Source organism: Zonotrichia leucophrys, chromosome 10 (assembly GCF_028769735.1).
Source record: "Zonotrichia leucophrys gambelii isolate GWCS_2022_RI chromosome 10, RI_Zleu_2.0, whole genome shotgun sequence".
Taxonomy (NCBI): domain Eukaryota; kingdom Metazoa; phylum Chordata; class Aves; order Passeriformes; family Passerellidae; genus Zonotrichia; species Zonotrichia leucophrys.
The window spans coordinates 10295524-10364387 of NC_088180.1; the positions used below are offsets into that span (position 1 = coordinate 10295524).

The 68864-nt window shown below is 41.8% G+C and overlaps 6 protein-coding genes across 10 annotated transcripts in view; 4 read left to right on the plus strand and 2 right to left on the minus strand.

Moving 5' to 3' along the window:
• Positions 1-9561: 9561 nt before the first annotated feature.
• Positions 9562-25679, minus strand: SLC30A4 (solute carrier family 30 member 4). Its single transcript, XM_064721870.1, has 7 exons — positions 24811-25679; positions 19880-20026; positions 14760-14913; positions 14265-14508; positions 13871-13976; positions 12487-12621; positions 9562-11861 (listed from the first exon to the last, which is right to left on the minus strand). The coding sequence occupies exons 1-7, from the start codon at positions 25199-25201 to the stop codon at positions 11707-11709; spliced, it is 1332 nt and encodes a 443-aa protein (XP_064577940.1). The 5' UTR covers positions 25202-25679; the 3' UTR covers positions 9562-11706.
• Positions 25680-29397: 3718 nt separating this feature from the next.
• BLOC1S6 (biogenesis of lysosomal organelles complex 1 subunit 6) lies at positions 29398-34503 on the plus strand. The gene is made up of 5 exons (XM_064722551.1): positions 29398-29627; positions 30352-30496; positions 31059-31146; positions 31744-31830; positions 32584-34503. Exons 1-5 carry the CDS (start codon positions 29570-29572, stop codon positions 32701-32703), a joined length of 498 nt encoding a protein of 165 aa, XP_064578621.1. The 5' UTR covers positions 29398-29569; the 3' UTR covers positions 32704-34503.
• A 1954-nt stretch (positions 34504-36457) lies between these two features.
• On the plus strand, positions 36458-45014 carry SQOR (sulfide quinone oxidoreductase). Its single transcript, XM_064722533.1, has 10 exons — positions 36458-36568; positions 37814-38059; positions 38390-38560; positions 39037-39090; positions 40642-40836; positions 41712-41921; positions 42391-42574; positions 43386-43453; positions 44286-44464; positions 44667-45014. Exons 2-10 carry the CDS (start codon positions 37832-37834, stop codon positions 44722-44724), a joined length of 1347 nt encoding a protein of 448 aa, XP_064578603.1. The 5' UTR covers positions 36458-36568; positions 37814-37831; the 3' UTR covers positions 44725-45014.
• A 382-nt stretch (positions 45015-45396) lies between these two features.
• Positions 45397-48353, minus strand: LOC135452456 (nicotinamide riboside kinase 2-like). Its single transcript, XM_064722534.1, has 8 exons — positions 48058-48353; positions 47820-47910; positions 47394-47439; positions 47070-47256; positions 46761-46832; positions 45974-46080; positions 45684-45775; positions 45397-45576 (listed from the first exon to the last, which is right to left on the minus strand). Exons 1-8 carry the CDS (start codon positions 48081-48083, stop codon positions 45571-45573), a joined length of 627 nt encoding a protein of 208 aa, XP_064578604.1. The 5' UTR covers positions 48084-48353; the 3' UTR covers positions 45397-45570.
• A 2253-nt stretch (positions 48354-50606) lies between these two features.
• Positions 50607-56533, plus strand: LOC135452457 (CDC42 small effector protein 2-B-like). Of its 2 annotated transcripts, none has more exons than XM_064722536.1 (4): positions 50607-51262; positions 52716-52923; positions 53349-53450; positions 53981-56533. In XM_064722536.1, exons 2-4 carry the CDS (start codon positions 52870-52872, stop codon positions 54053-54055), a joined length of 231 nt encoding a protein of 76 aa, XP_064578606.1. In that variant the 5' UTR covers positions 50607-51262; positions 52716-52869; the 3' UTR covers positions 54056-56533. The 2 variants fall into 2 exon arrangements, with proteins under 2 accessions (XP_064578606.1, XP_064578605.1); XM_064722535.1 differs by having other exon boundaries at positions 50652-51322.
• A 4052-nt stretch (positions 56534-60585) lies between these two features.
• Positions 60586-68864, plus strand: part of SPPL2A (signal peptide peptidase like 2A) — a 23649-nt gene continuing 15370 nt past the window's right edge. For 3 of the 4 annotated variants that reach the window (XM_064722219.1, XM_064722218.1, XM_064722217.1), the window contains exons 1-4: positions 60600-60791; positions 64460-64579; positions 65327-65509; positions 66275-66364. In XM_064722219.1, coding sequence (XP_064578289.1) covers positions 60738-60791; positions 64460-64579; positions 65327-65509; positions 66275-66364 — 447 coding nt within the window. In that variant the 5' untranslated portion in view covers positions 60600-60737. Of the gene's footprint in view, positions 60792-64459; positions 64580-65326; positions 65510-66274; positions 66365-68864 lie in introns of all 4 variants that reach the window. The other variant, XM_064722220.1, reaches the window with a different exon arrangement.

The window sequence follows — 68864 nt, forward strand, 5'->3', positions numbered from 1 at the left end:
GGCTAGAAGGAAAATGAAAATCAGGTAAATATTGTTCATTATTAAATTTTTTTGAAGTTACTAGAATTAGAAAATCTGCATCATCCAAAACTACACAGTGGTAATTTCTTATCTTTGTGCAAGGTTGTTCAAGTGCAAGCTGCAATGTACTGCACAATTAATAATATTTTTAAAGATTTCTACATGCTATTAGGTATATCTCTTTTATCAAATAGAAACTAGCTGATTAAAATTAGGAATGATTCTATGAAGAGACTCTTTAAGCTTCTGTGTGTTTGATCATGGGTTGGCCAGGGAAAGAATGTAATGGGCAGGGTCCCAGTAAAATCATGAGACAATAAGTGCATCCAATGGCAGAACAGTCCTTTTGCAGATATTTTCTGTATGTGCCCTCTTCCAAGCAGTTTCTCAATCTATTGCACAGTTTATTTCACAGTGGATGGTCAGAATTCATAATCCTTTCTGTGAGGAAGGGAGCAAAAGTGAAACAACTGCTAATTGGGAAAAGTCCCCTTAAATGAGTAATAGTCAAGTGCTTTAGGTTATTCTGCAGCAATGACAATCTTCATGTAGAAAAGCTGTCTCCTTAATTCCAAGGTAGCCTGGCTTCAGGAGCTGTTTTCTTCAACTGAGAAAAAAAATAATCTAAATGTTGCATAAATATTTGTTTATCAAGTAAGGATGACTCAGCAGCATTTATGTTTTAGATGAGAGGATCTACTAGTCTTCAGAATAAGTCCTTAGCTTGTGTTTAAGGAATGACATTACAAGAAGATTGAATATCATAGAACCACAAAAATACAGAGCTCTGAGGAATACAAGTTTTAAGTGTTTTAAAACAGAAAATATTTTAAAATCTTTCTCTGTATTTCCATATTTCTACTGGACTGTAGCAAAAACAAAGTGCCATGCTCCAAGTTGATGCATTAATTGTTCTTCAGTAAGTCACTTTTTTTGGCTGCAAGTACTATGACCTAAGTATCTGTCAACATTGGGAAAGTGAGTGTAAGTAAATTTTAGTTAATTTTTGTATTTAGCCACATTTCAGTGATGTTTCTAGTAGCACATTAAGCAGTGTGACTGCTGTCACACTGTGTGACTGCTGTCAGTCACAGATTGTTGCTTATTTTATCATGTCCTGAAGCATAACAGCTGTGGTAATAAATCTGTTTTCCTTTGTAAACTGTTCTGTTTTTCTTTATTAATATGGATTTCTGGGGAGGGTTTTCACACAATCTAAGAAATCAAAATTTTTTTTTGGCAATTCAAAAAGATTATGAATATTGTTAAAGCTCTTAGGGTTTTGTGTCTTTTCTGACTGTCCCTAAAAATCTGTCTCCTGCATAAAGTATTTTTTTCTTATAAGTAGCATACACCAAGAGCAATTACTGTGTCTCCCCAATCAGCTACTCAACATAAATCCATAAAGCAATGTACAAGTTATTTCCTTGTTCTGCAAACAGTAAAGATTCAACTGGTTGAATTTTATGAGCTGATGTTTATGAGAACAGTAAGGCTTCCCTGATCTATGTCATGCAAACCCATGAGTCTTAATTCCATGAACAATTTAGAGGCTGTTGAAATAATTTAACAACTTTCTTATTTCTCTCTATTTCCTTTGCTGTCTTTAGTCTCCTACTCCATTCTGCTCTTGATTTTGGTTTGGTTGATGTTGACGTTTTTTAACAATCACTACCTTTGCTCACCCTAGCAAGTACATTTACATGGAACTATATCACTTCCAAATTTCATAATAATTACGAAGTTTAATAAAAATGGTCACTAGTTTGTTAGAGTTTCCAGTATAGGTTGCAAGCCATTAGAAATGTGTTTTAATAGTTCTAATCACTATTAGAAATCCACCATTAGAGTCTATGGTCATGCTTCTCTAAATTTTTCTATGTAGTCTATAAAATAACTTTCTGGAAGAAAAGAATAGAAGGCTGCCTTTTGCAGTGTCTATACAATGAGTTCTAATTTTTGTTATTACAGTAGTACATCAAGGCCTTAAATCTGCAGATCTTGTGGTGGTGTGGCAGAGTGTGTTGGGGGTTTTTGTTTCTTTGCATGTGATAGCCCCAGTGTCAGCATTTCTCCTTCTGCCCCTCTGCATTTCTCTGCCACAAGGTGCTGTTAGTGCAGTTCTGCACTGTCTGGTTCCCTCAGTGGTGGCTTTGTGCAGAAAACAGTCACTTACAGAGGGGGCTGACGCACCTGTTGAAGGAAATGGTTCATCCTGCAGTTGTTGTCTGCCTTAGTGCAGAGGGTGGCTGTCCCTAGGACTGGCTGTGGAAAACAAACAAGAGTAATGGGAATGATTCACTGAATCCAGCCAATATTTGCTGTTGGACACTTCTGGAAAAGCTTTCAGCTTAAACAAACATGGCACAGTTTTCCTTTGCTGTCTGAAGCATTTGCTGTCCAGCACATCCAAATGCCATACAGGAGCACACGGACAATGAAATCCCATAAAAAGTGTAACTAAAATAGAAATCAAAGCACTCCAGCTGACTTGGCCTGGGGCACTGGTGTTGCCCCCCAGTGCTGGTGTGAACAGGGAGCAGGCAGCTTGTGTGCCCATTGCTCTCTCCATGGGGCAGCAGCCATGGCAGTAATGGCCCCTGGGAAGCCGTGAGGTGACACCGCATCCAGAGCACCTCGGCCTGTGCGCCTCGCCCTGGCCAAGGATCACACACCCTCACCAAGCTGTGCCAGCCCTATTTATGCTGGACCTTGCCCAGGTGAACAAGGGGTTTAATTTAATTAGCATTTACTTTTAGATAATTTTGTTGTGCATACATTCTGGCCAGAGCCATTACTGGGGAGGTGTTGCCCTTCAGGGCTCAGCCAGGACATGGGAGAGCCCCCCCCCTCCCTGGGGCTGGGACAGATTTCACCCTAACAAGGGAGAGCTGTCCTGCAGCATCACCACCCTGCCTGTGTGAGGACTGAGGGCCATGTGAGCAAGGTGTGGGGGTGGGGTGGCAGAGCACTGGTTGGGGGCCCTAGAGACAGTTTGTCTGGGTACCAGGATATACACCAGTGCTGGCCTTCGCTGCCAGGTTACCAAATAGTTTAAATAAGCCCTCATCTCTTACCAACAGGGGCATGACAAAGGGTTTGGTTTGGTGTTGGTTTTCACATTTAAGATTTTCAAGACTTCCTGGTGTGCCAGGCTGGCTCCATGGCCTCTGTTCAGGGGTTGTGACATGCACGGCTCTGTCCTTTATCTGATGCTGCTGCTGCACAAACAAGGAAGTAAATGCAGAAAGTCCTGATCCCTGGTAGTAACAGAAAAATCTTATCAGTTTTCCAAAGAAAAGCAGTCATCTACTGCTAATAAATCACCAATTTACTGCATTAAAAGAAAGGGAAACATGTTCAAGCTGTTAAAACTGTTTCATTTAATGATGCATCTTTCCCTTCTGCTGTGACTTTTATAATTCAATAAAGCCTAAATTTTTTTAAGACTGTTAGCACTGTGCTGCCCATGCTGCTAACATTATTAAATATGTTAGCATTATGCTGCCATTACTGTGTTTAGTTTTCCTCTTGGCAGATGCTTTGAATGAAGCATGCTATGGCCAGAAAAAATTAATTCATCTTCAAGACTGCAGTATCCACCTCACTCCCTAAAGCAGAAATCCAAATCCACAGCACAATCCCAGTCACAATGACTTGCAGTTCTAGTCATCGCCTCATTGCCAAGCTTTTGCCCATAATTTCCATGTTACAATAGCGTGTTTTACAAAGTAGATGAAAAAACATCAGTTTGAAGTTAGGTGAATGTTTTATACTGATTTCAGGGAAGCATGGAATTAATACAGTAAGGTTTGCAGTGATTGTGTATTTGTACTAGTATGTGCTTTTTGAAAATTCTCTCTCAAGAAAAATTAAAACATTTAAGAACTGGGCATGTCTGTGCTGAAGTTCCTGTATTTTTATTAGTTCACAGAGGAGGCGTTTCCACTACACAAATCAGGGTGTTACAGGGAAGTTGGTGTTTGAGGATTTACTGTTGAGGGTGTCACTTCTCAGTAGGTGTAAAGGGCACAGGTGTACACCCTCTGCAATAAACAGAATTACCCCCAAAGTCATAGGTGGATTCCCTCAATAAAGAACCAAAGTGTTTGACCTTCCTGTCTGCTTTTAGAATTCCCCACACTTGTCTGGCTGGCAGTGCCACAGGTACAACCTGCATTCCTTAAGGAATAGTACAGCACAGGGTTTTGCTGCAGCTACAGTACATTTGTTGAAAGGAAGTGTAATCATTTACAAAAATCAAAGGCTAAATGAAGTTCTTTATCTACTGGGATTTTTTCTTCTTCATTAAACAGATAAAAGAAAATATGGCAACCCAACAAAGAAGGGAGATGGGGGAAACGCCAATATTCTTTTTTCATACAGTAATGAAAGTCTTTGATGTGGGCTAGACAGGTAAAATGTACCTTGTTTAGGAGAAAAGTGACTGTAAAACCATCAGATGTCTTAGTTGAACTGCACAACAGATCACTTTGCAGTCTGTAAAGGAAATTGGTATTGATTTAATTTCTGACCACCACAATTTGCTCCAGGTACAGTAGTATGTTCCATACTTGGTTGCATGGTAGTGTGATGAAGTCCAATGTTTCCCAGTTGCTATCTGCACTACCCACATGACCTGGCTTTATATTTTCTTCTCTCCTTCCTTTTTTTGTACACAAACACACCTTGTATCATAAACAAAATATGAACTCTTAAAAAATAAAAAGAAAATTTTTAAAACCATGCAATCAACCCTGCAGTATTAATGCCCCTACTTAGCCATAGCAGGGGGTGGGCTGATTAGTAGGGTTTAATTTTGTTATTACTCCAACTCTGTGAGCAGCTTCCTTCTAGCTCTGACAGCTAAAATTAGGAACTAGCTCTTCTCTTGATCCTCCCCTCAGAGCAATCTCAGATGTAGTAAGTCTGTGGAAGAAAAATATTCTGCTTTCATTGCTGCTTTACAAAGACAGTAACAGAGTTAATGTAACGAGATATCCTGCATAGCTATTCACATCTAAAACATATCTTCATTTACAGCTAAATGCCCATGAACCTTTAACATTTGATAAACAGAGAGTTACTGTACTTTGATTTTTCTATTATATGACTTGAACTTTGCTCTGTGGCAAGTTGAGGAAGCTAGGTTGCTTGAAAACCATCCTCATTTATTCCATCTAGGTTCTGTTTCAAGCAAATAGAAAGAAACCAGTGTGTAACTGGTTGGGCAATTTGTTTCCAGTTTAAGGTGTGTCTCTTCTGCAATAGCTTAGAAAATACAGAATTGCTTAATTGCTTCAAGAAATGAAAGAAGACTTTACTGGAAGGATGTTGTGGTCTGAGTTCATCATCCTTCCTCATCTGTATTTTCTATCTCTGAAGTCTGTTCCACTAAATCCAAAACCACTACTGTACGAGCAATTACAGAATGTAAACACAACAATATTTGTCATTTATAATTGTACCTGCCTAGTTTGAAACAAAATTTATTCCCTCGGTTTATGTTTTTGATTGGAAGTGTCCTCTGATTCTTCAGAAAAAAGCACAGTCAGGAATGTTTCAGATGGAAGCATCTGTTGTCCTGGAAACATGAATTCAGCACCTCAAAGAAGGAATACTTATCTTCATAGAAACAAAGGGCTTGCATGATAACTTACCTTGTTAAGTATTAATATTAATTAATATAATCTAATTACATTTCAGATATCTGTAGCCTCAAATAATTGCTATTAATATGATTTTTTTTCCTTAGATGTTTGTCACTGGAGGAAAGCACTGGAGCTTGCATTCCATGTATTTACCCATATATGCCGTTCAAGAAGTGTCTAAACTCCTTCCCAGTAATTGATCAGGCAGTCAGTGCTAGGTTTGTGCTTTTCCTTATTGCATCCATTAAAAAGTTAAATCCCCTGTGGCTTTTTTAGGAAAAAATAAGAGGGTTTTGGTGAGGGTTTATTTTAGGGGGGGCGGGAGCGTTTTGGAGTTGAGTTGCTGTTTCTTTACTGACTAATAAGACATTTCCAGGACGTGTAATAGAATATATTCCCTTGGCAGCGGGGAGTGTCCGTGGCTCCGCTCAGCACTCAGCTCTCGGTGAACGCTGGGAGCGCTGCGCCATCGTCTGGAAAAACCGGGAACGGCCTGGAAAGCTCCCAGGGGAGGAGAGCCTTCGTCCATACAGGTGTGTCACACTTGTTCTCACGGGGGAAACAGGAGCACGAGAAATCTGTAAAAAAATGCAGAATAATTGTATGCTACGTTGAACTATAGAGCACCATCTTAACTATGAAAGTGTTTGTTTACAGTATTTTTCTCAAAAATCCTGTTTACAATTAAAACACCAGGTACTAGACTTAGGTAACTGGTTTTATAAGTTCATGTTTCATCAGTTTATTTAGGGATTTATTAAATAATTTCTTTGTGTGTGTGCTTTGGGAAAAGAAATAGAAAGATTGCAGGGACTTGGGTGCTCTTAATGCACCTGGGATAAATGCAAATTTTTAGTCTGCTTGCCATCTGAGTCCTTTTGTTTATTCATCAGCTGAACTAAAAATCCCTGTGTGTATCAGGACTTAGTTTGCTATGTAAAACAATGCAGAACACACTTGATACAGACAACACTGATGATTTATGTGCCCTCATGTACTGGCTGATAATGGCCCTGGAGAAACAACTTATCTTTTTACCATGTATAATAATAAGGCAATAATGAAACAGTCATCCTAAGGATAAAATTATACTTTTGCTTATGAAATGGCACTTTTTTTCCCCTATATAAATTGATGCCATAAAAGGTGTAAATGCTTCATTGCTGTAATAAAGGCAGTTATTTTATTCTGCATATTTAGCACCAGTTGCTTTCAAACTGTGCAATACTGAGAGAAAACAGAGATAAAAGAGCAAAAATACTCAAAAGAGCAAATATAATGATGAGGATATCATCATTTTACAGCTTTACACACAGAAGGCAGCTACACGTGTGTTTTAAGAGCAGATTGCTGTGGTGGCTGCAAAACAGAAAATGGAAAGGATCCATATTTATTCTTGTAGCTTCCAAAGTTGTGTCAGGTATTTCAGAGAATGAAAGAGCATGTAGGGTCCTTCCTAGAGCATTCAGCTGTGGAAAATGGAATAAGAGTAGACCAGCAGGGGATTTTCCAGCTCCAGAGCACAGACACTGTCAGTGCCCAGCACGCTTTGTTAGAGAGGGGAGGTGAGGGTGAAACTGGAAAGGAAATTAAGAGTGGGGAATGTGTAGGACGTTTATATTATTTTTTTATGGTAGAAAGGAAATCTAGAGGCTTTCAAATTAGGTCTTTGCTGTGAATTAGCATCTTGGTTAGAAGGCTTTATTTTTATTTTATTGGTCAAAGAGGAAATTATCTTGGGGCAAAGGCAGGTCTGTATTTGAACAGCAGAGTTCTTGGGGTGTGTTCCACCCCTGGTGCAGTGAGAGACGCTCCTGGTGACCCTGGAAGCAGCAGTGCCCAGTGTGTGAGCTGGACATTGTTAATGAAACTGTGGAGAGGACAGAATTTGGCAAGAAAACAGAGAGGGAAACTGAGAGCAGAGGCATTGTCACAGACATTTTTTCATAAAAATCCTTTCTTTTAGGATTTGTCCTTTCTGGGAAGCTGGAGCCCCAGAAGAAAAATGTAAACAATAATTATCTGCTGATGTGGAATGTAACAGGTGCATCTGTGATTGGTCTTCTGTGAGTGTTTGGATTTGCTGACCACTCATGGGAGAGTTTGTCCTTGCTTTCTGCTGGACACAGAACTTTGTTATTCATTCTTTCCTATGCTATTCTTAGCTTAGCAGCCTCTGCAACTTCTCTCTCTATTCCTTTTAGTATAGTCATATTGTATCATATATATCTTGTATTAATAAATCCAGCCTTCTGATCATGAACCAAGATTCTCGTCCATCTCTCTCACCCTGAGGAACCCTCATCAAGTCATTGCAATAGTGGCATAATGCAAAGAGTTGGTGAAAAATGACATTGGAGATATGTGTGCTCACTCGTGGGAAAACTGAATGTGTTTGGAGCAACCAGCAAGAAAAAAGACCTTGGCATTGCCCTTTTGGATAGAGGGAAGTGAGCTGGATACTTCCAGGGGTTGTCCCCTTCTCTTGAGATCCCAAGGGAACCTTCTCTGGCAATGGATTCATTTATTGGACTAGGAAGCTGCTGCAGAATGTACCATGTCTTTTACCCAAGCACTCACTTTTGTTCATTACTCTTACAGTTATTTGTAGAAACAATGCTTTAACAGCCCTGCCTGTGCAGCATCAGTGCAGTGTCCTCATGAGATCCCACCAAAATACCTGAACAGAATCCTTGCCACTCATTACTTGATGGGTGTCTTCTGGGGCTTTTGCTTCTATGTCAGAAAATTACTTTTAAATGCCAGCCTTCTGCTTTTCTGAGTCACTCTGCCACTTGGGAGTGATTCTGCAAGAAATAGCAGATATGTACAGTAGTGAGATAATTGAAGACCAGATTCAAGTATGACATTTTAAATGGTAATTCTGCTGGTGAAGAAAGAAATGCTGCTGGTATTGAAAAGACAAAATGTCAACACAATTAAAAACAAAAACCAAACCACATAATTAAGCAAGGAAAACATTCAGAAACAAAATATGTTTCTGATAATTTTCTTTTTAGGATAAGAACACTTCAGAAGGGAAGAGTAGGATGTGAGGGTTTGCAGTCTACTCATATGAAAATGTTTAATTGACTCATATGAGTAGGTTGTCATCAAAACTGTATCTGTGCTTCAGAAAAGGATGGGTGACAATCACAGATTTAGAAAGGAAAAACCTTCTCCTTGGGATTTCATCTGTTCAGTCAGCAAGAGTATTCCAGCACAGCTCTGGAAACCAGGGATGCTGGTTGTGGAAACCTGCTTGGATCTTGGAAGTTTTTTGTTTGGAAAGAAGTTCTGTCAAGTATATGCATTTTCCTTTCAGGCAGAGGATTTGTAAGAAGGAAAAGAAGGAAGGGTAAGGATTTGTAGGAAGGAAAAGAATAGTGTAAGAGTGTGTAAACTATCATAGCCACATTAAATCTGGCTTGGAAAAACGTGAGAGAGACCTTATTTATAATAATGCCCCTTTCCTCTAAGCTGATACTTGGAGTATCCATAAAAGCTTACTGATTATTTTATTCTTTATTCTCATTTTGTCTTCTGTTGCCTTTTCTCTGAACTTCCAGTCTACAGACCTTGGTAGCAAGGGCCCCTCAAGGGTGAATGTAGGGTTTCAAGAATGTTTTGCCAGTTGCTTCATGATAATCCTTCACCATGCTTTGTCAGCTTATACTTTCTGAAGTGCAGTTATTGCATGTGAAATCACAAGTCTTAAGTTGTTCTGACTAAACACAGACTTAATTAATTCTATGTATAGCATCTGCAAACTGAGTTGAAGCTGAGTGTTCAGACATTTCAAAATACAGCTGCCCTAAGAATCAGATTGCTGTAGGAATTCAAAGATGATGAGAGAGAGAAATACAAATAAATATTTTATAAGACAATGTGAAGTTTAATAATCGATTTAATAAAACCCACAATAGAACAACACACCTTTTTTCTTCAATTAAACAAATGTATAGTAAATTATTAAAAAACTGCAAATACAATACATGTCTACTGTACTTCAACATCTAATTACATCAACTGTAAACCCCAATTTAATTAAAACCCATTTGAGCATTAGTATGTGCAAAATACCTGTTGTTTGTGGTTTTTGCCAGTAAGTTTGAAAGGATGGGATGCACGTTTTTAATGAACTGTGATATGGCTTAATTGATGGTAGTGTTTGTATTGCAGCATTACCTTCCCAAGCACAGTGCTGCTTTTCAGCTGCACACACTCCCATGCTGTACACCAGCGTTCCTGTTCCTTGCCCAAACAGATACAATCTGGTGTTATGTGCACTCTGTCCAGATTCTCAATGTGCTGTCAGCTTTCATCAATAAAAATTCATCATGTGATCCCTACCTCCAGAAAGAGGAAAAGAAGCAAAAATTGTTACCTCCAAATCAGCCTTATGAAAATGTGAAACCCTAGCGAGTTTCAAAACAGAAAATAGCTGAAGTATTCACAGCTGAATATCACAATAACCATAACTGGCAAAAGCTTTCCTTTTTGATCCACACAGAGAACTACTTTCCATGTCAGTGGAAGTTCTGCATAAGGTGAAAGTACAGAATAAACAAAAAATACTTGAAGCCAAGTTCTTGCCATCTTCTGAACTTTGTACATCATGTTCTTGCTGCTCTTCGCTTCTTGAATGCCATTGACGTCAGAAGCAGGTTAAATCTGGCCTTGTAGGTGAATGATAGCTTAGTGTAAAGATTTATTATCTTGGGTACATTCAGAATACAGGGGTTCCACAATGAGGCCAAACAATTCCACTTTTTGGACTCTGAACTGTCCAAATGAATACACAGTCTTTCAGGTTGCCTCCTCTCTGTAAATACAAAAGGGCCTTTCTGCCACTGTAGGTTGTTATGATATTGTTGTCCAACACCTTCAGGTTACAGAGCTTGCTTGGATTTTGCTTTATCCATAAGCTAAGTAGTGGGAACTGCTATCACAGTGGCATTCCTGTCAGGATGCTGCCACGCTGTGCTTAAAGATGAAAGGTCAGAGATTGTGATGGATGGAATTGTGCATGTCTAAAACTTCTGCTCCCCACTTTCCTGTTGGATGCACATATCTGTAGATTGCATTTGAGAGTATTTCCAAGTCAAATAGCACTTCTATCATTTGCCTTTTCTTTTAAAACAAAACAATCATGGAAAAAATTATCAATTACAGGACATTTATTAATTACAATTAGAACGCATGCTAATCAACTGGCCTTCTAATGTGAATCAAATGATGGTTTAGACATTCAAGATTATTAATAATAAATTCCTCTTACAAGTCAAAACTTTATAAAATAAATAACCTGTTTCTAATGTATAAATCCTATTCTAAAACACATTAAAGATAACTGATCACTTAAAACACTTTGGGTCCAGTGTTGGGTCTAGATAAATACCAGAAGTCTGGGCAAAGATCTTCCTGTCTGGATCTCTGAATGCCCAGATTAAAGCTAACTTTCTGGTCTGGGTACAGTAAATTCTGTAATTTGCAGTCTCTCCAAAGAGACAGTTTCCACAAGAATTCAACTTAATGTACATGTTAATAATTTGAGATACTGTGTGAAAATTACTATTGCAAAAATACTGAAGAATTAATTTGGGGATCATGATATATTGTGCAACCCTGGTATGATCAGCTTTAGAGACTTTTGACTGAAATACTGAATGCCTGATGCTCCTTTTGGAGTGCAGGTACTTTGTGGTACATAATGTTTAAAGGACAATATTGGACTGTAATTTGTGAGGTATCTGCAGAGCCACGTTCCAGTTTGTAAACAATAATCCAAACCCAGCTTTGTCTCAAAACCATAATAAATTGAATAAACCAGTACAACGGAGAGAGTGAAATAAATGTTCTGTAGGGCAACCACTGCACTTTTTGCAGCACCAGTTCTCCCTGCTGCATGTCCCACGGTACAAATCCACATATTAATGGTTACTATTGGGTAATTTTCATTTTGCATTTATTGCTCTCAGTCTTTGACTACACAAGGTAAAGAATAAGGCAGCAGTTCCCAAAACATATGAAATTAGGCACTGGAACTCTGACAATTCGCACAGGTTTTGCTCATTTCCTGTTTGTAGCTCTGAAGCTGGACAGAGCACTTGTACATTCCAAACGTGTTCAGCAGCAGCTGCCGGGCCTTGGACTGAACGTCCTCCCATTTAGATGAACTACCAGGAACTGCAAAATTAAGAAAAGAATTAATAAATTCACTCCTTGAGAAACCTGAGCAATGCAAATGTTCTCAAACTTATCACAGTGCCACCGTTGAGAATAATTTTTGCTCACACTTTATTAATTTAATATTGTTCTTGTGGTCACTGTGCACTCTCTCTTCATCATTTTATACCTCTCTTGATAGAACTCTGTGTGTATTTGATACTTGCCCCCCAAAAACCTGAGCTTTCCTACTAGGAACTAATATTCATAGTATAGTTAGATGTCTGAATCAGCACACATTTTGGGCAAAACATTTATTTTTCATGTGTTGATTGTTCCACATTAGAACTTCACCCTTTCTTTCCCTAAACATGTAAGAAAATTTCTGAGGAGAAATTTTGTGTTGGTTTTTTTCCCTGCATTGGACATTTTGGTATAAAAATATTTTATTTGCACAGTTCTCATTTACACCATGTCTTTTTTGGCCAAGGTATTCTATTCCTTGCTGTACAAAACCAGAGTTAGTAGATTTTCCTTCCCCAGAATGGTATTTCTTGGTTCAATTTAAATAACAATATGAAGAGGAAGTGGTGGGGTTTTTCCTAAACTTGGATTTAATTTAGAATTATGCTATCCAGCAGCTTACCTAGTTGCAAGTGGACTATGGCAGTTGTTTTTCCTGCAGTGAGAGACCAAACATTTAAATCTTCTATAGAATAAACATCCTCAATTTTCATCAAGTCTTCCTTGATGCGATCCACATTTAAGTGCCTTGGAACTCCTGTGATACCAAACATGAGATAAAATGAATTCTGTCTTCTGCAGAGTCTCAGTAGCCTTTAAAATGTTACAACAGATCTCAATGTCAAAGAAATTAGAATTTGTGCTGTTGGAGAGGATTAGTAACTTCCATGTTATCAACAGAAAACAATATGGAAATGGGCCAGTTAAGTCTGGTATGGATACAGAAGTTGTTCAGGAATTGCAGAGCTGTCTCAGTGGAATCTGTCCTGTCCAGAATCCACACTCTGGCAACAGCAGCATTAGATATCATTTACAATGATGTACTTTTGTTGACAACTTCACTGCACTTCTAACCCTTAGTAACAGCTTAGGCTGGACTCCAGGGTCAAAATCTGTTAAAAAAAAAAAGCTAGGGCCTGTCTCCTGAAACTGCATTTCAGGTACCTGGGATCCTGTTCACAGGCTACAGTAATCCATGTGCAGTGGTCAACACAGAGGACTGTGTTTTACAGAGTGTCCTCTCTGCAAATCACAGATCAAGTCCTTTTGGTATTTTCAGCAGCACATCTCTAACTTACCACCACATCCTTTTTCTGTACAAAGGGCAAAATCACAATTTTAGATTACCAACTTGGGTCAAAAACAAATGCAAGTACTGAATAAACTCTTTCTGAGTAGTTTTGATGCTACAGCAGCTTTTATTGCTTATCTTCTAGATTTATGGAGTTTATGTATACTGTGAGGAGTTCAGCAACTTGCTTCTCAGATTTCTTCAGACTTTTTGCATAACTTCTCTGAACCTGGTGCCTTACTGTCTCTTAAATTACATTATTTCCAGTACTGTCTCTTTTGAAAGTTCAGTGTCTAGGACTGCCTCACATGAAACAAAATGTCCAGCCATTTGCCTGTGCTTGGTGCCTCCTTTTACCTGCATTCACATTCACTTTGACTGTACAAGTAATAGAAGTGAGAGTGTAGAACTGAGTCTGGGCAAACGTTCACTTGATTCAGCTGAGAGTCACTGCAGACACACTAGAAAGTTCTGTACATTTCACATCTGCATCTCCTGATGGTAAAGAGTTTGCAGATACAGGACTTGTGTTGTTCTGGCCACAGTCAAAGACACTTAAGAATTGCTACAGTTTAGAGGAGCCATAAAGAGCCACCAGACTAAAGCAGCACCAAGACAGACAGGTCTCCAGGTACAATCTACATAGAGATGGGGATTATGATGTCAAGAAATCTATTTTCCATGTAAAGCACTGCAGATTGGGCACAGATCTTACCTTCCAGAATAATAACTCCCGTGTCACACAGAATTCGAACTGTTGTAAAAACCACCAGTATGGAAAATACATATGTACATATAGGATCAGCAATCTTGTATTCTGGCTGCAAAAGGCAAATTTCACAATGTCAAAGGATGTATGAAAACAAGATCACTTACAAAAATGTGACTCAGAAGACACAGTTACTTCTGGTTCCAAGTTTCCAGGTTTGAATAGTTACAATATATATAGTAGAGACAGTCTTGCTTATTTTGCATGATGTATGAAGCTTATCATAAAATATCATTAAAAAGCTATTTTTAATAACTTATAAAAACAGGCCCCTTTTGACTTTAACCACCAGAGTGAACCGCCAAGATTCCCCGTGCCTCCAGGAGAGGCCTTTCCTTACCTTAAAGCGGATGATGTAGGCAGCTACAAGCACCCCAATGCTCTGCACCAGGTCCCCCAGGGCGTGCACAAAGGCTGCTCTCACTGCCAGGCTGCTGTGCCCGTGGCTGCTGTGCCCGTGGCTGCTGTGCCCGTGGCCGCTGCCCTGGGCTGCGCTCGGAGAGCTCACCTGAGGTACGTGAGAGTGAGCGTGGGAATGCGAGTGGGAGTGAAGGTGGCCAGATTGATTCAGCAAAAACCCCATTCTGAAAGGGAAAGGAGAGAAATGTTTCAAGAAACAAGCTTTAGGGTTTTTTGGGTGGGGTGGGTTTGTTAGGGTTTTTTCATTTTAAACCAAATAATTGAAAAATAATACCCGGTGTAATTTCTTGTCTTATCTGGGAAAATTAAGAGGTCCAGCAAAATTACATCCCATGACAAAGTTACAGGCCATGACTGAATTAGCAGCTTATTGAGAATACATTTATGAGGGTTAATGAAGAGAGAGAGATCTTACATTAAGTTAACTGCAACACCAACGGCTGCTGTGATGAGCATGATATCACCATTTATTTCATAGTCCATATGGATTGTTCTCTGAACAGCCTCGTACAACAGGAATGCCATAAGGATATAGACCAGCAGTACACTAATGATGGCTGACAGTACTTCTGCAAACAGAAAGGAAAAGACATTATAAAAATGTGCCTCAGATCCATTTCTATTTCCAAATTAGAATGTGGACAGGGCCTCATTTTAACTATTTTATCCATATAATACCAATATAAACAAACAAGTTGTGTGATAAATTAAATTAAATTAAAACTTGTAAAATAGGATTAACCAACTGAGTTTGTTCTAATAAACTCCTTCACATGTCCCTGTCATCAGTATATACCTCAAATTACGTTTTCCCTGCAAACTTCTGCACAGGTAATGATCCTGACTTCTTCAGATACCCAGAACATTTGCCTGAAAATTCGCAGACAAAGGCCTTGTCCAGGGATGAGGAGGACAGGTGATCTCACATGTTACCAGCCTACCCACAAATAAGGGAAACCTTGATTTTAAGTGTCCAGAGTATTAAGCTGGGTTTAGAAATTATTTTTATATATCCTTTTTTTTTAGTTAGGATGGAGAAGAAATTACAAAAAGTTAAAGAAATCAAACAGTACAAATTTGTCACACACTATACTCTTAAGCTCCTTGACATACGTGTTCATAAGTGTTATCTGAGGCAGATTTCAGCTACAAAGCCTTGCTTAATGTAAGTTTCTGTATTGCTGTGATATGCTGTTCGAGCATTATCTAGTATTTACCAAATGCTATTATTTAACAAAAAACGAAAGCATCAGGAGTATTCTTTTGGCATAGGAATTTTATCTGATCAGCAGGGACTTTCAAAAGGAAACACATATCTAAATAAAGATAAAAATTGCAAAACTAATAAAAACTCGTATTTCATTGTTCTGTGCTTTTTGCTGCCATTTCCATCTGTGGAATGTGGTTACAGTTCTCTATGAGATTCCTGCTGTTCAGATGGGAGTAAACAGGGCTAAATATTTTATAGGTCGGGACTTTTGTGCTGCCTCAGTGCCCAAGTCATGAAATTGTGCTGGTAATAGCACACAAACCTGAGAAGGATGAGTCCACACTACAGTTTTAAGGTCCTACTATAAAGAAAATAGGTATTTCCAAATGGGCCACTAGATTGCTTTTATCAGAAATGTACTTTTACCCTCTAGCTTCATATTCTGAAAACTATCGCCTGCAGCAGCTGAAACTTAAAAAAAAGGCAACACAGCTGGCAGAGAAAACATTAGCCCAGTTAAAGACTGTCTCAGTTATAATCAAGTTAATACAGGGCTTTACAAAAAGCCCTGGGAAAGCCTTAATGCTTGCTCCATTGTATTGCATATAAATCTGCAGCCATGCCTGAGTAATCTGTAATCATTATGCATAATGCTCATTACTGTCACTTGCCAGATGGATCACTGGGATCTCAGCCTTCCTCTGTGAACTCAAAGATCAGAGGTGGAATTAATTTACTTGGAATTGTAATGGTTGTTCTTCCCCCTAGATCCACACATGTTGCCCTGATTTATTCCCCAGTAAGGGCAAAATTCTGCCCTTGGCTGTACCATAGTTCTAAGAATACTCATCTGAGAATTGCCTCTCTTCTTCCTCTGCTTTCAATCTGTCAGCCTGAAGTACAACTTGGGTTACTGCAGATGTCTTCTCTAACACAGAAGTGTTTTAATTTTATTTATTGAGTATTACAGCTATATCAGCATTTTAATGTCACCAAAATCTGTTGATCCGTGCACTGAATTATTAAAATCATTATGGGAGAAGAAACTCACACCAACACATTCAGCTGCTGGGTAGTGTGTCAGTGCCTGGATGAGGAACAGCACTACCAGGCAGAGTAACAAGGCTCTGAAAGTCAACTGTCATAATCTGAGATGATTTCAGAGCAACTTGAAAATCCTGGAAATAGCCACAGAAATGGAAGTTATCTTTACGAAGCTGGCAGATTATTCAGGGCAACAGTCCTAAAAATACACAATACATTGCTTAGAAGGTTTTCCAGAATGCTTTTTTAAAAACTTGTGAAGCCATAGCACATTAGCATTTACCAGAGAAATAATATAGTGTGCTTTTACAATCTAAACCCATATTTTCTGCATTGGAAACCAGTGTTTTCCTTGCAGTTTCTTCCAGAGTCACTGTCATGTCAGCATTGTAGATTTGTGCTGAGATCTTTCCCTTCTTGTGAAATGAACTGTGCACAGTCTCAGTGGACTGGCTGATTCTGTCATTACTAACATTGTCTCTGCAGCAATGGACGAGTGCCAGGTTCCATATCTGTGCTTAAATCTGCTCAGTGTCTTGCTGAAAAGGAGGTATGGGGAAACTGAACTATTTTTGGCTTCAAGAATTTAATTCTTCTTTAACATGACTACAGTTTCCATTATTTTGTCTTCACTTTTCTAACCTATTCCTGAATCTGTCAGCTTCCTTTTCACAACTGAAAATGGAATAAAACTGAAGATGGAACTTATATATTATGTATTCAAAGAGAATTCAAATAAACGAAAATTAGTGCTAACTTCCTTCTGGAATTTGACTAGACAACTAACAGGTCTGTTGCTTTTACAAAGTGAAATTTATGGGAATAATTGAAAATTCATCACTCTGCAAACAAAAATAATAACAAGTACCAGAAACATTGTTCATTAGAATGTTTTCATGACTACTGAATGGATAGATTATCTTAAAACTTAATGCAGAGCAGGTCAGTGATGACACAGTTTTTGCACATATTCCCAGCTTTAAAGAAATAAACCACATATTCTTCTGTGACAGATACCAAATCTGTACCCTACTTCTAACATCCTGACATGTTTTAACATTTCTCTTGTGAAGTTTAAACTATTGTTGAACTGATATTATTTGCTGACAAGCTTCTTACATATAGGTTACTTGGAAAAATGTGTTACAACAAGGATATACCCTAGAAACTGCTTTGTTCCATTGCCAGCACTCACTGATGTGTGAAACTGGGCCCTCAGGCCACAGCATTCAGACTGGGTGCCTAAAATCAGGCAAATAAATTTCACAAATGTGATTTTTAAAAAGACTGTATTTTCAATTTTGAACCATCAGATCTTCTGTACTTTGGGGGTCCCTGGCAAAGCCTTGACTCACTTCCTCTTCCTTCCTGCAGCACAGAAACTCCTTCCCAGCCCCAGGCTCTCCTGCTGCTCATCCAGGGGGAGCTGCACTGCTGCTGCTCATGCAGGATGGCTGAAGTGGAAAGGAAGCCCTGGAACCTGTGCAGTCCTGCTCAAAGGAGGGTCAGCCACAGCAGCTTGCTCAGGGCTGCTTCCAGGTGGGTTTCATCTATTTCCACTCCACAACCTGTTCTAGTCTTTGACCACCTGCCAGCACTGGGAGCAGAAAATGAGGAGCAATTGTTGCAGAGCTGAGAGGCTGCTCCCTGTAGCTGCTCCTAGAGAGAAGGGCAGTACAGATTAATTTTATGGGCCACATCTGGCCCATGAACCACCACTGGATCAGTCTGGCTAGTTCATGACTAGTATTTTTCCTGACAGTAAACTGGAAAGAAAAAAACATACAGAAAATGAGGTGGCAGGAATCCTCAGGGATTTCTTCTTTCACATTAATTGAAAAGTCAGCAAAAATTTACAGAACTGAGAATATTTTAATGGTTAAGTAAGGTCCTATTATTTTTTTTAAGATAAACCCCTGTTTTCAGCTAGGCAGATTCAAGGTATTTGCTATTTGATTTTAGAAAAGTTACAAAGACATGTAAACTACCCAAATTATTTTGAAATAGGGTTAAAGTATGTATAAATGCTAACATCCTTCTGGAGAGTATGAGCAAATGCCAGGGGCATACCTGCAAGGTCAGGTTTCAGCATCAGAGGAGCTCCTATCACAAAATTAAAACTTCATGAAAGAAAAGTTTGTAATGGGAAAAGCTGGCATTGCTAATGCTCTCATGCTAGAGCCCCAAAGAGCTTTGCTAGTGTACAGAGTTATGCATTCATGCGCTAGTGACTAACTGATGACAAATGACAAGGAGTGATGGAGTTGTTGAATTCTACTGCTGTTCTAGCAGCCAAAATAAGAATTGCAAATATTGACTACACAAGAATGAAATTCCTTGAAAAATGTAGGCTATAGAGTGTTATAGAAAACAGGTAGAAAACTGGGACACTAGAAATTATCTATTTCATGAAAAAGATACTTTGAAATTTTTGCTAAAATGTCTACAGACCTGCAGCTGGGTATTATATCCAGTTAGCAACCACATGAAAACACCCTTTATCATCATTACATTTCCAAACATGAAGTAATAAATCCTGAAAATATTCTTCCAAGGGTTAGTCCATAATTCTGTTTATACTTCTTTTTAGAGACACCTAAACTGAACAGAGGTTAAGTAACTTGCTGTATTTTGCAAACCATGGGGCATTTTGACCTCAGCTTTCTGTGGTTTGGGGAATGCAAGAGGAATCCTGATTTATATGAGCTTTGGCAGGGCAGAGCTCTCTAATAATATGTTCTACATAACTTCTTAGCTGTGGATTAAAATGTAATTTTTCACATTGAATAGGACCTTTTTCCAGTATCACAATTCTGCTGAAGTCAACAAGATTTTTTAACTCCTGGGCACTGGCAATAATCTGTTGTGAACAACCATGGGCTGACATGCACAGCTCCTGCACCAACAATGTCACCATGAATTCAATTCCCCAGCCTTCCTCTTCAAGAAGGAAGATGAATCAAGCATTCAGAATTTAACTCAATCTGCTAAGGGCCAGTCCCACAGAAATGGAGGCACTTGCCCTGCTCCCAGTGAATGAAATTCTGCCATCAAACTTTTGGCTGAGTTTGGTTTTTTGGTTTTTTTAATCTATTCACTTGTAGCAATACAACCTAAGCAGTGCATCCCCAATGGCCAGTGACAGGACATTGAGAGTCAGTTAAAGCAACTCTTAGGTTTGTTGCTACTTCCTTTCTAGCTACCTTTTCTTCTAGAATTAGGTGCTCTTTACAGTCCTTGCTTCAAATACTCCTTACCAGCAGAATCTGATAGCTACATACCTAAGCGATGAAATCCAAAAGTGAATCTCTTTGTTGGAGATTTTGCAGACAGCCAGAGAGCGAGGAGGGTCAAAATAATACCACTAAGGTCAGTGAGCATGTGAAGTGCATCTGTCATAATTGCTAGACTATTAGCAACATAGCCACCTGAAAACATAATAGGAAAAGTCAGGACATGAGACATTTTTAATTATTTTACATAATATCCTCTTGCACAGCTTACAGTTATTTCTTCTCAGAATAGTATATGAGAGCCCTCCTTATACCCCTAAACATGGAGGGGTGTTTGCCATTACAAGCAAAATGCCATGCTGTAATTTAAAGCTACCATAGTTAAAAGTGCAGTCAAGTGTGCTTTCTATTAAGAGTAACATAAAAAGGATTCACTCCTGTTATTGTAACAGAGACTACTTGCATCATAATGTTTGCAAGATCAGGTCCAAAACAGTTTTGTATCTTTTCTCTTCATATTACTGCACATGTGTTTAATCAACTGATTCTTTTGTTAAACTACATCTGTTAAACACTCTGACATAACAGAACGGGAACAGAACTCCATAGATTCGATGACCATGAAATTTACCCTGTCACCTTTTTATTTTCATTACTTTATCATTTAACGTTAATTATTCCCCATTCAGGCAGAAGTGTGAAAGTTCTTGCAATATCTATTGCAGACAATGACTTTCACTTGTACAGCATTTTTCTTTGTTATTGATTACCATAATTTTTCTTGTAATAATGAGCTGCATTGAGACAAATAACCTGAGATCAGAGGTTAATATCTTTGTTCCAATTCACTTGCTAGAGCTGCTGCTGGATGAGTGAGAGATTTAAACAATGCACCTCTCACCTAAGTATCCCTTATACAGAGGGGAATCAAGGACAGGCTGTGTTGTCTCCCATATGCTTGAAGGTAAGCCCATTATCTCAGAAAAGATCAAATCTTCAGTGTCAGCTCAGCTAATATTCGGTTTCTCTTTTTACCTTGAGATTGTCATGCAGCCTGTAAATTGTACTGAGCAAAGTGTGCATCTGGTGTGCCATTTGGCAGGCTTCAGGCTCCAACTAACATTTCAAATAAAGAAATCTTCACATACAATTAAAATTGTCTTAGTGAAGAGGCTGACCAGAGGAAACAGCAAAGGGGAATTCACAACTGGCTGATGGCTTTTAAGACTGGTCATAAAACCTTTGTGTGTGTGTGGCTGTGGGTGTTCTTATGTACACACCTGCAGACAGAGCTACTCTCTCCTCCCAGGCAAACACAGAGCACAGCTGCCCTGCAGTACTGTTTGTGCTGTGGCCACCTACCAAAAGCACTACATTTCACACAGCTCCTTTCCTCCAGCCCCTTTCTTCCATTGTTCAGAAGTTTCTATGTCAAATTCTTCTGAGGCTGAAATTCTCCAAAAGGCCATCGCAGCTCAAAAACAATGACTTTTTAAGATTTAGCAATTCAGCAGCTTTTTGAGTAAAATGAGTTAATGCCTTTCCTTTCTGAATTAATTTGTGTTCTCCCATAACTTAAAAAAAATATTTAGAAAGTGCAACCCAACCTCTCTTATGGTCAACAAAGAAACAATAATTTATATGTAAGGACATTTAGTTCAGCACTTTACATATATCATTATTTACAGTATATATGTTAATTCTTATGTATTATTTTGAGCATCACTTCATCCAAGATGAGTTAATTCCACTTCAGCTAGCCTCCCACTTTTAAAGATTTTCAAAACAAAAGTATAAGGAAGGAATTCAGATACTGAAGCTAAACATAATGCAGCATGTGGATTAAGAAAACATAATTGCCATTTAAGAAACCCTGGAATCAAAGGTTCTCTGTTTCTAAAGGTATCAGTTCATCACGTGGTTAAAGGTATTGCCTAGGGGCTGTTTAGATACAATTGGCAACTTGAAAAAAAATACATCTGTAACCTTTACAAATAGCTTGATGGCTCACCACTGTTCTCAGTGACCCATGAAGGACAGCAGTTCTCCTCATGGATGATCAATTAGAAATCTCTAAACATAGCTGAAAACATCAAAACCCGGTGAGAAAAGCTAATTAGGACTTGCAATATGTTTTTCATTTCTTGATGCACAATGGTTTCCCCAAAGTGTAAATTGTTATCTAACTGGTCATCAAATGAAGCAACAAACACTGAGATAGGCTGAAGTAATGAGTTTGGAGAAAATATGCCAATCAAGATCTCACAAAAAAAAGCTGCTGAAACAAGATTTCCTTCATCTTGACATTGGTAACAGACACCAGAAAGATTTTTACTGAAAAATTTAATTGTCTGATAGAATCTTCTGCCTTTCATTTAGAAACTCAAATCTGTCAAAGATCATAGAAAGAAGTCAGTTAAAATACCCTACATGATCAGAGTTTCCCAAATACCTGAGCTTCAGATCAATTAATAAAATTTGGAAATTTCAAACCAACCAAAGACAACACAGTACAGGGCTGGAGTGAAATAAATTAAACAGGTGGGACACTGAGCCAGGACTTGGGGGCTGTATCTCTAATTACTCTTCTGCTCATTATTACTCGCCCTGTGACAAGTCATTCAGGTCAAGATCCACTGAATTACAGAGATATCCAAACCCTCTATTTATTCTCTGCGGAAGATGGATGCCTGAATATCTGATGGGTCTGACCCTCAGTGCTCTGATTCTGTGTCCAAAGAACAAAATATGGATGGGAACAGCACACCCAGAGCTGAGGAGGATGAGTCCACAGTACAGCACTAACACTCTGTGCAGACAAATCCAGCCTGCCCAAGCCCTCTGAGGGAAGAACAAAGATGATGTGACAGTGATCAGAGTATTTTTTACTCTCAACATCTATTATTTCTAGAGCTCTCCCTGCACTAGCTACGGAGAGGTCTCCAACAGCATGAACTGGATCCACAGCCCCAAACAGAAACACTCCCAGTGACCTGAGCATCAACCTGCCAACAGCTCAGACATTATTCAGTATGAGGCCCTTCAGATAAACTAAATTCAGTGTACATCAGAACTCTGACACAATCAACAAACATCACTCTCATGTTAAAGGATGTCTAAGCCTAAAAGACAACACTATTGTTTATCAAATTTACCTGAGTTCATGCTGAACCAAAATCTCAGCCAGAGGAAAAACATGGACAGGGGGCAAATGGAGGCATTCAGCCAAATCCCCACAGGTTTGACACATACTGCCTTAGCCATAATAAGCTGAGGTATTGTGGCCTGTTATTAATGACCAGCCACACACTGAGACATGCTGAAAGGCAAAGCCATTTCTTTCCATTAACCCACATTCCTGAAATAAGGCCCCAAATAAAACTGCTGCAGACACAGGCAATATTATGGTCTTTCTCTGAAAAATGGAAAATCTATTGTAGGGTTTTTTTCCCCCTACATCTGTGGGACAAACTGCAATAGTTGTCCTCTAGCAATTATTTTGTTCCCTATCCATCTTGCACAAGTTTGTCTTAAGAACACAATTCACAGTTGTCCTAGCAAAAGCATCCAACAGCATGAGCTCACTTCACACAAGTACTCAATTGACTCAATTTGGAGAAGTCAGGAGGAGGATGTAGATCCCATGCTGCTGTTCTTCATTTCCAGAAAGTTTTTATGATTTGATTTTTTGTGTGTGCTTGAATTATGGCAAGTAATTAATCTGATTAGCTCTGATTCAGACTTGAATGTTGAAATTTAAGACATTTAAAAGCAATTAATTGCTATGGAGAGACCTGGCTCAACATACATATCAAGGTACTGGCACTGAGCAGTGTTCCTTACAACTCCAAATCAGGGGACAGTCGATGAGAACATGAAAGCATTTTTCAGGAGGCTGAGTCACACCCAACAGACACTTGCACTGCATGGCTGTATCCAAAACACAGATAACAACAGGACACAGTAAGTGAACAGAGATTAACAGATAAATACTGAACTTTGTAAAGTTCAGCAAAGGCATTTTAAATCTTAAAAGGCATAATATTTAACAGCTAATCCATGCATCTCAAGGACACTCATACTTTATTTCAAGTCTATGCTGCTATAGCCTATTTGATAAAGCATAGTTGTATAATGTTGGTGTATAATGCACAGGTTCTCCTCATCCTTCATCCTACACAGCATAGCCATTGGGAGGGAGCAATAAAAGCTGAACTTGAGAAATGGGTTCATTCTTCAACAATCAGGTGTTTATATTGGGAACTAATTTTCAGGTAAAACCCCACTATACTTCTGCAAGTACTAACAAAAACCACAACTAATTTAATGCAACTACTTGGTATTCTTATATGTTGTAGCAGGAAGCATTAAAGTAATAGTCACTTTAAATGACTGTGCTTATATGATTTATGTCTGGATAAAGCACATGCTAGTCCAGAGCACAGCAGGACATCAAGAAGTTCTCAAGGGAGTGATGTCTCCACTGGATTGCTGTTGACAGCTCAGGACTTGTCTTTTTAGTTCTAAGTAATAGTGTGTGTTGCTGTATCTGGATAAAGACAAATACCCCCGAGTATTACTTTCATTATTATGGTAAATGTCACATTTAAAACTGTATTTTCCTCTTCTTCTCTTGCTGCAAGCACAGCAAGATTTGATGGCCGTTGATTTAAAAATATTGCGATTGAAATTGTTCATGCCACTTCTCCTTTGTTAAAAACAACTTTAAAACTTACAAGAAGAAATAAAATCCATTAGACAAAGAAAAATTTGTATCTTTTATGCCACTCCGGGGAATTGATGAGAGATTCGGGTAAGGAAAGTTGCAAATTCTTTCAAGGAAAATACAGGCGGACTTAATTCCCTCTCACTCTCTGCACGTGCAGCTCATCTCTGTGGTCTCTCTAAAGGACTGATGGTTCAAGGCCAAGGCCAGAGCAGCCTAACGAGCTGTGAGGCACCGCAGGCCCCCGACTCACCTATCAGCTCCCCCGTCATGAAGAGGAGGTAGAGGAGGGCAGCGAGCGTCAGCCGCTTCTTCACCTTCCTCTGCTTGGAGCGCTCCCGCCGGCTGCTGCAGCCGCTGCAGGGGTCCGGCCGGCCGGCCCGGGCGCTGCGCAGGGCGATGTCCCGCTCCAGCAGGGACTCGTCATCGGACGGGAGCCCCGGGGACGCCCCGTTCACCGGCGTCTCCGGGGCCGCCTCCGAGCCGTCGTCCGCCACCACCACGCGCAGCTTGTTAAACCTGGGGAAGTCCTCATCTCCCACCTCGTCCGAGAAGTCAAAGGCACTGGAGTCGTTCAGGAACAGAGGGTCCTCGCTCTTCCCTAGCAGGGACTTGATGCTCGCCCAGAGCCCGGCCCCAGCCATAGCGGCGGCGCTCGGGGGCCTCGCCGGGCGCGGCCGACCCGCCGCGGGCGGCTCCGCTGGCGCAGCTGTGCCCTCGCAGGCGGCGCCCCGACCGCTCGTCGTCCCGTCAGGGCATGTCCCCTACATCGCCCCGCCGGGCCCCGCGCAGGTCGGACGGAAAGGGGCGCGGGGCTCCGCCGCGGAGCGCCCCGGCACCGCCGGCCCGCAGCGCCGCCTCCGCGCCGGGCACCGCGCCGCGAGGCGCTGTCACCGCCTGAGCCCCGGTCACCCCGCGCAGCGCTCAGCCGGCGCGGCCCCGGTCACGCCGCGGCCGGGCAGGCGGCGCCCGGCGCGGGGCCGCCTCCCTGCCGGCGCAGGGGGAGCGCCGCCGCCATGCGCGTCACATCCCTCCGCTCCGCGCTCCGCTGCGGCCGGGCAGCGCGCCGCCCTCGCAATCCCCGCGCGCTCCCGGGGCCGCCCCGCGTGCGGCGGCGGCCGCAGTTGGTGGGAGTCGCGTCCCCTGCGCGCCCGCGGACCCCGCCGGCACCGCGCCTGCGCCACCCGCGCGGGACGGCCACGGGTTCGAGTCCTGCCGCCGCCGCCTCGCCGCGCTCGCGCTGCCCGCGGAGCGGGGGGACCGCGCTGCGGGCTCGGGGGGCGCAGGGGTCCGCCCGGAGCGGCGGCGGCACCCGCGCGTCCCTCGGGGTGGCCTGAGGGGCTGTTCCCGTCCCTCCGTGCCTTTGTGTTCAGCGGGTAAATGCCATGCGAGGTAGAGGCTAAGAATTGCCAAAGCCATACAATGCAGGTATGGTGGTCCCTGATAGGCAGGAAGCTGTGTTCAGTACGCTGGAAGCCTGAACTGCATAGTTCCGTGCTCTGGCTTCAGATTTTGAACGGCAGAAGTTTGCATTGTATTGCTTTTGTCTTTCTCTTCTGTCACGGCACAGCTCTTTACATTGTTTCAGTAACTCTGTTAAGGTACAGTTGTAGGAAGTTTCAGATGCCTTTCTGCACATTCCTTAAAGGATGTAAGGAGAAACAAACCTCAGAGACCCTGCTGATGTATAATTCCTTTCATAGCTGTGCTCTAACACAATAGCAATTAGATTCTTGCCTTTATTAATTTTTCTGAGAGGTTTTTCCTGCTCCTCATGGTCTGAGTATTTGAAATTTTCTTCTGAGTTTCAGCCTACACGTGTTATGCATCAGTTTGTACCTTTGGCCAAATTCTATTACTGTCTTCAGTCAGTTTACTAAGCCATAAACATTTCTGGGAAATCATGCCTGTCAGAGAGAAAGTACATATCATGCTTTGTTACTGGGTTGAAGGGAGTTACCAAGGGAAGACTTTAGAGCTGTACAGAAGTGCAGGATTTTGGAGAAGGGTGCTCCTTTCCTGGTCAAAGGCTGATAGCAGATTCTGGTAGGCTGCAAGGTAGTGCTGCAGGATAGGGAGTGAGCCCCTTCTTGCAACTGGCCCCGTGGGAGGGGAGTCCTCTGTGGTAAACTGGCCTTGGGTGGAGGTTGCTTATTGTTGTTCTCTTAATGATGTCCAAAAACAGACAAGTATGACGCTTTATCTGAGCTCCCTTGCCACTTTACAATGTGGCTGTTTTTCTGAGCGTGAATCTCAGGTTATTTTTCTTCAAGTGACTTAAGTGGTGCCATCTCCTGCCCTTTGAACCACCTCATGATTCCCCAGCATTGTTATCAGCACAGTTGTTCAGGGGCCAGACAATGAACTGAGTCCCTGAAATGGGTCAGAATTAAACAATGCATATTGGGAGGGTTTTGGATATATTTGTGTGTGTAACTGAGACTGTTTGCATGATCTCAGCTTGCACAGACATCCATATGACAAGGAGGGGGCAGTGAACAGTGTGGGAGTCAGAATGAGCAGCCAAGGATAGGAACCAGTTAAGCCAGCCTTGCTGCTCAGGAAAGTGCTCCCAGCTGTGTTCCAGTTCACCCATTTTGGATGTTTCTGTTCTCTCTGCGTGATTTAACTCACTCTGTGTTTCAAGAGTTTCACCACTTGTACCAGCACAAAGTGAGTGAAGGATACACAGGCATGAGCAGCCAGGAGGCACCAAAAGAACTGCATTTAAAACTGTCTTAAAATGTTGGGCTTTACATTGGAGCTTTGCCACATCTACAGGAACAGAAACTTCCAGCACTGAGGAAGGATGTTTAGCTGGGGGGCTGACACGCTAAACCAGGGCACCAAGGTTTGCCAGCTCACCTTTTACTGAATAACTAAGACCAGATGTGTTATCAAGTCAAGAACCAGCTCATGCATTGGAAAGATGAGCCTCTGTTCTCTGAACAGAACTGTTTGTACCAGCTACACTCTATTTCTTCATTGTAACAGCCAAGGCTCCACTCTTTCTATAGTCGCATTTACTTAATGAGGACAGAGAGTCTCTGAGAGGTTATCTATTAATGTGAAGTATTTCCTTTTCATGTTGTCATCCCTGAAGTCACGTGGCACCTCCAATGCTGATGGTTTAAAACATCCCATTTGCTATACAGTTCAAGCTAACTTAACTCCATTTTCATTCACACTTCTAGGGTGGGGCACGGTTACAATAGATGTAACTGCTTAAATCAGTTGCAAGCAATAAAATCCAAAATGCCTATGTGCCAGTGTCCATTAATGGTTTCTGAACACAGTTGCTACAGCATAAAATGAAACACAATTATGTGGTGTTAACAGTATTACAAACATAGGCACTTGGGAAATAGTTACTGTGAAACAGAGGACATTTTGCAGAAGAAAAGGAACAAGAAAAGTTTTCTATCATTCTCTTTTTTGGAACATTTGGGTTAGCAAACAGTTAAATTTTAATTTGTCTAGAAAACCAGATAGCAGTTTTCTATTCCAATCCTTAGTCTATTTCTGCAAGACGTGGGAAGGCCTGGAACAGGCAAAGCAAGAGCACAAATCTGAAACTCCCACATCTCAAGTGAGACTATTTCAGAGTCATTAGCTCACTTGTTCTTACTAGAAATTCCATCTGGAAACTGCAAAGTCTTTCCCAGTGAAACTTTCAACAAAAGTTGTGGGTTTTCCCCCCTACCAAAAGAAACTTTAAGTAAAATGGCTAACCAGTTGGAATTAAGTATTTGAGTCTCTCTGAGTTAATTAACAACTTCCTCTTGTTGCTCCTTTAAAAAAGCAGAAAAATGGGTTTTTAGTCTGATGATAGAATAGTGACATAATTGTGAGCAAAAGTTAATTAGAATATGCATAAGAAGAAAAATGCAAATTAATTTGCAACAATCTTGCTGTTAGAAATGTTAGTTTTAAGGTTGCCAGATCACCTCAAAAGGCCCTTTTTTGCCTCAATCTATTTCTGAAAAGCATTAGGGGGACTGCCTGAATTGAATTTAATCTTTAAGGTTTGGGTATATATTAAAACACAGCATTAATTTTTTTTTTTTTTCTGAGTAGTCCTTCAGTTTTTCTATAGTTGCACCTGCATTTCCTGAAAAGACCTTTATAGGTAAAAGAGGAAAAAACCGTAAATCCTACCATACAAAACTGATTTTCATTAAAGAATATATATATATATATATATACTTGCAAGCTGGTCAGGGCAGGATGCTGATAACACCAAAGTGGCAGTTCGATCCCCGTATGGGCCACTCACTTAAGAGCTAAACCTAATGATCCCTCTGGGCCCCTTCCAACTCAGAACATCCTAAGATTCTGCGTGAAGTGATTCTGCTTTTGCACACTGTTGGGGGGATGCAGAGACAGACACCTACACAAAAGCTACAAGTACTATAAAATCTTTTCACGGTTTCTGGCGAATCCAAATCTATAAAATACAAGAGCAAGGATGTCCCTAGGTGACAGTAGGTGTTTCCTGTGCGGCAGCAGCTCCCTGGGCCGCGCTGTGCTGCTCCCGCCGGGCAGCCGCTGTCCCGGGCAGGCCGGGCCGGGGCCATCGCGCCCCGCTCGCTCAGGGCCCGGCACCACGGCGGGATCCCCGCGCACGGCGAGGCTCGGCCGCGGCCCCAGCGGCTGCTCCCGGGGCCAGGCGGCTCCCGACCGCTCCGGGCGAGTCAGGCACCCCGGGGAGCGGCGGCAAGGAGCGCCCGGCACCGCCACTGACACCGCCCCAGCGGGCGGGAGCGGCCCCGCTGCCCGGCGCGGCCGTGAACGTCGCCATCGTCATTCCGCGTCACTTCCGTGCCCGGCGCGGCCCAGGCCCGGAGCGCGGCGGCGGCGGCTCTATGGTGCGGCGGCGGGGGGGCGCGGGCCGGGGGGCGCCGGGCCGGCCTGTTCGGTGAGGGCAGCCGGACCCGCCTGCCGCGGGCTCGGGCGGCCCTGCCCTGCCGTGCCCTGCTCTGCCCTGCCAGAGGGCGCCGGGAGCGGCAGCGATGAGCGGCGCGGAGGGGAAGGAGGCGGCTGCCGCGGGTGACCCCGGGCGCTCGCTGGGTACGTGAGGGGAGCCCGGGCCGGGCGGGACGCGGGGAGAGCCGGGGAGAGGCGGGAGCCGCCGCCGGGCCCGGTCAGAGCGGGGCGCCCGCTGGGAGGCTCCGCCACAGCCGGGGTTACGGGCGGGCTCGCTCCCAGGGCAGGGGCCGCCTCCCACAGCGTTCTCCCCCGTGCGGGGACTGTGAAGGGTTTTACCTTCCACCAGAGGACAAAAATAATCATAGCGTGCCCCTACAAAACTTCCGGGCTGTGAAGTTCAGTTCTTGGAGTTGGGCATGGACTCTTCGTGTTTGGAGTGACAGGCGAAGACCTTTCATAGCCTGGCTTTCAGACTTTGAAAGCAAAGGTTGGGGGCTGTTAATGTTTAGGTACTCTTGATACATAGTTAGAACACTGATGTTGCCCATTTTTTTCTTCAGTAGACTGGAATACTCAATTTTTTTTTCTTAAGATATATATGAACAGTTATATTTCCCTCTTTCTATTCTGCTGCTGTTCACATCAAAGGGTTTACCAGGAAGCCTGTGATACAGGACTGAGAACAAGGAAGGAATAAAGAAGAGGAGGAAGACGAAAGTCAAGTTTAGTTGAAAAAGTGCAGAGAATTTTAATGTGATTTAATGCATTTCATTTTTTGAAAAGTAAAATATAGTTGCTCTAGGTGAAGCTTGAAGTGTGTGCTGACCTGTCACATTACATTCAGCCTTGCTGTTCTTTGGTGTAGGTCCCGGTGATGCATCTCCAGATGAAGGAGTTGTAGAAGATCTGCCTTTAATCGATGAGAAAGCTGTGGAGCAGCTGACTGAAGGATTGATTTCCCACTATCTGCCTGATCTTCAGCGATCAAAATCAGCACTGCAGGAACTTACGTAAGCAGATTTTTGGGACCAGCTTCATACTTGGTTTGCTGCTCTTTTCAGTATAATGTGCCAGCTCCCTTTAACTGGAATATAGTTTATCAGCATTTCTGTATCCTGACTCGAGCAGTCTGAATAATGCAGTGATCTGTGGGAGTAGCAGGGGGTGTGTAAGCTGCAGTGCAGCCTGTGAGCGCTATGGCTGAAGAATGTGTAACACTAGAAGAGTAAAATTCCCTAAGCCAGGCAGAAGACCTAGATTTCTTAAATGATTATTCACTTCTGTAGTGGAAAAGTGTGCTAAAAGCTGGATTGATTTTGGTAGGAGACATGCAGTTTGTATTCAGGGAAGCTTGTAGTGAGATATATTATTTATTGTTCAGTCTCTATACCATATTGCAAAACACTTGAAAAATACAAGTAGGCAGCTAAACAGATAAGAGTTCTTTGTACACTGATGTGCTGTTGGGAAGTGTGTATTGATACTGTTTTGATTAAAAGTCTATTTAAAGGGCTGGTTGAAAAGCAAATGTGGTGCTGTACTTTGGGTTTATGCATCTTTTTTTTGTTTTAGACAGAACCAAGTGGTACTGCTAGAAACATTAGAACAAGAAATTTCAAAATTCAAAGAGTGTAACTCCATTGTTGATATCAATGCTTTGGTAAGTATCACTAATGCCCTTTAAATTCTAGATTAGCATAGATTTTCTTGCTGAAGCATTCCTAGCAACTTGTGTCTTTTCCTTTTTCTTAATGACCTACAGAAGGAAAACCAGCTCAGATATTAGGGACAAACTGCTGGAGAGGGTGGGAAGCAGCATGTTTCCCTTAAACAGGAAGGGCAGTGGGAAGAGTGCAGGCTCAGGCAGGCAGGTGGCACTGGCTGTTCATAGCCAGCAGCCAAAGCAAATGTACACATTTTTTCAGTAGTATTGAGATTCCACCATGGGCTCTGTGCACCTCCCCAGACTAGCAGGAATGGTGCATGAAACACTTCTGTATGGTGCATAAAATTGTAATATTTTTGTTCTTTTTCATGAATCTTAACTCAGTAGATTACTGTGTGCAAGTGTTGAGATGTAGTAGTTTTCTATATTAATATATGTGATATGTAAATTTTATATATAAACTTGAACATGTTTGTTCCATTATCAAACTGTTCTGGTAATCACTGTTTTTGATTGCTGTTTTACTGTGTAACTTTAGAAAACAACTGTTCTAACTTGACAGTGAATGCTTTAACAGTTATGGTTTTTAAGTTTTCAGAAGCTAAACACTATCACAACAAGTTAGTGAATATTAGAAATGAAATGATGATGCTGCATGAGAAGACATCAAAGTTAAAAGTAAGTGGGATAAATATTTTTACTTTCCAATACAGATACTTATGTATTATTGACTTCTAACTTTTATTTTGGATGCATGCTGAAAATTCTGATTAAAATATCATTTTATCTTAAAATTATGTTTTCAGTAGCTCCAAGCCATGTATGTTTTTAACCTTTCACTTGCTCCTAGTGGTGCTCAAGCATCTTACACATCTGAACTACTCTTTCAGTGTAATCTTCATGTTTAGGTGGTGTAAGAATCCTCCCTTGTTCTGTTGCTTTAGTCCACTCCATTCCAAGCAGTTCTCTTTGGTGTTTCAGTTTCATTTCAATGGAAACTAGATTGTCACCAATGTAAGAATTTCTCCTTTTGTTTAATGTACCATGAACAGTGGCATAAGTTCACTGGTTTCATGCTCTATAGACCGCCTGGTTACATTCTGGCAAGATTAGTCAGTGTGTTCAACAAGAGAATTTTTTCTTGGAGGCAGTAAATTGCATGGTAAGAACCTTGTCAGGTATACCCAGAGGGTGACTTTTAGTGAGACTGAAGGGCTCCAGTTTGTGTTTTCCCAGTGTGGATCACAAACTTCCCATTTCTGAACAGTAAGCTAAAAGTGGGAGGGATGAAGCAAAAAGGAACAGTTTATGCTACATTCAGTCATAAAGAGGGTGTGTTGGAGAGAGGCACAATGGGAGGGATTTTGTTTGTTGCTTCAAATTAAATATATCTGTAAAACTTACAGTTATTTTCTTGTCTTTTCTGCTTAGAAAAGGGCACTTAAGCTGCAACAAAAGAGGCAGAAGGAAGAGTTGGAACGGGAGCAGCAACGTGAAAAGGAACTTGAAAGAGAGAAACAGTTAACAGCAAAACCTGCAAAGAGGACCTGAAAACAGAGCATGCAACAACTTGTCTGAATTAATGATTTCTACATTCACTGGAATTAAGGCAGACTTTGCTTAAATTGGGCTACAGCTGTTGCTAGCAACAGTCTACTCTCTGGTATTATAAATTCCAGAATGGTAATAATAGAGTTGGTAACATTCACATTTTTTAATTTCAGCCATTCAAGTTGCCTTCTTTTGTAATGCTATGCAGTTTGATATTATAATGTAAGTTAATTTTTATATATATGTATATAGGAGAACTAGGCATCACAGTTTTAAGTATCTATCCATTTTTGTTGTCGTCTGTTCTTTTGGTGTTCAGAATTCTGAGAGATTTGATGACTGGCACAAGTTTTTCAGACAAAATGCAGAGAACTTTTTAAAGTTCAGTTCTCATCACCAGACTTCAGCAGCTGCATTTTCACTGAAACTGCTTTGTTTCATGCAGTTGGGATCTGTCTTTGATCATAAATACTGATTGCTTGTGCAGCCTCAGTTTGATTCATCTCTAAAGAACTGCAGAAAATAGCAGTGTATTTTCTTAAAAGTTCACTTCATTGCAGAAATCTTTTTTTTTTTCTTTTTTGTCATCAAGTAACTTAAGAACAGCTTTAAGGTAACTTCTGAATAAGTTCCTAAGTTCCCAGCTGAAATGATTGGCAGGGGAGAAGCAGAACACTAAAGATTGTCATAATTGATGTGTGCACTATGCAAAGATTTATGAATTTGTGCTTTCACAAACATTTAAGTCAAACCAGGAAACTTTTGCTTCTCTAATGGTTTATTAGGAAGACTTGTGTGGTCTAAGCATATTTTTGTGGGATTAGAAGTTGTAATTTCTTTATCTTGTGTGACAAAATAAAACATAAACAAAACTAAACTTTTCCACTTCATGTGAAATTCAGCCACTTGTGGGAAAACTACTGCATTTAGTGTTTTTTCTTTAACAAATGAATCATTTGCACTTCAGGGCTATCTAAGAGATTTTTTTAAGAGTCCTCACCCAGAATGATGATTATATTAGTGTCTATTGATGAGAAATTTGGAATGGAGGTTGATACCCATTTCTCTGAATGTAATTCCTATCTTGCAGCACTTGGTGTGGACTCCCATTCAAATGAATGTACAAATTGTCTAGACTAGTGAAAGAGCTTTAAATTATTTGTTCCTACAGGCTAACAAACTAGTTATTTTATAACTGTGTTTCTTTTCAAGTATATCTGTGTTTCTTCTTAAGTAATAATGTAAATGATGTGTTTTGAAGTGAGATAAAGGGTAAGCTATGTAAAGTTTTCCTTAAAATATGTATAGGAATGTCTTACAGGAGCACAGTCAATTTTATTTTCCTTCTGTTTTAGATGACTCACACAGTGTGCACCTGCCTGGACTTTCTGTACTGTCATTTTCTGAACTCCTAATTTCCTGTTCTTAATATTTGTTATCTTCTTCTGTGAAAGACGTACTCTAACAAGTACCCAGGCATCATGCAAGGTAAACTGGGTTAATGTTTTGGGACAAGGAGAACAAACTGAAATGCTATTAGTGAAGCAGTATTAGATTTAAACTTTCCCCAGGTATTTTTCCCTGAAGTTGACTCATGGCTGTTAATTGCCAGTGGATTGTTGGCCTCTGCTGTGGTTTGTATGTATTTCTAAGAGAAATGTAAAGAATTTCCACAGTCCATTTTTTGGAGCAGAATGTACATAACTAAATGTTGTCTAAGTATTTTATTTTGTAATGTAATTTCACAATCAAATTCTGGGAATTAAAATCGTTCTCATTAAACTATAACATGAAAGTGGATGCCTCAGTATCCAAATCAGGATTGAATTCCTTTGATATTTCTTGATTTGTGTGCCCTCATAGAATCCAGTTTACTGTATCAAGTCATATTCTCTCTCTCTGTCAAGAACTGTGTGGTTTATTCCAAAGAACTGGTTTTGTGGGATTTTGTTTTCTTTTGTTTCAAAAAAATCGTTACTTTAATTAAAACTAGAGAATTCTAAGAAATTCATAGAAATTGATACTTTTGAAATTTGGTACATTTCAGCATTTGGGATAATTTCCAGTCAAAGGAGTAAAAGCTGACAGTGGTGCTTACTTGAGGAATCACATGCACATACATAAAAATGAGATTGATTAATTTTCCCATAAAAGCGTGTTAAGATCTGGGTTTTCTATGAATAAGGACCTAATTTTATTAAATGACATTTCTGTAATAAAGGGGGAAATTCATAAAAATGTATAGGATTAAGTTTGTTCCATTTACATAACTTCTATTAATGTGTTCTTAAATTACTTCAGTGAAAACTATAATTCATTATAGTTTGTTCTATAGGATGTTCTACCAAATACTCTTGTAAGTCTTAATGCATAAAAGTAAATGCTGCATTGGATGAAATTAACAATACTGACATGTAAAAATTTGTGCTTGCATCATCATGCACAGCTTGAGTGAGCAGTTCTGTTGCTGTGTGCACTCAGTCATGCTTGATTTTATAAAAAGTTCCTTATGGAGTAGATAAATGTGGTAGTCCAGGGTTAGGGTTAGGCAGTGTGTGCCCAGCCCTCACAGCAGCTCCCACCCTCTCATCCTGCCTGGACTTTGGAAAGGTTGAGGAAGTGCTTGCTCCCTACGGCTGCTGGAGGCCTCTGTGCTGCAGGTGAGGAGTTCCATCATGTTTGTTTTGTGAGTTTCTGAATTATGGAATTCATCTGAGTAATTTTTGAATTTAAACTGCAGGCTATATCTGTAAGCAGTCTATGGGGAAATATGCATGGGAGCTTAAAGAAAATACTGCAGTGTTTAAAGGCAGTCTTAAAAATACATATTTAAAAAAACAGGCCAACAATTTTCTCATGAAAGAGATGAGCATCAACCTCTTAGAACAAAAAATGTGCAAAAAAGGCTGCACTGTGATTATACAAAGGCAGCTGGAAACAGGAAGTTGAGAAACTCATAAAAATTATAAAATGGGCAGTTTGGGTGTTTTAAAGGATAGAACTATAAACCCTGGGGCTTTTTTCTCTTTAGAGAAGTCTCTGTATTAACAAAAGGTCTGATCTCTATGACATCCTTTAAAAAATACTGATTTGTGTCTTCTTTCAGTACATTTTCTGTCCAGTGAAACCCAGGAACTCTGGGTGTTAGCAGCTTTGAAAAGAGAGCCTTTGCCTATCACTGGGGGATGCACTCCATCAGAGCTCATTTATTATTAATTATTGATCTGATCTAAAGTGTTTTGGTGTTATTTTACTAAGCTTAATAATTTTGCTGGTTTTCTATGTCTATGGAAAAGTGCTCCTGGATTATAGTTTAGGGCTGGCGCCCTCAGGTAAGAGAAAGAGATATTGAAGTATCATTGCTCCCTCCATGAAAGTTCAGCTATTACAGTGTCCGTGTTCCCCCCATGGCCGGTACTGTATTAGCGGTGATTCTGCTGTCGGTAACGGCGGTGTGAGTGACCCGTCCCGTGCCGTGCCGTGTGTTCAGGTGGGACTGCGCTGCTGCCTGGGACGGAGGCCAATGCCGAATGCACGGCTGGGTTACCGGGGATTGGCAGGGGGCCAGGTTAGGACTGGAGTTTCAAAACTTTGGGAAGCACGGGGTTGGAGCTGCGGGTGCCACCGGTACCTGCCCCGAGCGGAACGCCCGGCTCGGCCGCTCGCGGGGGCTCCGCGACCACCACCGGCTGCGCCACCCGGCCCGGCCCGGCCCGGCCCTGCCCTTCCCGGCCGGACCGCGGCCTTTGCCCGCGGCTGGGCAGCACCCGGAGCCCCGAGCTCCGCCCCGCCGCTCCCGGCACCGGCGCCGATCGCACACGGCCGACGGCGCGGTCCGTGCCCGCCCTGCTCGGCGCAAGGAGCGGTGAGTGCGGAGCGGGGAGCGGGCCCGGGGGGTCCGGGCTGCCGTGACGGAGCGCGGGTGGCGGCTTGGGCCGAGGCGGGAGGCGGCGGGGGCCGTGCCGGTGGGCAGCCTGCGGGGAGCCTGCGGGCCGCAGCGGCCTCGCCCAGCGGGGAGCGGGTCGTGCCCCGGCCCCGGGGTCAGCGCCCTGCTCCCCTGCCGGGCCGGGTGCCCCCGCCTCGGGGCCGCTGTGACCGCGGCTGAGGGGCTCGCAGGAGCTGCCCTCCGAGCTCGCACACGTGCATGAGTGGAGTGCTTCCACTGCTGATCTGGGCTATCTGCTAAGGAACACTTGCAATGATCTGTACTTCTTGTCAGTAGGACTTCTCTAACTTTATTTGTTCCAACTTCCTTCAATAAACTGGTCCGGTAAAGTGGGCAGTCTGAGAAGCTTAGCATACGGTAGGTGCCCTGGAGAGGAAGAAATTGCAGTTGTGCTGAGCAAGAACTCTGCAGGAACTGCCGTGCTTGGGTGACGTGTTTGTTTAGGCTCTAGTTGAGATACTGAGGTACTGAGCAGTCCTGCTCAGGCTTAACTATGATTTCTTTAAAGTGCATTTTCTTCATTATTAAAAAGACTTAGTCTAAAAACATACAAATAGCCTTAGAGTGAAAGGGAAAAGAGATCTATAAATGGAAGTGCACGTTTTTAAATAGCTGCCTGCGCAGATGATAAACAGCCTTCTTAAGTTAAACTAACTTCCCGTGGATTTGGGTGTTTTGTTCTGAATGGGGAGGGGATGAAAAGAAAATGTTTGCATCATGTTTTGCATCTGCAAAACAAAATTATTAACATTTGTTTTACAGTGGATGCCTCTGAGATTTTTCCCTCTCTGTCCTAAATTGTAACTGTAAGGATTAATAACAGGGCATATATTATAAAGAATTCATGATACACAGACATGAGGGATGTCAAGATGGCACATAAAGGTGAAGAATGGGTTGCTGAACTACATCTAGTGTAGTGGAGAATTTTTGAAGCTGACATTGGCAGATTTTCTTGAAAATATTTTAGGTTTCAGGTGTAATTTTGAAATTCCAGTCTGTAAGTAACATAAATGAGTAAATAAATGAAAAAGCTGTAATTCTTGCCTGATGACTTGAAGAATTTATTATTATAATTTTTGCCTTGAAAACTAAACCAGGCATTTAAATAGATATAAATTCTGTCTCCTGTAATTGTTACTGGTGCCTTTCCTTATCTCCTAGCTTCCCACTTAATGAAAGATGTCAGCAGTTGGAGCAGTGTTCTCCTGCTCCTGTCTCCGTTCTGGTTTGTGGCTGCTGAAACCAGGAATGCAGCAGATGAGCTCCTTACACACAGCAGCCAGGTGTGCTGTCAGGGATTATTATGAAGTTCTTGTGTTGGGTGGAGGCGCTGGTGGCATCTCCATGAGTGCTCGCATGAAGAGGAGAGTGGGGGCAGAAAATGTGGCTGTTGTTGAGCCAAGTAAGGTGAGTGTCCCTCTGCTCTGAAGCACTGTAAAGAATAAGCATTTCACATGTGACCAGATGGGTCTGATTCTCATCCCTCTCCAGCCCTACAAGTTTTTAACTCTGGAAAGTAAGCCAACTAACCATCTTTCAAAAGATTACATATTACACTTTCTTTTTTGTGAGATTTGTGCATCCCTGCAGCTTTGTAATGGAAAAATCTTGGTTGTTTATACAGCTTCTTTTGTTAAGAATAGTACAATGTTTAGAGCACATTGCTCCCATTTGGAGTGATGTGCCTTTAAGTCCCTTTAAACAGTTTTGAAATGTCCATTTGAACTCTTGTTTCAGACTCATTACTATCAGCCCCTGTGGACCCTGGTTGGTGGTGGTGCAAAGCAGCTGGCAGCTTCTGCACGTCCCACGGAAAGTCTAATTCCTTCAGGTGTTGAGTGGATCAAATCTCGAGTTACAGCATTTAATCCAGATAAGAACTATGTCTGCCTGGAGAATGACATCAAGGTAATAATGAAAAAAAAAATTCTTTATGTTATGCCATGAGTTCTGTCCCTTTCCTGCAGATCCCCTTAGAACTGCCTATTGAGCAAGGCCTCCAGCATTTAGGAGGCTGGCAAATTCCAATTAGTCTTATATACTTGGTCCTAAAATCTTTTTCTAATAAAAACTATGGTAGATAACTAGGTTATAATAACATCAACTTAAAATACTATTATCATAAGCCTTTGCCCTGTTTATGGTGAACTGAAGAGAGAGAATATTTTTGCTCCAGATACCTGGGTCTGTGTATAACAGAGGCTGTGTGGGTAACTCATAATGCAGTTAGCATTTTAACTAGAATTTTTAGAGCCTAATTTATGCTACTGATGCTCCCTGTATCTCCTTCCTTGTGACTCTGTTGCTGTCAGGTAACTGAAATTTACTTTGATGTAATGCTTTGGTTTCTTTGTCTAAAATTCTTTTTATTCCTTACACAACAGGTATCTTACAAGTATCTGATAATTGCTCTTGGAATCAGTCTGCATTATGAAAAGGTATTTGTTTTACAGAATCATATATTTACTAGTTTTAATAGCATCATGTACATTCATAAAATAAATGGCTTTTCAGAACTGTTTATACTACAAGGTATTGAACACTATGAATTAAAAAGCTAGAAGACAGACTAATAACTTTATTCCTTTCACAAATCCCTGTGTAATAACCCAAATTACCCTTGGGAAAGCCTTTTATGACAACTTTGTGGCATCTCTGTAGCAATATCCGCAGATGGGGCAGTAAGCTAAATCCAGAGCTTTAAGGCAGCTGTAATAATGAGATAATAAGGTGTGCTGACTGGAATCTGAGGCATCTCTGATGTACACAGAATGAGGAAAACAGAGCAGTCAGTAGAATCTGACCTGCAGAATTAATTTGAGCTACCCTCACCTTTCTTAAAGGATGCACTTCAGAAGGAGCCAGCTGAGTTACCAGGCTTGTGTTTAAATAGGCCCTGGGGCCCTTCCCTTTGAAACGTTTCCTGTACACTGCACACAGTGACACTCTGAGGAAAGTGTTGGTGCAAGAATGACCACAGTGATATGTAGGAGGAGGAAAACACAAAGGCAAGATGTCTGAGCAATTTGACTCTTGTGGTTTTACCCTGACCTGAATATGATGTAGTACCTGACAATATATTTAAGCATGTTTGAAAAGCTTTCAAGATATATGTCAAGCAAGAGCTGGTCTCAGTTAGCTACAGTCACAAATAAGCTCTGGTGATTAGGTCAGTGGAATGAGGAGTTGCAGCATGTTCAGTGACCCTCCTCTCAGTCTTCATATCCATTGCTTCAGTACAAGCTGATAAAAATAAATTCAGTGTTCCATAGTAGAAGCCATGTAACACAGTTAATCACACTCTAATGCAAACTCATAGTAACTTTAAAACAAAAGTAGACTCTTGAAAAAGGGGGATGGTTTCTCTTCACCAGCAGTGTATTCTGGTGCAGTCTAGAAAGCCCCACACACATGACAGTGCATGTAACATGACTCCAAATTCTCACAGAATTTCTGCAATCCATTATGTTGAAATGGATACCACTTCCTTTCTCACAATCACATGCTCAGGTCACAGTAGGAGTATTAGGGAAATAATTACTGGATGGAGATTGGTTAAAACAAGATGATCCTAGGCAAATACAGGTATCTGCAACTGACTACAGAAAAGTTTTATTCACCTTATACATTTTCATAAGGCTTTTTTTTAACATTATTTTTATTTGTGATGATGGGGCAGTGACTTTATATATTCTTACTCTGAATTTCAGTCAACAAAAACTTGGGACTGGGTCTGCACTGAAGACTTAGGCTCAGATGTTGCAGACCAATTTCACTAAATGTACATCTACAAAATCATATACTAAATTCTAAAGGAAATAACTGTTTTATTGCTAGGCCTATTTTTAAAAATACCAAGTAGCAAGTAAGTATGGACTTTCCTATTGACAGAAACTTATGTAGTTATTTCTCAGTCTGTATTTAATACTTGTCAATGATGACAAAACTTTTGCCATCTGTACTTGAAACCTTGATTTCTCTTTTCCTAGATCAAAGGCTTGCCTGAAGGTTTTAAACACCCTAAAATAGGTTCCAATTATTCAGTCCAGACAGTAGAGAAAACATGGAGAGCTTTACAAGATTTTAACGAAGGAAATGCTATCTTCACTTTTCCAAATACTCCAGTGAAGTGTGCAGGGGCTCCTCAGAAGATTATGTATTTAGCAGATGCATACTTGAGAAAAGTAAGTCTTTTACCCTCTCTGCCAGTGCTTTTCCTCACAGTTGGAAGGAAGGCTTGTTCTAAGGGTTTCATATTATCTTTAAAACAAATATAAAAGACATGAGAGTGCTGTGACTCAGGATTATTGAAGTGACTGAGTTGGTTTTTCATTTTTAATGTGTAAGGAATGCAGGTACATGGATTGTACATAAATATTTAGCATATATTTAATACCAGAGAAACTTGTAGAATTCAGAAATTCAATTCAGAATTTCATGCTGAAATAATGGCTTCCCCTGCATCTGGTGAGTAGCAGATACAACTGTTCTCAGCCTAATTTATTACTATAAATGGTGCACCAAAAGAATACTGGCTGGAATTACATCATTCTTGTTACTTTAAGTACTTCATACCTGTTGCCATTTGTCTACTAGTCTGAAAAATGGCTATGCTTGCTCCTTGGGGTGCATTGTCTCAGCATCAGGAGGAGTCTTAGCCAGGCTGTTAAAGTGAGCTTAGTGGAAGCAAAAGACAACTTCAGCTTCATATGTGTTTAAGTTTCATGAGCTCCCTGGCTGGGTGAGTACCTGAATTATGCACAGAAGTGAAGATTTTTGAAAGCTTTTTAACACTAAACTGCTTCAAGAATTTAACCTGCATACAGCAGTTCCTCAGTGCTTTACAGCCACCTCTTCTCACGAGTTGTTTGTGTGAGATATCTTCAGTACCTCATGCTGAAAGAGTCTACCTTCTAACATGCTGTGAAATATTAAACATTCATTAATAATTGAACTGCATGAATAGTTCTATCAGCTCTTTAGTAGTGCAGCGCAGTTCTTTTGTCTCTTCTTGTCACAGTTTCTTAATAGAAAAGGCTAATTGGATCTCCTCCTGCAGACAGGAAAACGTTCCAAAGCAAACATCATATTCAACACCTCACTTGGTGTGATTTTTGGTGTTAAGAAATATGCTGATGCATTGCTTGAAATAATAAAGGACAAGAACATTGTTGTTAACTACAAGCGCAACCTCATCGAAGTTCGAGCAGACAAGCAAGAAGCTGTGTTTGAAAAGTTGGACATACCTGGAGAGACTGAAATTTTTCAGGTCAGGAGCTTTCAGACCCTTCATTTGGTTCTATTTCTTTTCCTTGTGTAGTGCAAAGTAACTTTTACATTGTTAGAACACAGTCTGCCTCATTGTGCATTGCTGTTCCCCCTGAGAGTACTATCTCTAACTTTAGCAGAATATTAAAAATTTTGAAACCAAGGTGGAGAGAAGAAAAAATGTCTCATAAATAATGCCTGGAGTCCTGTATGCCACGGGAATGTCTCAGGTGTGTATGGAGGAAGGCAAATTGCTTCCAAATGGAGTTGCTTGATAAGGTTCATGTTAAGTAAAGGACGCACTTGAAATTTGAGGGCAGATTTTCATTCTATATACTTGTGTTTAAAAAACCAAAACAAACACAAACCCAAGAAACCCTCTCTCCACACTCTGTTTATTGCCTTATACCAACAGGTATAACAGGTAGTTTGTTCTGATGAACTAACCATTGTCTTTTCTTTCTGTTCAGTATGAAATGCTTCATGTCACACCCCCAATGGGGCCACCTGCTGTACTCATCGACAGTCCTGTCTCTGATGCAAGTGGCTGGGTGGATGTGGATAAGGAGACTCTACAACATAAAAAATATCCTAATGTCTTTGGTATTGGAGACTGTACCAACCTTCCAACATCAAAAACTGCTGCAGCTGTAGGTAAAGTGGCATGTGTATGTTTGTGTGTGTAAGTGACCAGAGCGGAGTCAGTAAGCTTTTTGTTTAGTTTGCTATTCCTGAGGTCATGACTTCAATTTTGAGCTTTCCAAAAGACCAGAGGCTCCTGGGCCAACTAGCTACCTACAGATCATGTTGATGCCACTAACCCAACAATTCTGTTGTTCCAGATGCCTCACAGATTAACTAATTCTACTTTTTGTGTACATAGAATGTCACATAATGAATGACGTGTTCTTGTATTACATCATCATTCAGTAATGAACCATTCTGCTTTATCTTAGCTGCTCATGCATGTGCCACCTAACTGATAAGTCACTATCAAAAAGTCACATGTTCTGGCCTTGTAGTCACAGGTTCCACAAGTGTATGGTCTCACAACTGATAAAATGTAAATAAGAGTAGAAAAAACCCCAGGCTATACAGTATGTTGTTGATGTAATGAAAGGGTGGGGTACTTAACTTCAGTAAATGGGTCTACATTACAGCACTCAAAATGAAACACAACTTGAGTGTGCCAGAATGTCAGTGTTTGATAAGACTGAGCAAGTATAATTTATCATAGCAGAATGGGCATAGGCTAAAAATATCAGCTCAAGTTTCATTGAGCTTTAACATGTTCGAAATAGTGAGGCTAAAGCATTAGTCCTTTTTTTTTTTATCTGGGACAGTAAATTTACATGTAATTTCAATTGCAGCTGAATTGTCCAACAAAATGCCTGGCTAATACTGTTTGCTTTAGTAATGACAATTGTTGGCTGAAATAGTACATTTCTATTTCTTTCTTATTTAGCTGCACAGTCTGGAGTCCTTGATAAAACCATTTCTCTGGTAATGAAGAACAAGTTGCCAGTTAAAAAGGTACTTACAGTTCTTGTCTTAGGGAGAAATTCTCTTGAATGTTTTCTCCCTTATGCAGGAAGTCTTGCAAGCAGCTGAGTGCGTGAACCAAAGGCAGGGAAGGCTTTGCCTCTGCAGTTGTGCTAAATGGTTACTTGCTGCATGTCAGAGTAGTAATGGAATTGCACAGTACATCATACTGCCATTGAAAGTATTACCTCCTTGAAGCCCTGACTTCTGAGTTGAGAGAAGGTTAGAGGCTGATTAGTCAGGGTTTTCATCAGTGCAAGTGATTTACTTACACTGTTGAGGTAATACCTGCTCCAGAAAAACTCTTGCAAACTTGTTTCTCCTGCGTAGGATATGATCTTCTAAGGAGGTAAACTGAAGCTTCTGTACGACAGCAGTTAAGCCTAAATTATGTTCAAATTTGTCCTTGAGCCTTTACTTTTATTTTACACATGGCTTCCTTGGGGGCACAAACCTGAATATCCTGCAATTCTCTGGAAATTCTCACTGCAGTTCCCGTTGCCTTGTTGAAGCAAACACCAGCTCTCACCCAGATCTGCTGGTCACCAGTTCCACTGGTTACACTGACCAGCCATTAATGACATTATGCCCTGTTTTGTTCTAGGTTACATCTAATTTAAGCAATATTAAGCAGATCTACATTTGAAAGAGTGGCTTAATATTACGGGTAATAAACCAGAACAGGCTTAGCAGCTTTCCAGTTTTGCTGATATTTACACTGGAAATGCTGAAACCTCCTAGAAAGTTACTTTGGAATGTGAATGTTAACCATGGCCTTTAGGCTTTGGTCAGAATAATGAGCAGTGGGTATATTTCATTGCAGTATGATGGATACACATCCTGCCCACTAGTGACAGCCTACAACAAGGTGATTCTGGCAGAGTTTGACTACAATGGTCAGCCTTTGGAGACCTTTCCCATTGACCAGAGTAAGGAGAGAAGAACCATGTACCACATGAAAGCTGATATGATGCCTCTGCTCTATTGGAATGCACTACTTAAGTAAGTATTGAAAAAAACCCAATCAGGTATAGACACCTGTCCTGGTTTAGTTCCTTGCTGGAATACAAGCAAAGCACATCCTCAGTTGTGATCAGAGCAACACTCTGATGCTCATCTCTTCACAGTACAGTATCTTATAAGAAACAAACCTTTCCCCAGGCCCTACTTTGATAGTATGTGAAAGAACTTTCTCTGTTTCCAGGGGATACTGGGGAGGACCAGCTCCTGTCAGGAAGATGATGCATCTGAGCTTGAAGTAACTGCTGCTTCTCAGCATTGGTCAAAACCTTCCAAAGAAGTGGACTGGTTTCACATGGGATCAGTATATATCTTCCCTCTTGGAATACCTGGCAGACATTTTTTTAAATCAAGCTTTGGTCAATAATTTACTTTTCCTCCTACTATGGATTAAAGCCTTTTTAGTGCTCTTTCCATGCTCTTTTATGTCAACTGAGGCCTTAAACTACTTCTGTATTTGCACAGGAATCTGACCTTGCCTTACCTTATAGATTACTACAGGAATTGCTACAACAATAAATACTTTCAAAGCTATTCTGTATGCAAAATTTTCTTCCTGAACCTAAACTGATTTGTCTGCATCCAAAATCAATGCATGCAATGGATTTAGCAATGTTATTAGTTATTCAATGCTAGTAAAATGGCCTGAAAGCCTCCAGTTCTCTTATTTTTGAAGAACATAAATTCTAATCTCTAAGCATACCTGCTGTCTAATTCTTAGAGGAATGCATGCTGAGTTTTGAAAGCAAAGAAGTCAAAGCAGTGTGTGTATATAGATACACACACTCTCCTAGGATAGCTGAACCACTTCACATCAGTTCCACTATAATGTTTTAACCTGTGACACTAAGAACATCATGAAAAGAGTCACCTGAGAAGGCATACTAGACTGAAGCACAATTTAGGATCACAGACAAGGGGGAAGTGCTTTTTAATTATGGCCATACAGAACTCCGTTTTCAAGGGAAAGGTTGAACAAAGTTGAATTTGGGAGTTGAGTCTTCACAGAAGCTGGAACTTTAGAGGCAGTCAGGTAGACAGCGTGGAGCAAACAGGAATTATCTTCACTCACAAGAATCAGCAGCAGCTTATTTCTAAACAGAAAAATAGATGTGAACATATTTTGAGTTGCAGCTTTATACTTTCCAAAACAGGTTTTAAAAAGTTTGCCTTTGATTTGCAACATAACCTGGACATATACCTGGGTGTTAAGCAGTTCCTCAATCTTATTCTGGATCTGTCCATACACATCATTAAACAGCTCCTCCTTGGATTTTGTCCCATTCAAATGCACTTAAAGAAAGTAAAATAAGAGAACTATAACAATGTCTCTGTAAGCTTGCCAGATCCTCACTTAAAAAGCATGCACCCAGCTGGTATCAGAGAAATATACTCCCTCCACCTGCCTCACCTCCTCTCATGCATCTAACCAGTAGTATTGCACAGGTTCAAAAAGAATCTCATAAAGTGCTTTTGTCTTTAAAGACTTACCCACATCAACTCCAAGTTCTTCCATTATCTTCCTGTGCTTGATGTACATAGGCCAAACGTGGCCATCAAACAATCCAGGTGGATCCGGTACAGTGTAATTCCTTGAACTGTAAGGAATTATAACAATTAAGGCATTGTTACTCACAAGTACTCCAGTAACAATTCAGGGAAATGACAGATGCTTCATTGGGCTTCTCTACACATTAGCCTAAGCCCACTGACTCCAGTTTGGTTTCTGAGCTTATCAGAAGTTTGTAGTTAGCAAGAGCTCAAGCATCAACTTCCGCAAATAAACTGAAATTTGATGTGCAGGGCCAAAGTGATTAAAATGCAAAAAGAGTTCCCAAGATCTAAATATTGATCCATAAACTCTTAAAAGCTTTAGCAGAATTTTGGGTAAATTAGCTGTCTTATTCCTCTTGAAATATAATTCAAGTTTTCATTTGCAGTAAGAACAGTGTGTGTGCAACAACACAGCCAAATGTAAAACCTCAGACAGTTTGAGACCTGGGAACTGTGTAACTGGAAAACCAGCATAGGAAAAAGCCTAGTGAAAGGTGTGTGCAGAAACTGAGTGTTACATACACAATACAACAGCTTGGTGTGAAGTCAGAGGAAGCGACAGTATTCTAACTCAGCAGCTATATTTGCCTCTATCCCATCTCATCTAAAAGCTTCAGAGAAACAAAGTCTTGAATGGCTAATACTAAAGTCTAAATTTTAAACTCTTTGAAAAAATTACTTGAATGAGTTAGATGTTATTGGGCTAGAAATGAGGCAAACTTACCTTCTCCTCCTTTTACACTCTTCATATGGAATGGAAAGAAAGTACCGATGGTGGAACACATCAATCAGTGGCCTGAAAGAGACACCTACTTGATTACACCTCAACTAATTAGTAGCAAGAGCCAGAAAAGTAAAACTTTATCTATTTCCTGTACTTAGAGCCATCTTTAGACTTGTGACTCCTAAACTGGGCAGTAGTCAATGCCAGCTACTAACTCTTGGTTTAGAAATGTCTTTTCATTCCCTTGGAGGTTTGCCCATTAGATAAAATAATGTAAAAGTTAAAATGTATGAAGGCACAATTGATTACCTGTAGGTGTAAAGTAGGAAGCCTTCAACAATAAGAATGTGGATTGTTTCATCTCCTCCCTCCTTATCTTCCAAGATCTGGGCATCCAGTGTGTTATTGATCCCATGAGAACGTTCAAACTTGACTGGGTTTTTTATCCAAGCATTTATGGTACTCATCATAGCTTCCATATCTAATGCACTAATCACTGAGACAAAACAGACAACTCTCATTAAGCAGCAATTAAATATCATCTAGTGATAGTCAGTACAACGCAGTGCACATAAAGAATCAATACACTCTAAGATTTTGAGTTATGCTTTGAAAACATTAACAAAGGCTTACCATCATACTGTTTAAACCCATCTTCAACTTCGATCTCATCTTGGGGCTGAAACAGAAACAAGAAGGAAAAAAAAAAACAAACCTGCTTGGTCAGGTCAACTACTGAGAAGCTCAATACCCGTTTCAAAGCAAAACTCAAGATCCAAACCCTGAAGCTTTCAAGAGGAATCTTAACCCTCCACCAGGTTCCTTTGCATGCAGATAAAAGGAGCGGTACGATAAAGCCGCGTGCTGCTCTATCTTCCCACGGACACGAGCGCGGAAGCCGTGGGGTCCCGCTCAGCGCAGCCTTATCCGGCCCCGCCGGGAGCGCAGAGCCGCGGGCAGGGCGGCGCAGGGCGGGCAGCGCGCCAGCAGCGCGGGCGGAAGCTCAGGGGGTCACCCCGCGCCCTGCCGCGGCCTGCAGGGGCCGGCGGGCCCGCTCACCTTGAAGAAGTCATCCTGGTGCACCACGCTGCAGTTGGGCAGGGCCCGCATCAGCCGGCGGGTCAGCGTGGTCTTGCCGCCGTTGGTGACCCTGCAGCGAGAGTGCGGCCGTCGGGAAGCGCCACGTGCGGCCGGTCCACCCCCCCACCCCCACTGCGGCACCGGGAGGGGCCGGGACGAGAGACCCGCGCCCGTCCCGCGGCCCGAGCCGCCGTCCCCGCCCGGTCCCGGCTCTCACCCGCCGATGCCGATGATGATGTTCATGGCGCGTCCGGCGGCCGCCCGGCCCGACTCCTACTGCCTGTTTCTGAGGGGCGGGGGGGGACCCGGTGTCTCCGGTACCGGCCGTCTAGGTGCCTGAGCCGGGACCCGGGCAGAGGGAAGGAAGGGGCCGGAGAAAGAGGAGAAGGTGGAGAGGGGAGAAGCCAAACGTCAACTGCTGGGCAGCGCCATGGTCGCTCAGAGCAGCAGCAGGGCCGGTCCGCGCCGCGCCGCGCGCTCCGCAAAGGGGGGCGGTGCCCGCGCGCGCGCGCCTTGCCCTCGCGCTCCGCCGCGCCCGTTGGGCGGCCGCCTTCGCCGCGCAGCCAATAGGAAGCGGCGTGACGCGAACGGCTCGCGGCCATTGGCTGGGGCGCGCTCACTCACGTCCGGCCGTGTTAAAGCGCGACCGATCGGGGGCGCTCGACGGCCTCGTGCCGGGGAAGGGCGGAGGCGGGACCGGTGCGGGCGTGGCGCCCCCTGCTGGCTCCGGACCGCGCGCTCCCCTCCCGTGAGGGCGGAGTTGCGGCAATACCGGCGGCTCGGCCGGGCCCCGCTCCGGACACCGGCCCGGTTCTGCAGTGAGGAGCGGGGCCGCGCTGGGGCCGAGAGCGGCGGTGGCTCCCCGTGAGGGCGCGCGAGGCTCCTGAGGGAGCGGCGGGGCGGGAAGGCCGCGAGCGCGGGGGGCGCCCCCTGCCGCTGTCCCGGGCAGCCCCGCCAGCATCGCTGGGTCAAGGTCACGGCGCGTCCTCGGGCCGGGCCGGGGCCTCGGGAGGCCCGGGGAACACCGACCGCGACATCCACACCGAGGGATTCTGTCCTGCAGCCCTCTCTAAATGGGAGCTATTCCTGCTTTTCCTGCTGCCCTCATAGGCTTTTCCTTGGCCATCGTGTTTGCTCCTCTGCTGTGCCTGAGGAACTCTGCCTTTTCTTGTTAAGGCTTTTTTTCCTTCTGTAAAGAAGGGAAATTTATGATCATAGCTTTTTTTTAGTAACAGTGAATTTCATAATTTAGAAGCCACTTAATCCGTTCAACATGTTTACATTATTGGCGGTCAATGTGTTGCCAACCATTTGCTTGTTTTTCATTATTTTTACTGTTTTTTCTGGTAAAACTGCAAGCAAACCTTAGTTGATTTCTCTTGCAGTTGTTTTAACTTCCAAACAGAACACATACTTTGGTCTCTTGGCTTTTCTTCTTATTTTAAGGACAACAGACACTTAGTTGAAAATATTTTTTTATTTTCAATATTAAGGTAATTTAGCTCATTTTCACTTTTAAACAGAGGGACTGCCTTTGTGGTTTGGGGGGTTTTATGTGTGAGGACGTTTTTTGGTGTTTCTTTATTTTTGGTTGGTTGGTTTGGTTTTGAAAAATTATTTTTTAAATATATGTCTACTTAGCTTTGGAAAGAAGGATGTCCTCAGAGAGTACACCCCGATTTCTTAGGTTAAAAATCCTACACAGGTAGGATTCTTAAAATCCTACGCAGGTAAAACCTTATTATCAGCTTTCTGCAAAGCTCCAGGAAGGTAGACCAATATATAAATTAATGATACATAGTGGCATTATAATTATATAGTTTGAGGAGTGCATCCCTGTAATCTGTATTTTACATACCCTGGTAAAATCAGAATGCTATTTACAGGCAGCTAAGTTCACTCTACAGCAGCTTTTAGCTGTTTTGGCCCCAAGGTTCTTCCAAATTCTTAATAATTGTTTTGTACTCTTCACCTTTTTACCAAGCAAGATGCACTCTCCAAACTTCATGCTCAAAACTAATGCAAGTTTTGCTGTCTTTTGCCACACCTTGTCATTGAAATACGTAAACGTACAACAGTTTGAGGATTTTAACATGATGTTGATGTCAAGTGAGCAAAGGAGGGATAATGAACAAATTAGAAGCCTGGTGGTTTTTAGAAAGGCACTTAGGCTGAAATACACTGCTCCTTGCATGAACTCGGTACTGCCAGAGCTGGAATGAAAATGACAGCAAGTGGGCCCAGCAGTAAACCCAGTTTAGCACTGATTTAGGGCAGGGGGGTGGCAGCCTGAGACAATATTCACTAACTGTACCCTCATTGTCCTGCACCAACAGCTCGAGGCAAGGATTTTTCATGATCTGACCTTGAGTCTAAAGGCCCGTTGGGAAGAATAAATATGTTTAGTGATGTTATTTATCAACATTACCATGTGTCTCCCCTGTCTATGTAAAGAATCAGGTTTTGGTTCGATTCAGGTCAATATTTTGTGTTGATATTTTACAAGTAAAATACAGCAAGACTTTGAATACTTTTTAATAACAGCAGTGGTGGAAGTTGATTGTTACACTCAGGGAGGTTTATCTCAGCATTCCCAAAGCTCTGGGGCACTTTAAGTGCTGGGCTCCGGCAGGGCTGTGCATCCTGCCAGCACATCCAGGGCCGTGTCTGCGCGTGCTAGCCATTCCCAGGCCCTTTGTCTCCTGGCCTGGATGATACTGCTGCCATGGTGAAAAACAGAGGGAAAGAACAACAGGATATTGTCCCATTCTGCTCTGTGTGCCAACTGTGACAAAATGTTGTTTTCTCCTTGCTTTGGGGATTCGTGTTGGCTTTTACTTGTCTTGGGTGAGCCTGAAAACATTCAGATGTTTTTAAAATTCTTCTGGTTAGTGTGGAAACCTTGAGTGTCTGGGAGCAAGGTGGTGTCCCATGCCCTGGCACAAACGTTCCTGTCCTGGGGGATGATTCTCTGAGTCATGCAGAGGAAAAGAAGCGTTCTGATGTAAAAGACAACAGGAAGGCGTTGAGCACGCCGTGTGCCAGCAGGACACCTGCAGAGCTGCCGCAGGGTGGAAGTGAGCCACAGGCTGCATGGGGAGTGCTGAGAAAACTGCACGGCTGCACAAATCTGACGCCAGAGCAGGGCTCTATTTTTGGTCTCCTCTCTGCGTTTCTGACACCTGTAGGGACGCGTGAAGTGCACGGGAGACTTGAGCAGCACCTCCCGGAGCGGAGGAGCCGCCGCAGGGCATGGGAGCGCAGCGGAGCGTTCTTGCTTAGCCAACAGGACTAATTATAACCCAGGAATATGAACTGTAAATGTGCTGAAGCTGCCAAGACGGGAGCTGGGAGTGTGCCAGCGCTTGAATGAGGACACACCATCCTGTCAGGACTCTCCGGGAGCGGCAGGCAGCGCCGAGGTACGCACGGAGCCCCACGCAGGGAGATGGACACGCACACGGGGGTACGGCAGGAGGACGGTAGGCGTTCAGCTGCTGCTTTGGGAAGGGCAGGGGTCCGTCAGTCACTCTGCTTTGCAAATAGGTGATCTCTGTGCACTGACACACTTAAGAAAAGCTTAGCTTTGATGTGGTCTCATTAACATGCAACAAACCCCAAAAATCCGCAGTTAATGTGAAGTGCTGGCAAAAGCTTTGACTTGTGCTTGTCTTTATGGTTGTGTGAACTGCTGTCCCTCTCGGTGGTGGGCATGAGGTGAAAAATGATAATTGAGGCAGATAATGAATTGGATTAAAACCACCTAGGACAAACTGGAATAATACATTCTGCAGAAATGTATCATATAGACTACTTAAAACAAAGGGGCACACATTGCATGCTTTGAAAGATAAATCGCAGAAATTTTAAAAATCTGCTTGAAGTGAGACATGATGAAATGTTAGAAAACCACAAAAGTGAAAGAAATAGATGTGGTAATTACATAATTGTGAGACTACATAAGAAATGCCTATGAAGGAGGAAATGCCTCTGAAGCTTATGCTGGTTTGCTGTGAAAGCTTTAGTGGGGGTTCAGAAAGACTGAATTGATGAGATTATACTGTTTAACTTCTGTTAAGCTGTAAGCTTCAGAAAAACAACAAAAGTTTCTTTAAATGAACATGTTGTGATATTGTTTAATGATCTGGGGTATGAAAAATTTGATAGCAAAGGCTAGTCTATAACCCAAGGCTTCCTTTGAACAAAGATACATTAAAAAAAAAAAAAAAAAAAAGAAGTCAGTAACTACTAAAAATTGGGCTGTCTCACGGTACTTAGTGAGTTTCCTGGTTGTGTCTCCAGTTCAGCATTGCTATGTTAATACTTTTATACATTCTGGGAAGCTCTAGGCTCTGATGCATGGTTTTCTTGCTGGTATGCAAGGCTCTTCTTTTCTCTTTTAAGGCCTATTTGGAGTTATAGAAGGCTCTTTCCTTTGAGCTTTGTCCTATCTAAGTAGAGTAACCATATCATATGTAAGGCCTCAGTTGGTTAATGTAGCAGATCAATCTGTTCAAAGCTGATTTCTTACAGAACAGTAAAGTTTCATGACTTAAATTACTTATGAAAATAATCCGTAAGTAATGGTTAACTTTGTGTACAACCAGATCACAGACTGTTAAACAAGGCTTAATTCTAGTATTGATTTTATCATATTTCTATAAACAACTTCCAGTACTCTCTGTAAATATGCAGGGTTCTTAACCCTGATTTCTGACGTGAACATAGTAATTTTAAATTGATGCTCCTCTTCTCTACAGGAATGTTTAAGAATGTAACAGGTTTGGTTTAGTCTTAGGAACTGCCTATTGCTCAATAACTGTTACAAAACTTTGATATATTTCAATATAAATTTAAATATTAATCTCTTTGCAGGTGTACTTATCAGATGCATTCTGTGATCTCTACCAGTGACCCTGCACAAGCATTTCCTTTCTAAGCTCACTCTGGGAACTGCACTTGTCCTTGTACTGCTCGAACTCCCAGAGAATTACACTCAACAAGACCTTTTTACCTACTGAGAAATATAATGACTGAGTTCCTGGTTTGTTTTAACTGGTGCAATGGTGAACAGCCCCCACCGGTAGGTAGATGCACAACTGCCATCCTTTATTGGATTTGAAATTTTGTCTTCCAGTTACGTGGGAAACACTTTCATTACTGTTGTTTTGATTAGTTTGGGCAAAGTAATGCAAAAGCTAAAACCAGTCCTGTTAAGCTATGTTTGAACTGTGTTCTCTGCCAGAAACTCAGACAGTGTGACTGTTTGCAGTTCTCAGGCCTTGACTTTCCAGCAGCAAAGAAAGCTTTTGCTAGAACTCAATTAGCAGGAATAAAAGTGACTTTCATAGTGTCCTACTGTGAACAGTCTGACACTTCAGCCTGCTTGCCATGAGGTGTCATTTGGGGTCAGTCCTGGCTATCTATTTTTATCTTGGCTACTTGTTTCTGGCTGAAAGCTGCTGATGTTTTCTGAATAGAGCCCTAAGATATTTTGTTTTCTCATAGAAGAGGCGCCGGAGACTGGACCGGAATATGATAGGAGAGCCCATGAACTTTGTGCACACGGCGCACGTCGGGGCCGGGGAGATGAGCAGTGACTATTCCTCAGTAAGTGTGCACCCCTGGGGGGAGAGGCACACCTCTCCCCTCAGCAACCTGCAGAGCAGGTAGCTAATAAAATACTAGGTAATTATAACACAGAGAAAAATCTTGAGGGTTTTTATTTTTTAATTAAGAGTAGCATCAGAACAGAACTGTCTTTGGTTTGTAAATATGAGATACTGTGGGAGATACTGAGGAAATGAGCATTTCATTCTCAGTGTATCTTTACACACTATAAGAACCTTTTGGATGCAGATTCTATGGATGCACTTGATGCTAGAACCAAATCACCTTGAAGTCAAAGCTGTGGAGGGTGAGGGATGTAAGAATAAGTGGATTTTGTATAGCAAAATGGATCCCAAAACTGCCTTAAAATAGTATTTAACAGTCCTGTCTTTAGTTATTATTTCTCCCTACTGTTGGGACTCAGCACTGCAAACATATGGCCCACCTGCCCTTTCAAATTGATGCCTTTAATAATTGCTCTGGCAACCAGAATTTATAAGATGTCTTCTAATAGGCTTATTTTTTCCTAGGCTGTGTCAATTCAGGACCACATGAAGTCTAAAGGAGGCTACACAAATGGCACTTCTGCAACTGTTGAAATATAGAAAACTGAGAGAAGGCTGAAATCTGCTCTGTCTTATGAGGACCCCTTGGACTGTGCTTTCATATTCTCTAAAACCTTGTTGTCATGGAGTAGGGAGAGCACCTGAATTAAAAATAGGTCAGTAAAAGCTTTGGTGTTCTTTGCACAATATCATCTGAAGGAGTTATTGTAAATTATCCTTAAAATGGTCTTTCATGGTAGTGTTGTAGTAACAACTGTAATTTGTCACTGTGGATGCCTTCCTAGCTCTGTCCCAAAAGCTTCTCAAAGCTTTCATATCAGTTGGAGGTCAGTATGAATTGTCTGGGATTTTGGCATCTTTTTCTCCTCTCAGGAAATGCAGAGGATGTTTAATTGGAAGGTGTCGCATGATTTCACTTCTTACATGGGCTAAACTGAGTGGCTAAGTATGACCTTGTAGCTGTCAGATAACTTTGGATCTGTTTTTTTGATGCTTTACAACCTAATGCATAAATCTTTGGTATTTTTTAATGCCTTTTGATAGTGAATGAACTCTAATGTAGGATCGTTAGCTGAGTCTGCAAAACACAGTGAAACTTCTGCCTTGCCGAGATAACACTTTTGTATCTAAAAATGAAACTTTTGCAAACATTCTGACTCTCACATGAGACTGAGAGCAAGAGCTGTGTCCCTCAGTGCTGGGCTGCCTCCCGTCCATGCACACACACTGCTGTGACTGGCAGCTGTTACTGCAACACAGCTAATTGTACCTGCCAGCTAACTTGCAGTGGTGCTACAGTGTGCTCACAAGGGTGTGTTAGTTGTGCTTGACTACCACTGAATTTTAAACTAAACACGTTTAAGATCCCTCTCTTTGTTACCTCTCTGTAGCAGTAACCACACAAGACTTCAAGGGGTATCTTGCTTGTCTTTCTGGCTCCTTAATTTCAAGATTGTCTGTTTTATATGAAATTAATCTTTTCTTGCATGTGGTGTAAGTGATACGGCCATGTGAAGGACACACATTTAAAGAAACTTGTGAAAAGTTGCAGGAGAGTACTAAATGGGAACAGCATTTTGCAGAGTTCCAGCACTTCATAAATATTTAAATAAATATCCATAAATATTTAGACATACTCAAACTACAGTTTATTACTTAGTTCTTATTCATCTTTCTATTAAGTGACATGACAAAACTGCTGAAGCAGAACTGGGTTTTTCTCTTACCCAATCACTGACAATTGTTCCCCAGCTCAAAATTCTGTATGACTGCCATTGTAGAAACAGGAAATCTGCTTGCTCTCATGGGATTAACTAATTATAAGTGTTTAAATTGCTGCCATATCAGCACAAGTTATGCTGGAAGTCAGCAAACTCTGCCCTTGCTCTTGGCAGAAGATCAGTTACAAACTTTTCTTCATTAAAAAAAAAAATTATATATTATAGCAAATCTTTTAACTTGTATGATTCTGTTTATAGATGTGATACTTCTTAAATCTAGGCTGCTGGCTTTCCTGAATTGTTAGGCTGCCTTTTCTGAGTATACTTGGGAACTTAAAACATGAATGGTAGCTCTGTGTTTCTGAATAAGTTCAAAAAAACAGCTTTTCCCCTCCCCCCTATTTTATCTTTTAGTTCCAAAAAGGAAGAGGGAGTATTGCTTTCTGTAACAGTCAACAGCTGATCATAGCATTCTGTAACCACATAAGAGAAATTTAATATCCATGTCTTGCTAGATCCTTATTCTTGAATTAGATTGCACACCAAATTTTAATATATTTATAAATTAGCATCGTTAACTGTACATTTAGCTTTTGCAAATCTTTTACATTTCTGTCTTCTAACTTGAGATATATTCTAACAGCCTAGTTAAGATACAGAGTTTAAAGAATCTAAATCCTGTATTGTGTTGAGGAAGTAGAAAGTGGCCAAGTTGTTTGAAAGAATAGACTCTAATTAATCTGCTATTACACAGAATTAATGCATTCAGTCATCTATACCTGCCCAGAAAAAGTGGTGATAGGGCACTTGTCATGTAGAAAATGGGCTGTGTTTTGTTAACAGTGTAAGAAAGCACATGAACAGGAGTTAGGGTTTCTTGAAGACCCATTCAGCAGATTTAAAATTAGTGCTAGAACTAGGAAAAAAGGTGTTGGTGAATATTTCAGTTCTTCTCTCTAAACAGAAATGAACAGAAAATTTGTTATTAAACACTTAATTTAGAGAAAAATCCTAGTTTTGATCATGTAAACCAAGTAGCGCTATCTGGTGTGAAAATAACCTATTTTCATCATGCTATATAGTATTATAAAGGATCATAATAAAGTGCAACATTAATAAAAAGAAATGTTTTGCTATTACATTAAAAGTGTCATAACTTTAAAAAATCTAACAAACATGACACATGTCTTAGGGCTTAGGTATTTTTTGTTCTATATTTAGAAACCTTATATACCTGTAATCTGTCATGTAACTCATTATGAGCCTATCTTAGTTATAATAAACATGTTGAACTGGGCACTGGTGGTCTTTTCATATTGTGGAAAATGTTGATACTTTCTCTGCACTGAAGATCTGTTGGTTCAGTGGATGGATCAGCATGCCTTGAGTTTTTATTGCACAGAATGAAATTTCTCCACTAGAGAGCACAATTTTACATCAAGTCTTCTCTGTTCTATGCAAGTTCTTACTCCGTTGTGGGGTTTGGTGGATTTTTGAGCTTGAATGAAATAAAATACAGAAATAATAACAATTGATCAAACTTTTTAATCTACGTTGTAGGCTGTGAAGACCTTACATCAAGACAATCAAGAAACACTGCAGCTCTGACATGATGCCATTTTATGGTTTCCTTTTTTTAGTCAGAAGTAAAATAACTTGCAAGCAGAGCAGGATCAACTGGTTTTTATGTAGTCTGGCAGAATCTTAGCACTGTTTGCTTCCTTGGGAAAAAGAATTTGGGATGGGGAGGTATTTTTAGTTCTTGCTGTCTTATCCCTTGATGTTCCTGCTAGGCTTTACTGACTGTTCCATAATAGTGCAGGCACCTGTGGTCAGTATATAGAAAATGTATTTGTCTTTTTCACAGCCTAACATGTCTTTATCTCCTGCAGAGCAGCTTTATGCAATTACAGGGTGTCAGTGCTATGCTCCAAGTTGCCTGTGATATGATAACTTGCAACCCACACACGTGGCACTATTCCTTTGTATGCCCTTGCCATATTGGACTACCTGGTGCTGTTATAGCTTCCACTCTGTAGAGACAAAACATGTTGAGAGATTAAAAAATGCTTCATCTAACTATGCCAGTAAGAATAAGCACAACTCAACAGTGTTAAAATCCATGTTCATGAAATTCATTATATGTTACTAAATATAGTATCACTGGGAAAAGAAACTGCAATCTGTCAGTGAAAGGTGATTAAATGGCTGCTCCTGACCATGCTTGGATTTACTTTGCTGTCAGCACTGTGACACTGCCTTGAAAAGCCAGCAGCTGAAGATAAGAACAATCTTGTCTGCCTTTCATAATTGCTGTGGGACTACAGGAAGAAAACAGTGCTGCTTTACAGTGGTGCTAAGATATTCTCTGGTGAGTGGGTTCCTCTAAGGCTTCCAGATACTTTATGGTTAATGCTTGAAATTCAAAATTTTAGCTGCTTACCTATAAAGGTGGAGTCCTGAGTGCCTAAAGAGATGCTGTAAATGGTTGGTGCCTGGACTTCTGCAGATCAACTGTTCCTCCTGCATACACAGAGATTTGTCTGACACAGAAGGCCCAAGGTACTCAGACCAGTAATTCTCCTGTTAATATCTATGTGGTTACACTGTACACATAAAAGGTTTCTCATCCTGTACAGAACAGGTCCTCTTTAACAACTGCTCTGTTGGACAGTTGTTTCCTCAACAGAGCATTAAGCTGTGGAATTAAACCTTTCCTCACACACAGCTCTAAGCCAGTCTTTCTTTGCTATGGGAAAGTATAAAATCCCCTTGTTATTGCTTAACTCTTCCTACTGCAGGGAAGGTGTTGAAGAGCCAACAGGCTGATCAGGAAAAAATGAGGTATGGAAGTGAGGGAGATTTAGCCACAGAGGGGCAATGTGGTGCACATTAATGAGGAAGGAGCAGAACATGCTCATGTTGACGTTTCTTATCTGCAATGCACAAGACAGCTTTGATATCAGTTGGAAAATACCCATAATATGTGCATAATTGGTATATGGAGGAAATTAGGCACTTAAATGCATGACTAAGCTGGGACTTTGAGACACAGATTGCCAATATAACTCTAATGAATGGCAGTATCCTCTTCCTGCAGTGGCTTACAAAGCTGTTTTCAGAAAGTGCAGAGCCACCCACAAAGGTAGCTCTGCTTTCAGCAGTTGCAGACTGATGTCACATTTATGTTTGAAAGACAAGAGGGATTCTTCTCTTTCTTCTGCTGTATGTGAGATTGTAGATGCTCTAAATGGCAAGCCTTGCTGCACCCACTGGACCAGTAGCCAAATAAAAACTAACATTAATACAAATTAGCAGTAGTAAAAGGTCCACTTTGGTCCACTGCAGTTCCAAAACTTCAGGGAAATGATTGTATTTTGGATTTCTTTCCTTGTGAGTGAAATTATTAGTGTTTAGAAGTGTGTGTAAGGGGTGGAAAGCTGCAGAGGGAAGGAATTATTCATTATGCCCATGAAGAAGATTTCAATATTTGCATAGTATTTCTAACTCACACAGTCCCACTGGACTACAGAATACGTGTTTAGTGTAAAGATGTTTTTGCAGTGTCTTTAAACAAACATCAAGGTGGGGGACATCAAACCATACGTACACTTTTGAGAGAGCAATTTCCTTTTTTTCAGAAGAAATTGTTTTCCTTTCTCCTTGGCCCATTTTTATTCCCATCTGTAGACAGAGTCAAAATTGCTGTGTTTTCCTGGGGAACACAAGGAGAAGCATTAGTATGTGGTAGGACAGGACATGCTGCCATGGAATCTGATGCTGGGAGCAGCTACGCACTTGTAATTCAAATGAAACACTTCTTCCATTCCCAAAATACAGTGCAATGTACATACCCATAGCCCATAGCTCATTACAGATCACAGAATGGGCAGATTTATTGAAGTAAATCAGTATTCATTTGTCATCCAGATCTTGTTAGACTTAGAAGAAGAGATAGTAGTTGGCGTAAAGTGTCACGGTTACTCTGACAACAGCACCAGAATAGAAACACACAGATGGACAACGTACTAGCCTGTTTTTTAAATACCAGTTCTGCATAGAATATTAATTATTAGCTGTGTCCCAGTGTGCCATTATCTGTTTAACTGTTTAAGCACATGAAATTGTTTGACACACTTTTGCAAGTCAGCAATTCTACAAGATGCACAAGCCTGTTCTGTTGCTGATATAATGATGAATTGCAGATTGTCACTGAGTGAAATAAAAATCCTGTCTGTTACCATGAAAATATTGGTATTGATCATAACACTACTTGTTATGTATAGTGGTATGTACAGGTATGTAAACATTACTCAGTTTTTACAGCAACAGAACAGCTTCTTGACAATTTGCCATAATGCAGTGGGGGAATCTTCTCTGAAGATGTTCCATATGCCTTTGTCCTTAAATGCACAGAGAGGGGAAAACCATGCGCGCAGGAATCTCCTTCCTCAGTCGTAATAACTAATAAACACTTTGTTTGTGAGGAACTCAAAACTGAGTTACCCACTCAAGGCTTTGATTTACTGATGCTGAAGTTGACCTCAACTCTCCCACTCTCGCGTCTCCCTTTCCCTCACACCTCGGCCATCTCAGTCACAGCCACATTCCCTTCTTCCTGCAACAATCTTTCTTATCTTCACCCCTTCCTCCTCCCTGTGCTGGCTCTTGGGCAGGCCCCGGGAGGGGGCAGGGGGCTGGCCGCGGAACCAGGGCTGGAAAACCTCCATGAAAAAAGGGATCTTGGGCAACTTCCTTCGCTGGTAAATCACGGAGCTGCTTCAGCCCATCTCCTTCCTGGAAATCCCTGTTGGTTCATACATCTGATACATCACAGCCCTTCTAATACTTTCGAAACCTGGAAGACATCTCTGAAATGCGCTTGTTGGGTTGTTGTTGGTTTTTTGGTGTTTTTTGTTTGTTTGTTTGGTTTGGTTTTTTAAGAGCAAACAACGCAACTTCCTCAATCTTGTGTTAGAGGTCACACTGTTCTGTTTCTCATACTCGTTGCTGTCACGTACGACACCCTGCTATCCTCACCGCACCTCTCCCCACGGCTCTGCGAGGCGAAGCACTCGGGTTGCTTCGTGCGGGGAGACGTGAGACAAACGCGGCCGTTTCCTGTTACTGTAGGGGCTCTGAGGAGTTTCAGCGAGCCCCTCAGCGCCTGCAACACTGGGAGCTGCTGGGCGGATACCGCTGACAGCCACGGAGCCCTGCGGACCGCAGCGAGCGAACGCACTCTGTGCGGGTACCGAGGCACACACAGACATGGGGGCGGGGACGCGCGGCCCCGAGCCCGCCCGGCTCCCGCAGCGCCGCCCCGCCGGCAGCGCCGCCCCCGCCCGCCGTGCCCGCGGCGTCCCGGGACCGGCCGGCAGCGGCGGCCGCCGAGGACGGAACAGGAAGTGGCACCGCGCCGGGAGCCGGTGAAAGGCTCCGCGGGGGCGTGCGGAGCCCGAGCCCAGGGAGGCCCCTCCCCGAGCAGCCGGCCGAGGACGATGGGGGCGGCCGGGCTGCCGTGGGCCGCGCTGTGGGCCCTGCTGCTCCCGCTGGTAAGGACGGACGCGGGGCCGCGCTGCCGCGCCGGCCGGGCCCGAGCGGCGCCACTGGGGCCGGCGCTGGCGGATGGCGCTGCTGTCGCTGCTGTTCGCTGCCGGCCCAGGGGCTCCCTGTGCCCGCCTTCTCTCCCGGGCCCGTTCCCGGGAGCTCGCCGGCCGCGGCGGGCTGGGCCCGCGCAGCTCCCTTCTCCCGCGGCTGGGCCGGGCTGGGCTCCCCCTGCCCCCGAGCTCCTCGGGGTCGGGCCGGAGGGTTTGGGCCTCCTGGGGGCCCTCGGGCGAGGCCTCTCGGATCCCCCCACCGGGCCCGGGGAGCTCAGGCCGGGCCAGCTCCGGTCACGCCTTGGGAGCTGAGATAACAAATCTCACGGGTGCCTTCGTGGATAAACACGGTGTTTAAATTCGGATGCGGGGAAGGGGGAGGCTCCTCGTGTGTGTGCGTGTGTGTCCTGGCTTTTGTCTCGTTCAGCTTCAGTTTTGGTGTGGCACACATTCGCAGCCTCTCCCTCTCCACGGGTGTACATTGCCGTGGAAATCTGGCTGACCACCTTCTGCCAAATGGGGTAGTGAAATGGGGAAGCCAGAAACCTCCATACTCTGCTTAGGCAATATAAAGGACATGTCTGCATTAAATGCTGTTCCATTAAATTGTTTTGTTGTTTAGTTTTAGTTTTTTTTACTTAATTTTAACAGAATTTATCTTGTTTTAGTAAGATAGGATGCAGAGTACTTCTTTCCTGTGTAGGAAGTCACCACTGGATATGCTCAGCAGCAGGTGCCCAGCAGTCTCTTAGTACCTTGGGAATGCCTGTGGGGGCAGTAACTTGTCTCCCTGGCTTTTCCTGAGTCCCACGTAGCTGTCACTGGCGTGTTGGGGTTTGGCTTTGCCCTTTACCCCAATGGTTTGCTGCTGCTGACAAGGGAAGGGGCTTCTGCCCTCTTATAAGAGTCCAGGCCGTGTCCTGCCTCCTTCTTTACTCTACAGATGCAGTTGTAGCAGTGGTGAGCATTGGACCTGGTCATTCTGCCTCAGGAGCAGTCTTGACATGAACAGTGTGGGGAGTTGGGTTTGGGGAAGGGTCACTGCTGCTCTCTGGGCGTGGGCTCCTGTTCTCCTGGGTCACAGTGCCTGGAGGGAGGGAGAAGGGCTGGTTTGTGTGTGTCACACGGCCACTGTCAGCACAACAACAAAATCATGGTTGTTTTGTTCATGGCTATTTCCCCTTCCGCCTTTTTATGTTTCTGTGGGTTTTATGTTGTCACTTGCTACATACAGACTACCTTCTCCCTAGTCTGTACCTGTGAGTTTCTGTATGGCTTATCTAGGTACTAATTGTGATGGATGTTGTAAACATAAGGCTTGGTTTGGTGTCTGTGTCTCCTGGTTCATCTGATTTCCTGTATTCTGTGTGGTGCAGTTACTGGGACACTCCAAAGCTCAGCAGTCAGGGTTATATCCCTGCAGTGACTGGGACACCTTTGGAAAATTAGGGATTAAGAGACAGAAAGAGACTTCTTCTCTATCAAAGATAAGGAATTATACAACAAAAATTCAAAGGTGATAAGGGAAGGAAATATGATGAGAGAACTACCTGTCAGAAATAGGAAGGAATTTGTTTGGAAGTTATTGGGAATTGTCTGAACCTGAAGGCAAAGGAGATGGTGATGCCCCTTAAGTAAGGACAGCTGTCATGCCTCTTCTCCATTGGAATGCTTTTATGCCAGAGCAAATCAGCCTAGGGAAGCAGGTTAATCTTTTCAAGAGATGTTTTTGTGATCACACATTTAGTCTTGTTCTTAAGTAACAAAATTGAAAATGTGCTTGGTGAGAAATGTGTGTATACTGAGAGTAGGATTTGTTCAGTGGCACAGCTGACCTACCTGAACCTAGCCCTTGTCTGTTGTGAAAGGACACTGAAGCCATTAGAAAGTAACAGGACTTTAGCTGGATGCAAGAGGATTTCCCTGGAGATGTTCCAAGTGAGGCATATCATGTGGTGTTTCTTTTAATTTTTAACTTCTCAGTGCTGTCGCTGGAGCTCAGCGTGAATAGGTGTGGCTGCGCGTCACGCTCAGGCCCTGCCTCCCTCCACCTGATGAGGATGAATTGTGTGCCCTGATTAATCCCCAGAGCAGGGAAGCTTGCCAAACAAAACATGCATATCATGTAAGCAAGTAATCACTCCTTCTAGGAGGATTTATCTTGTGCAGTGTTAACACTTGATTTCCTGGAACCCAGAAAACACTTCTTATTCTATTTGGTGAAGCAGAAAGAGCTTTTAATGGATGTAAACCTCTGGGGCTTGCACCTGTTAGAAGTCTTTACTGCTTTTAATTCACCATTAGCTTGTAGTTCTAGGTGAATGCATTTAAGAGGGCAGCTTGATCATTTTTGTGCTGATCATAAATCACGGACCAATTGATTTCAGCTGACAGCTGAAGAGCTGTTCTGTGTTAAACAGTTAATGTGCTCAGGCCCTTTGACACAGTTCTCCCAGCAGATGTTCGTGTGCTGAGGCCAATAGAATGGATTCCTCTGAAGAAGGGGTTTTGCTATTCAAACCAGGCAGACCTAAACCTCTGAAACAATATCGTCACATGCCTTTATTTTCTCTCCAGCTCTCCCTTGCTGCAGAATACAGATCTTGTAGCTGGAGGAGAAATGCCTCTCTAGCACTGTTAATGCTTAGCATTGTGTATCTAACTGTTTGGGCTTCTCCCCCATACCCATGCCTACTTCTAACTTAATATGTTAGTGTTTTTTAATACAAATCTGAAGTGTTCAGTAGGATTTTTAAAAGAATTTTTTTTTACTCTGATGATGCTTCTTGCTATTGAGGTCAATTTCAAAACAAACAGTTGAAGTAAAAACATCTTCCAGTTTTTTATGGGGATAGTTCTTTGAGATGCAAATAACGTTTATTTCTTTTCACTGCTTTATAGCTGTAGCTGCATCTAATCTTTAGTCTGTTCATTTATCCACTTAGATACCTGACTTTTATTTATTCTTGGGGAGAAGTACACATTCCTCACATTACCACAAGTTTTAAAATTCAGCTGTATTTGTAAATAAAAGGAGTCATATTATGTGAGGGGCTCTAATCTTAAGAAGCACCAGTATTTCCTTGACTACACAAATTCTTCTTAAGGTGCACTAGTTAGTTTCTTTGTGTTTACTTGAACAAAAACGTTTGGGGAATTGGAACATGATACATATATACACATATAATCCCCTACTTTTATTAGTAGGGAAAATTTTAGAGTCTGTGAGGAAGGAAGACTCTAGAACTTCACCTGTTTTCCATGTACTCTTCTAATTGCTTTCCATGTAAAATTTTACACTTTTTGGAAGGCACAAGATAATCTGAAGTCATTTGCTTTGGTTTCTTGCTGGTATTCTGCTTGGTGACATGAACTGTGCATATACATAAATACACTGTATTTGCCAAGAGGATAAGCAGCATTATACAGTAACTAGGTTCTTACTAGATTTCCAGCCTGCTCTCAAGCTCCCCCTCTATCATGGAATCAGTTACTATGTAAAATAATGAGTTTAATAAATTTCTTTTCTAACAGGTCTTTCCCTTCATATGCTTTTTAGAAGAATGTTTGCCTAGCTGATATTCTGAACTTGGTGGAACTCAGAACTCTGGGATCTCTTGCAGGTGGCTGCTGATGAGGGGATCCTGCACGCCTCTGGGAGTGGAGTGCCTCCAGTAACTAAGGATTACTGCATCATTTACAACTCCAATTGGGTATCTCTTCCAAAAACCTTGGACAATGCTGTAAGTAGCTTGTAGTCACTCTCTAAGAGAACTGGAATGCAGTATAAATATGAGTCAACTATAAATGGTCTTCAAAACTTTGAGTTAAATACGTGCTATACTGAATATTTGCTGTTTTGGTTCATGTTGTCCCCTTCCCCTCAAATCACCCCCAAAAAAAAATCTATAGTGAACATTTCTATCCTTGAAAGATTTGGCTTCTAGAGTTGACAAAGGGAATACTCTCCCTGTGCTTAGAACCAATTTTTGTATTTGTGTTTATTTATTTATGTGTTTATATATTCATTTTATCCTGTTAATTTTTTTCCCTTTGAATGTTATCCTTATGTCTGAGTACTGTATTTGGGAGTTAAATTTCTGTTTATTTGTTTACAAAAATTGGTAAACTTCCGAAGCTTTTCTTATATTGGCTCATCAGTTTCATGTACTGTTTAATTGTCTTGAAAACAGGTGATTTTTCTGTGTAATCAGTTTCTTTTATTTAAATAACAATACCAACTACTGTGAAATTGCACTTAGAAATACCCAGATTATTTCAGCTCTGTGCTGCTCTAAATGTTCCTCACTATTGCAGACTGCAGAAACTGCTGCTGTGATTTTATATTCCTGAATTATTCTTTTCTGTTGCACCTCTTCCTGGCAAATCTCCAGTTAAAGAGCATAGCAATGTAGTCCTCTGGATGAATTTGTTTGTAATATCAAATTTCCTACTTTAATCACATTCCTTTTGTCCCTCTTTCTCTGCAGACTTTCAGGGCTCTGGAAAACCTGACTTCTACAGTCCTCTGCAGTTCAGCTGAAGTTCCTTCTGGCTCAATGAAAGACAAAGCAGTTGTAGTGATGAAAGGAAACTGCACTTTCTTGGAGAAAGCAAGAATTGCACAAAGCTTGGGTGCTAAAATGCTGCTGATTGCCAGTAAATCTAGGCTGGTAAGTGACAACAAGCAGTTTTCTTCTCTGCTGAAACAGTGTCTTGTTTTGGTGCCATGCAGTTGTGCAGGGTCAGCTGAGAGAGGCCCCAAAAGCAGAGGAGCCTGAGCACGTGTGGGATTGCAGCACAGTCATTTACCCTCCCACAGAGCTGTGCTGCCTGGCTGTGCAGTGCTGGCTTAAATCAGCTCAGAGGAGCTGCACAGCTGGATTTTTACATGTCCCTTGTAGCTTCAGACATGTTTCTGAATGCAAAGACTTGTCTTTATCATTCCATAATTTAGTGCATTCTGAACTCCATGTAAACTTAGATGATACCGTTTTATAGATGTGTGTAATTAAAATAAGCTAGGGAAATGTAATCCAAAACTGGAAACTAAAAAAGGTCTTGTGAGATCTCATTGCTTTTTTGTTCTCCATTGAAGCTGCAAAGTGTATGCACAAATATGTACAGTTCATAAATTTGTGCGATCATCACCAAAAGTTCATCTTGTTTTAGAAGTGTAGGAATTAAAACCAGTTTTGATTATCCCATGTAATACTATAAAAATACAACAGCAGTATGAATCCAGATGTGTTGGTATTATCACTTGTTTGATTTAAGTACATCTATCTTTCTAATCTTTTGCAAAGGGTGATGAATGAGCTTTTTGGTTTTTACCTTCCTACAAATACACTGAAATTGAAAGAATAATCTGCTTTTAGGGATCTAACCTACTTTGTAAATAGGCTCAACATACTTACCACTTACACTTTCTTTTTTAGTCGGCTGTTTCAGATAACAAGACTGATTTTGAAGATGTGACTATTCCAATTGCTCTTATAAGATACAATGACATAGTAGATATGCAGCTGGTAAGTAACAGAACTTCAGCATGTTATGGTTGTATAAACTTAGGTATTTGACCAAATAGTTTAGTTCCAGGTCAGGTCTGGATGTCTGCCTGATTTCAATGTGCTTAGATGCTGCTTTCATTCCTAACAGAGGATGGACATATAGCTGTGAAAGTACTGGTCTTCCTAATTAGGTGAACAAGAGAGATTGATTAGAACGCTGAGAATGGGAAACACAATACCTGACTGGAGATGGGGAACCTTAAAAGTTTCCTGCTGTACAGAATAAGTTGTCCTCCAGTAGACATGGGTACAGCTGCAGGTGCCTGACACACATGAAGAGCTGTAGCCTGGGAGTGCAGAAGTTCTTTAGTGCAGAAGCTACAACAGCTGAGCTTGTAGCTGCTGGCACCAGAGCTTTCAGGCAAGCAGCACCTGGGCAGGTTGGATCTTGAGGAAAGACTGAGAGTTTTTTGCCTTTGCCAGATGCTGTATAATGTGACAGCATTAGCTGAAGAGTGGTTAGGCTGTGTAGTTTGAGTCTCTGCTGGTGAGATGCCAAATGAATGTTATTAAAATACAGCATTTGTGCTATCTTTTACACTTTATAGGCAGGGGAATTTGTTTTGGGAGTATTTGGAGTTTGTTTTCCTTGGCATATAATATTAGGATAACAAAACATTGCACAGGGTTTTAAGGAAAACAGTATATTTTCATCAGCGTGGTTTTTTCTGTTGTTATTATATTGTTGTTTTGGGTTTTTTATTTAGTCTTGAATAGTTTTGCTAAGCAGGAGTTGTGTTGCATGTTGTTCTGGGGATAGCAGAGGCTAGCACTGTGTAGTCTTAGCTTCTTGAGTTGAATTTGCAAGCTCACTTCACCATTTCTGCTCTTAACCTTCAGAGCTGCCATGGGAGGTTGTCTTAGGTGAGTATGCAAGCTGAAACTGCCTGATTGGCAGGACTTTGGCTGTTTGCTGTCGTCACTGCAGATAGGCACTGGCATGACTGAAGGTTTGTGCTATCTCCAGACTGCCACAGCCTTGATAAGTGCTCCAGCTGGGTTCAGGCTGTCCTCTGTCTTCAGATTTGTTTCTTCAGTCTGATAGGTGTTGTTTGCTTGCTGGAGTGATTTTAGGATGCCCTCCTAACATGAAAGGGAGCTAGGGCAGGTTAGGTCTGGGTCTTCTCTGCCCTTCTTTATTGCCCAGTTATGCTTGCAGTGCTGTGATGTGGAATCACTTCTGTACAGCTGGGGTAACTCACCAAAGCACCTCTGCTGTAGGCTGGTGTGCCAGGTGATGTCTCATACTGCTGCTGAATCAAATAATTCATTTTTGTCTTAGAATAAGACTGCCTTCATAAAAGTAGTGAGGAGCACAGCCTAGACTACAAGTGATCTTTCCTCGTTCTGCTCTGCTTTTTTGCCAAAGCCTTCTGTCCTGTCACTGGCAGCTGTTATTTTGAATGATATGCACTGTTTGGAATCCAGCAGCCATTGTACACTTCAGCTACAGTTGTATTTCTTGTTTAACTCTCTTTAAAGCTTCCAGCTTCCTCCTTTTTTTTTAGAAGAGAGGGACAGCACCAGTCTGAGGGAAGTAGTTTGTATAAGCATTCTTTTTACTTGACAAGTAAATCATCTCTGTTAGCCTTCACCCTTAGAGCCGAGTCTGTTAAGAGTTTTGATGGCAATAGCAGAGTGTTACAAAGCTTTTAGTCAGTGGACAGCTCTCTTGCAGGTTTGTCACCTGATGCAGTCTTTCATTCTAGTGCTCCCTGTGGTGGGAGTTGAGACTTAGGAAGTTTTTGGTGAAGAGAGGAATGATAGGAGCAAAAGGAAACAATTGCCCTAGATTCTAATGTGAATTGTACTTTGTAAGATTTATGAAACTTCAAGGAAAAACTGGATTAAGATATGTTGGAACTAAAAATGTATAAGTCTCCTAGGATTTTTAGCTTTTTTTTTGTTTCATGGTGGTGTGTGTTTGGGTTTTTGTGTGTATGTGGTTTGGTTTTTATGTTTGGCTTTTTTTACACAGAGGATGCTGTAATTTGAATAGGTTTTTTTTTTCCTTTAATGTTATGTTCCACTCCATACAACTACAGTGTTTCACTAGAATTTAATTTTATTCCTTGTTTTCTGAACTTCCATAACTTCAGGCAAAAGGAATGATTCTGACTTCTTTAGCCTGCAGAAAGGTTATTATCTGTAATTAGAAAATTTAGATGTTGAAATGATTCAGCTTTCTTCATCTGTGGCCACTGTATTCCATTCTACTACTGGCCTTCCCATTCAGCCTTTTTAGTGCCAGTTTGATCTTTCTGAAGCCAAACCCGTCTGGCATGTTCTTCTCTCTCTTGCTTTTATCTCACATGCAGACTGTAAACAAATCTGGGGTTTTTTTCTGCATCTCTGAAGTCTGTTCTCACTGCACAATTACTTTAGATGTCTGGACTTACTTTGACTGCAATAGCAAACTTGTCTTCCCTACTACTTTCCATTTCCTGTCAAATTATCA

Excerpts from the sequence above, each read along its gene's own strand:
- SLC30A4 (XM_064721870.1), bottom strand. The coding sequence starts at position 25,201 with ATGGCTGGGGCCGGGCTCTGGGCGAGCATCAAGTCCCTGCTAGGGAAG. Across the intron at positions 14,509-14,759 it reads GGTGTTGCAGTTAACTTAAT|AATGGGGTTTTTGCTGAATC; the intron begins GTAAGATCTCTC and ends TTTCCCTTTCAG. Across the intron at positions 13,977-14,264 it reads CCTACATCATCCGCTTTAAG|CCAGAATACAAGATTGCTGA; the intron begins GTAAGGAAAGGC and ends TGCCTTTTGCAG.
- BLOC1S6 (XM_064722551.1), top strand. The coding sequence starts at position 29,570 with ATGAGCGGCGCGGAGGGGAAGGAGGCGGCTGCCGCGGGTGACCCCGGG. Across the intron at positions 29,628-30,351 it reads TGACCCCGGGCGCTCGCTGG|GTCCCGGTGATGCATCTCCA; the intron begins GTACGTGAGGGG and ends TCTTTGGTGTAG. Across the intron at positions 31,831-32,583 it reads AGAAGACATCAAAGTTAAAA|AAAAGGGCACTTAAGCTGCA; the intron begins GTAAGTGGGATA and ends TTTTCTGCTTAG.
- SQOR (XM_064722533.1), top strand. The coding sequence starts at position 37,832 with ATGTCAGCAGTTGGAGCAGTGTTCTCCTGCTCCTGTCTCCGTTCTGGT. Across the intron at positions 39,091-40,641 it reads TCAGTCTGCATTATGAAAAG|ATCAAAGGCTTGCCTGAAGG; the intron begins GTATTTGTTTTA and ends CTCTTTTCCTAG. Across the intron at positions 41,922-42,390 it reads GAGAGACTGAAATTTTTCAG|TATGAAATGCTTCATGTCAC; the intron begins GTCAGGAGCTTT and ends CTTTCTGTTCAG.
- LOC135452456 (XM_064722534.1), bottom strand. The coding sequence starts at position 48,083 with ATGAACATCATCATCGGCATCGGCGG. Across the intron at positions 46,833-47,069 it reads TTCCTACTTTACACCTACAG|GCCACTGATTGATGTGTTCC; the intron begins GTAATCAATTGT and ends TGTCTCTTTCAG. Across the intron at positions 45,776-45,973 it reads AGAACTTGGAGTTGATGTGG|TGCATTTGAATGGGACAAAA; the intron begins GTAAGTCTTTAA and ends ACTTTCTTTAAG.
- LOC135452457 (XM_064722536.1), top strand. The coding sequence starts at position 52,870 with ATGACTGAGTTCCTGGTTTGTTTTAACTGGTGCAATGGTGAACAGCCC. Across the intron at positions 52,924-53,348 it reads ATGGTGAACAGCCCCCACCG|AAGAGGCGCCGGAGACTGGA; the intron begins GTAGGTAGATGC and ends GTTTTCTCATAG. Across the intron at positions 53,451-53,980 it reads TGAGCAGTGACTATTCCTCA|GCTGTGTCAATTCAGGACCA; the intron begins GTAAGTGTGCAC and ends ATTTTTTCCTAG.